Source organism: Ruditapes philippinarum, unplaced genomic scaffold, assembly GCF_026571515.1.
Source record: "Ruditapes philippinarum isolate M1 unplaced genomic scaffold, ASM2657151v2 ctg1736_1_1_1_1, whole genome shotgun sequence".
In the NCBI taxonomy this organism is placed as follows: Eukaryota; Metazoa; Mollusca; class Bivalvia; order Venerida; family Veneridae; genus Ruditapes; species Ruditapes philippinarum.
This window is the reverse complement of record NW_026862919.1, coordinates 1-72,089: the sequence shown is the minus strand read 5'-3', so window position 1 is coordinate 72,089 and position 72,089 is coordinate 1. Positions and strand designations below refer to the sequence as shown.

At 31.8% G+C, this 72,089-nt stretch overlaps 2 protein-coding genes across 2 annotated transcripts; both read left to right on the top strand.

The window, feature by feature from the left end:
- The first annotated feature begins 28,181 nt into the window (after positions 1-28,181).
- LOC132720618 (uncharacterized) lies at positions 28,182-49,832 on the top strand. The gene is made up of 9 exons (XM_060704777.1): positions 28,182-28,323; positions 29,965-30,300; positions 40,402-40,532; positions 41,008-41,236; positions 46,755-47,042; positions 47,568-47,870; positions 48,078-48,221; positions 48,693-48,726; positions 48,965-49,832. The coding sequence occupies exons 1-9, from the start codon at positions 28,263-28,265 to the stop codon at positions 49,116-49,118; spliced, it is 1,680 nt and encodes a 559-aa protein (XP_060560760.1). The 5' UTR covers positions 28,182-28,262; the 3' UTR covers positions 49,119-49,832.
- An 11,778-nt stretch (positions 49,833-61,610) lies between these two features.
- Positions 61,611-71,498, top strand: LOC132720619 (uncharacterized). The gene is made up of 10 exons (XM_060704779.1): positions 61,611-61,768; positions 62,963-63,292; positions 64,929-65,059; positions 65,716-65,944; positions 66,330-66,617; positions 67,298-67,585; positions 67,895-68,197; positions 68,403-68,546; positions 69,059-69,092; positions 69,410-71,498. The coding sequence occupies exons 2-10, from the start codon at positions 63,274-63,276 to the stop codon at positions 69,561-69,563; spliced, it is 1,590 nt and encodes a 529-aa protein (XP_060560762.1). The 5' UTR covers positions 61,611-61,768; positions 62,963-63,273; the 3' UTR covers positions 69,564-71,498.
- Positions 71,499-72,089: the final 591 nt, after the last annotated feature.

Genomic DNA, 72,089 nt, shown 5'->3' with positions numbered 1-72,089 from the left:
CACGTCCCTTAGCACCGGCTTAAACAGTATTCAACAGTTAACATGAACTGATAAAATTTGAAATTTTGAAACATCCGCAGATGTGTTCATATGGCAGTTATCATGGAGCCTTCAATGCAATACGTTAGCTATTCTAGGAAAAGTGACATATATGGTCCCCAAATAAAACAAAGGTGTGCCCTGAACGAGTAAACAATGAGCGGAACTAAATAAAATGGAATTTTGAAATGGGATCAGAGGTTATGAAACCTACATAACACAGATATGACGTCAAAAGACATATTTCGAAAACAGGCCACATATCCTGAGGGCGATTCAACAGTATTCAAGTGAGGAATACAGGGATAATATCCGAATAGAAAGAACTGAAATACCACAAGCACATCAACAATGTCATGCTGAACGATCTTTAAGGTCCTCCCCGCCTCTATTTAACCATATTAAAAATCTATTGTTTTGTTTTTTCAAAGACTACAGTACTAGTTCGTAAATCGTAATTTACTGTTGTAGATAGGCATGAAACCTTTTTTTTTAGATGCAAGTTATTATTATTAAAATCAGCTCTTAACGCTATGTATAGGGATCTGACGGGCACCATTAGGAGGTCACCTTCTCGTGATCTTTCATCGCCAAAGTTTCATAGTTTTGAAAGCGATGGTGTTTCATATTTGAACCTATCGAAAATTAATACTGAGAAGATTATTTTTATGATTTAGAGAAATAAGATGGCGTTGTCTATATAGCCGACGGGTAAACTGGCAAAACAATCTTGCCCATTAAAAATTGAGTCTTTTTTTCCAGTTAATTTGTTTCAAATTTATCAAACATTTTTCTGTCTAACAAAAGTCAACAATTTTACTTCCATGGGCAGCCATATTTTAATACTTCGTCGAATGCCTATCTGTATAGGACGGTGTGATTGCATGACTAAAATAGCTTTTCTAGGGAAATCTGAATCACAATGAAACAAAAACGGTGGCAATCAAATTTACATGCAGGAAATAACTTAATTAGATCTGAACTTTGTTAGAATGAAACACGTCGAGTTGTAAATATCTAGAAACTAGATGACATCTGAGAATCAGCCTTACGTTGTTTGGAAAGAAAGTTAAAGCAAACAAACAATTACATTATACGTATATCTGGTTTAAGACATCAATATGATGAATCTTTTACTCTGAATTAGTTTGAACAATATAATAATTAAAGAAAGTAGGAATAGAGACAAGCATTATAACGAAAGACGACATGAATTTAGTGTACATCTTTGTTATTAATCTATCCGCATTTTTATCACTGAATTTATTAACATTGTTTTTGTTCCTAGAATAAGATATACAAGTATGTCGGTCCCTCAAAGCCAAACACAATTCAATATTTTCCTATTATTTAGTAATGGTCTTTAATAATGTTATGAGCACATAAATTTGAATCGAACAATGTCACAAACATACTTCAGTTAGAATAAATAATTTATATCATAGCAAAACAAAATCGCATGGCAGTCATCAGAACACATCATCTCTGTATAATTTTCTCATATCAGTAAAACAACAAGAAAAGCATTGATGCAAAGCATCAAAGGGCGTCCAAGCAAGAAATGCAGCAAGTGAAGATGAACTAGTACACATATGATGACAAGATATTCTTATAAACTACCAGAAATGTATACCACTTATGAATGAGCGGACGAAAGACATTGTTCATTATGAACTTTGATTGGCATGCTAGAGATTAGAATATTACTTGTTATTTCTTTATGATCGTGGTTATTAATAGCAACGGATATACATGTATGCAATCATTTATAATCCATATGTGTAACGCATGATCAACACGTACCACTCATTTGTCCCTTATTATGTACATGTTATCGCTATTAGCGAAGACCCCCTTAAGGTATCTGTTCACACTTTAAGTTAGTAAAAATATGACACTGGTTATATTACCATGTTGATCATGTTGAGCATAATTGTTTATTATACAATAATTGTAATATCTATTAATTTTAATTTAAAAAAAATACAAATTTTATGAATATTGTTTTCTTTTATTCTTTTTGTGTTTTATGTGCTATTTTAATACTGAGTTTTTACTACTCTTTTTTATTAAAATTGTAAAATAAATTTTAAGAATTCAATTGTCATATTGACCGACGATTATAAGTAAAAGCTTAACTGGAAAAAGTCAGTAAATTATGGTTTATCTTTCAATATATAATATTGTTTATTCTTAAACCATGTACATGTACATTGTATTTTTCTTTATCATTTTTTAAATTATCGATCAATTGAATAATTCATAAAATCTAATTTGTAACTTTGAATAATTCCTCGGCATCTTTACTAAACACGGATAACAAATTGAATAATTAAATAAAATGTTTCAAAGTTGATAATGTCATTTTAATACTATAAAAAATGTACCTTTTTCTCAATTATTGTACATATCACGGATTTATATTACATATAAATCCGTGTACATATTTATTGTTTTTATCTCATATAGATAAAATGAAACATGCTATTGTTGTTTTTTTCCAATTGTAACGATATCAAACATCTACTCCAAAATCGGGAGAGACCGGACAATAAACGTGTGGTACTATTCGCCGGTCACTAGTAAATCCTGGTCAAAATAGACCGGGAGAGACCGGCATTTACCGATAGGAGTGATAAAAAGATATATCTATAAATAGGTTTTTGGAATATTTAGGTCATCAACTGATCATTCTAGGATACATGTACAACAATAACATACCATGACATGATAACCGACTGTGTACTACAAAATGATAAATAAAAAACCCCGAAGAGCGCGATTTATTGACGGAAAAGGTTATTTCATTTGTAAATGTTTGCATTGCGAAAATTCATTGTAACATATCGCGACATTTCATTCTTATTTAATAATCAAGCACCCTCATACCGATCGGAATTTTCGGCTTTTATTATGACCGACTAAAAGGCTCGAGAAGTTGCTGTCGCCCTTTCACAAAATCTGATCTCATTCCATAAGAGCGCCGCGCTTCGGCGCGGACGCCAAAAACTTATAACATCATTTTGTCTTCTAATATAAGAGATGATAATGCCTAAAATATTAGCTTGCGACATTAATGTATATTACTCTGTGTAATATTCGTTATTGTTTCATTTAAAATCGGGATAAAGAGCTCAGTGTCAAATGAAATAAATAGGAGGAAATTGCTTACACAGTTTGATTGTGCCTGTTTAGTGGTTATAGTGAAACATCTCTTAAGCTCCTAGCCCAGGTTTAAGCCGTATTTAACCTGAAACACTAAAATGACATTTTCCCTTATTCTTCCGGTGATTTGTTCATATGTTAAAGAAATAAAGAAACATTGTTTTAAGATTAGAATCGTGCGTTTTTTTTTACTTTTTTCTTTTTGTCGTTTTACAAAAATCTCGTCATATCATCATGTGAAATAAACACATATAACAGGACTATTTGGAGTCTATAACAGTTCTAAGAACAATTTAAAATTCAAGTGTGGTAGAACCCAAAAATTCATAAAAAATAAACTAATGTATATTCTTTCTCAGATGCGGGTGGGTTCCTCCAGAGTCGCAAAAATGCACTACTTAAATTGATGAATAAACACATAATACATAATTACCGGGTATCTCGAAAACTAGCAATTTCTGATGTTCATTTGTCTCTTGATTTTATATAATTTCCCCTTCATCAAGATTCTGTCTGACACATTGCCCATCTTAAGAGGCAATAATGTCAATGATCCAATTACTGGTAATAAACCATGTTAGTGACCAGATATCTATATCAGGAAGAGACACCAGACAGTTCAAATTGGCCACGTGTTTCTCTAAAATTAATCTATACGTATTACAAAGTACTAAAATTAATGCTGATGACATCCATATTATGGCTTGGTTATCGTAAACTGCTTTAACTACGTCTAAGATACTTGGGAACAAGAAAATAGAAAATCATTTATCTTTTTATTTTCCTCATACATTCAGAATTAAATTCAGAAATCCTAAATAGAAGAGGTTTTCTAACTTATAATCAATTGTTAAACAATTTAATTCAGTATTACAAAATAAGATATTTCTGTTTAAAAGATCAGCAGACATATCAAATATTCCTCCCTTATATTTTTGATTACTGAGGTTTCATTAGAGAGCAATGCTACGTCTGGTATTCTCAACTATACGCTATAAGTGTGAAATGCTCAGTTATAATGTTTGGATTATCGCGTGTGTTTCAAAAAAGACAAAAGAATCTAATATACTTCAAAGTCATGGGGCATTGAACTGGCAACTTGAGTGTTATATAAATATAAGAATTCGCTTGAATATCAATAGTTTAAGACTGACACATCAAATATCAAATTACATAATTTATGAGATAATACCAAAATACAACAAGCGTTATGTTCTAGAATAAAGATGAGACATTTGGTTTTACTTCAGTGATTAATGGGCAATACGTCGTTTACAGAACTCCTATACATTAGACCTCATTCATTATGAAGCTGTTCATTCTATGTAAACGACGTTAGGTAAATTTTGCGAGATAAAATGAGTTCAAATTTTTTATATAAATGTCGGGCAATGCCCAAGTTTATTAAGAATAAAACTGCCTTCTTTATGTAAGATTCCCATTTGTGGATGTAAATCATCAATAGATACACATTAACACATTATTAAAACATCTAAGCCAAGTACAACTACATGCTTTTGAAAATGCATTTGGTTTTATAATTGATAATTGTCAGTAAAAAGTTCAAACCACTTGACACTGAGAATTGGAGGTAGATATTCAAGATTTATTATCTACTTCAGTAATATGAATTACAGCACAAGACTGGAACTGATTATAAAATCAGATTATGTCAGCAAAGATGTGTAAACGAGCACTAAAATCTGGACAAGGGGTTATCCATAGAAAGCAATGGTAACAACACTATATTAAAACTTCAGACTCAGTTTGATTGAGTCAGTTCATGTAATATAATATAATGTGTAACAACTCTCGTGCCGCTAGCACCGGCTTCTACACAAACTTGCTGGAATCAGTGTTTCGAATGACCAGAAATATAACAACATGTATGTCACCTTGTAAATAAAGTTTCTGTTCTGTTCAGTTGTTCTGTAAAAAATGCATTTATGCGGACTGGCTAAGGGGGTCATCAGAATGTCACAGCTGTCAAAACAACCAATTAAGGCAGATTACTGTTGGTGTGTCATGAACATAAGTAAGATAATCAATGCTTTATAAGTTGATAAGATCTATTCTTATTTTTGAACATTTCTTTTACTTACATAAAATTATGTTATTGAACTATATTAACAATAAATTGGGCTGATCCAAAGTTTCAAGTTATATTAAGAATAAATCAGATTGCATAAAAAAGAATTACCGAAATTTACCTTTTACACAATTAAATGATGTGAAATTTAATAAGATCTTAAAGATTATTGAAAAAAAGAAGAATTGAGTAAACAATAAAAAATATTTAACTGTTAAGTTCAAAATTTGTTGTCCTTTTAAATATCTATGTCTCTAAATATGTATGACACTTTAATGTTTAAAGCACTATTTGAAGGAATATTTAATTCAACATTATTTTGTTCATTAAATGTTTAAAACATGTTTAAAACAAGATGAATTATATTAATATAATTACTGTTATAGTTTTTAGCATTTGCCCGCATTAAATGTATAGAAATAGTGAACAGTATACTGTATAGTATAAGATATAAAATGTAGTATGCTGTAAGAGTGTATTGGTTTGTCAGTCATCAAGTATGATCTCATATGGAGTTAAGGGTAAAGACTACACAAACAATTGTAGGTTAGTAATTGTTCACGTATAGGGACTAATTATGAGATAATCTATAAATGATATGAATAGGTGCTTAGCTTAAATCACTTGTAATGGCAAAATTAAAAGGCTTTGCCATAGCATTATAATCTACTAACTTTATAAATATCTTGAACAATTTTCTGACGAGCCTAAAGTAACAATGGCTTTATATTACAAAGTTGATAGTAATCAGACAGATAATAGTCTATTATATATAAAATGTTATCAGACGATGTTCGAAACATCATCCAATGTGCATGTTTTTGTTTATAAAATAGCCGTACTTGCTTATTTTGATTACAACAGACTGCCTAAACATAAATTCAAAAACCCTCAGACAGACATTAACGGTTGTTTCAATGTTAATTTTTGCGTGTCAGTGTTTGCTTCATTTTCGAAGAATACACGTCTCACAATATTACAAAAATACTTTCCAGAAATGCTAGATTCTTCCGAAAAATCACAATGAATTGCGTCGTTAAGTTATAACATTCATGCGCAATGGTGAATGTAGACAATAGGATTGCCTTTCTACACTAATAATGCACCTTATAGCTTATTGTGCCGATGTAAAATCTCACTGCTGTTTTTCTAATATCATTTGTTGACAATTCTTTTATCATGTCACTACATTGAATTATGTCCGACAATAACTACAAAAATACAACATTGAGATGAATAAATGACAAAATAAAGGCTTCTTAATAAAACATAAAAACTAAAACAAAATAAGATTAAAAATATTAAGATTTTTTTTTCGATAATATTAGAAATTTACCGACTAAGGAATCTTTCTGGAAAAAAATGTGATCGTTTTTTTTTAAGAATATTCAAAGCACAAACTGAATTTGCCAAAGCCATGTAAAATACTTTAACCTATCTTACAGCTAATGTGAATTTAAATTTATCAAATTTTTATATTTGAATTTATCAAAGAAAGGGAAAGAAATAAGTAGTGTACAAAAACACGGATTCAGTTCCAATAAAATTGGATGAATTTAAGTAAAAAATGAAAGCAGCTGTACCAAAAACAATTGTAGATACTCGTATAATTGAAAAAATATAAAGATTAAATAATATAGTTTTTACTTAATAAGGACTGGTTTCCCTTGACAATTTTGATCCAGAGTCGCATAAATACACAGCTTACAATAACGAAAATACGGAACACATATCTCGGAACTGATATGAATCAGTTCAAATACTATTAGTATACAACATGAAAAAATAATAATGTAAGACATATCCGTTAATTAAGGCATTAACAGTGACATATCGAACATATAAATGTTTGAAAATTATCGCTATTTCACCATCTGACCGTCTGTTGGCAAGCAATACAACGCAATTTCCCTTTTTGTCTATTCTATTTAATTATTGCACAAATTATCTAACAGATATCTGTCCCAGCCAAAACATGGCCTAAATTGCAGCATTTTTCTAGAGAAAAAAGTAGTAAATTACGTAAAGTATGTATAAAGAAACGAGCAAATTGATATAACGAGATAATTAGATGATATTTTGTCTATACAAGGAAGTCCAGAGAAATATTTACCGACTGTTACGACAGCAGTGTTTTTTTTCTGTCTACATATTACATATTATCATATTTGGGAAAGAGATAAACAACAAACTAATATTCCATCCAGCACTCTTTTCTTATAGAAGCGTATGGATTCACAACTTCATTCATAATGGCAAAATGATGTCATCCTAAAAAAGCAATATATTCATAAACGGCGCACGGATATGACTACATTTAAAAGAGGAGACATGTCTTACACTTGGAGTGTATAGCATCTGTGTTAACGGTATATATAAAACTTAAGAATAAATTTTCTTTCACTTCATTTTTCATTTATTGATGAAGTTTATGTTCTACAATTGCAAAACGACGGTGTGAGCCTGTGTAAAAGCAGATAATCTGATCATTGATTTCGGGGTTTCCTTTAAGCTGAAATGTTCTTTTTCCTTCATTTGCTGTAAACTGCAATATGTGTTTAATAACCATAAAACATCTCTTTAAATTTGATACATATCGTGTATAACTGTTTTATTGTTACGAGCCAGGCGTAACGAGAAAGAAAAGCCAGCAACAAACTTGTAACAATAACAAATTTATTACAGAAAAATTATTAAAGAAAAATAAAATAACAAATTATGTTTACAAATACCTGAAGTCCAAATAAAAATGAAATCTTAAATGTCTAGTCTGATCCTGGAATGATCCTTTTTTGAATAGCACACTTAAATCCAAGTAAAATCCAAGAACACTTTAGAATAAATTCCCACAATAAAATCCACAAGAATAATTTATTTTAAAATCCAAGCTCCAAAAATTCACTTAATATCCAATTTGAATAATACTCCAAATATATTGATGACTTAAAAAGTAACTGATGACTTAAAACATCACTGATGACTTAAAAGGTAAAGGTAATGAAAAATGTCAATTTATATATATTAACTAAGAAAATTCCAGAAAGGTCTATTATGTTCTCAAGTAATCATAATCTAGCAACTTCAACAATAAAGAACATTCCAGAAGTTTCTATCTAAATATAATGCATGAGTTTTCTACAACAGTTAAGAAAGTTCTAGTACATACATGTAGTTAATGTTCTAAAAATAGAACAATGATAATATTGGAAATACCAACTGGTCATATATAAATTATATACATGTAATAAGTTGCATACATAACATTATATTAACATTTATCATTAAATCATTGTCGTAATATACAAGTAAAATAGTATCTAAATATAGATAATGAAAGTGCAAGTAAATAATGGTTTACATTAACTTTGTAAGTTGTTTGATAAATTACTAGCACAGAAAATTTATGTTTAATCTGCTCACATATTGCATGTTACTTCTTGCTGCAAATGTTAATAGTTTTATCTAAAACGGTAGCTGAAAGTTTTTTGTTGTTGTGTTTTTAACTTAAAAAAAAACAGAGCTGGTATGGAAAATAACGGATTTTATATTCTGTTGAACACATTGATTCGCTGTTCAACTCATTCAGTTTAGGTTTAAGTTTGTTAGTATGTAGATCTATTTACAAAATTAAATTGGTCTGGCGCTGCACAGCCGCGCGACCAATTTAATTTTGTAAATACGTACTAATATATTTTAACCAGCTTAGTGTATTAATTTTTTTTTTCATAAACAGTCAATTTACAAGACTGATTAACAATTTGTCGATTTACCATAGTAAATGTGTTATGATTTATTTAAAATGCTGCAATCCTATTGGAAAAAAAATTCAAACACTAAAATAAACTTAATATACATTTTAACGTAATGTTCCAACTGATATAAAAAAACAAAGAATCTATTGTTACATAATTTATTATTTACTTCGTGACTAAAATAGAAGATAACATGGAAAATAACATTTTCCTAATGAAATAATGAATGACAAGGCTAATCTTTGTACGTCATAGAGAGTATGCAATATCTTTGAGGACAATAAATAAGCTAACCGACTCTGCTTTATAAGAAGTCCTATGTTTCTTAATATGTCCAGTCATTCTTGAGACAATCAAAATGTTTTCAATTTGTGCATTACACTGACCTTTTTACACATCTGTGAAATTCATAATAATGCAATTGAATACTAATTATAATCACCTAAACTCATTAATAATTTATAATTCATTTTTGCCTGAGCTTTTTTTAAAATGAGCCTTACAAAAGGTAATAAAGATTTTGTTATAAATTTAATACTCATTTGATAAAACTCAGTCGCTAAACAAGATAACAATTTATCTTTAAACGATGTTGAAAGTTAACTGCCAGATGTAATTCACGAAAAATAAGACTCATATAATGATGTTTTTAAGTAAATGAATATAAATCGTTGTATAATTGCTACCTTAGAATTTCCCGTAAGGGTAAATATCTTAAAAAACTACTTGATATGATAATGGAATATGATTATTACAGGCATCACTGAACACTCGTATCAACTATTGTAAATTAGAAGTTATTAAATCATCGCAGTGAATAAATAGTGTAAATGAATGCAATATTATCTACAACACAGACATTTAGTCTTATTTCTCCTCGCTTTATCTTCACGATTAGAATTATTAACATTTACCTCTCATAGATATTTGTAAGATCTTTAAGCAGGATTAATATGTCTACAGAGAAGCTATGGAACCACATTAAAAATGATGTAAGATATGTTCTATTTTGTACGTAGATAGACCTATTTCATTGTTGCAAATGAAATACTAAATAACAAATGAAAATATAAACGGAGTTTTGCAAAGTATATTTTAAAATTCATTAATTTATGTATACGTTATATTTATATGCAAATACAATTAATATTCCTTGTTTTTAAGACTGTATTTAAATGTAGACTCCTTCTAAAGTTGATTTAAAACTACATGCCTCCAGATGACTTTATTAACCAAATTCAACAAAATGGAACGAAAAATTATTTTACCATGATTTGTAGCCTTTAGATTTAAATTGTATAACGATTTAAAGATACCCATCTTCATTACGATAAAGATGTTATATGTATTTAATAAAACGCCAGATTTCCTATTCATTTGTTGCCTATGCTGATGTCTATGGTCTGAAATTGTATGGGAAAATCGCATGTTTTCTGATCATTCAATGAAGGAACTACATCTGTATATTAATTTATTTTGGGAAAAAATACATATAACAAACTGATACATTCTTAAATAGTTATAGTCTCTTTTCTTATATATTACAGCTGATCTTTATGTAAATATGTTAAATATATTTCTTTTAGAAAACTAGGCACATATAATTGTTTTTTTGTGTGAGGCATTATATTTTTTTTTACTGTGAATTAAAAAAAACCCATAAGCTTTTCAAGTATAAGCATATTATATATTCAGTATAATAATGTGTAAAACCATTTATGTACTCCTCTTATATTGTAACCAAAATTCACTTTTTACCCAGAACCCAAGCTTATTAAATGTATTTGTGTAATACAAAGTGATATTGAATATATAAAACACACACGATAAACGAGAGACCTCCCTCTTTCGAATGTGTACGATAACTTACTTTATAGCAATTTCTGAACAATTTAATGTCGCTGAATTAATTTGTGTCAACTCAGGTAAAGTGTTTTCCTTTGATATATTTTTGTAAACTGTGCATCAGAAATCAAAAAATGCTTTTCAATGAAAATCTGATTAGATGAAATTACATGTATGTTTGAACTGTTGTTGTGGCCGCGTTTCCAAGTTAGCAAATTTAGCGTTGACATGAACTGTCTCATATCTTTATTTAATCGCCAATCCAGCATTATTAAACACAAGTAGATATTTTGTGAAGAATTTTAATCAAAACCAAAATAAGTTTTTAATGAAAAATATTTGATTTCTTCGAGACTACTCTGTCGGGAAGGAGGTATAAGCATTATACATTATAAATTAATTGACTGTAATGAACAAAGACATTTTAAATCACAGACTTTGTTATTTGTCCTAATTCTCAATGATATATTACAAAATGTTTATAACTGAGCCAATCAACATACGTAACTTAATCTTATCTAACATTTGATTGAATTATAGTTATGAAGCAGATGGCACATATTGGGTGACAGGTAATTTTAGAATAGTTTCAGGCAGGGCATGGATGTAGGCGGATAGATAGACAGGCAGATAGACAGGCAGGTAGGTATGTAAATTGGTAGCTCCTGTATCTTGACAAAACACATAATCTAGATTATATGTACGCCGACACTCAGGGCTGGGAATCAAAACTGCGTCGTATCCTACAAAATGTAAACAAACGCCGCCATCTTGGAAGGAAAAACGTATGTTTTTGTTTATAACTCTTTTTGTTGGAAATGACTGAAAACCAGATATAAGTATTAACACGCTACACTATTTTCCGCTTCGTTCGGTATATGTTGCTTGCACAACTATTTTGTAAAACAAAAGTTATAGCGAACTTGCAACTCGAAGCGGGGCAGAATTTTTATGAAAATGTGTGGATACGACGTAGTTCATATTGCTTTATCTATCGTTTTTTCCTTCTAATCAATTATATATTTGTTTCCGAGTTCACCATAAACTTTGAAATATAATTTTGGATCATTTACTAAACTTTCATTAAAAAGAGATGTTTATTTTCTAAGAAAATAATGATTTTTACGAAATGATACGACGCAGTTGAAAATGAAATTTGATACGACGCAGTTGTATTTTTGGCAGTCTTTTCAACAGGGATAATTTTGGCAATTTATTTCTATTTTATGGAATAATCACTTGCGCTAGATGAAAAAATCTAGATCATTTGCGGAGTATAGCAATGTTCTGTTGCTTTTGATTATTAAGAATACATTGTGTCATGTCCAATATAACATATAATTTGAAAGTTTACATTGCGGAAGCTTCTTTTCAGTTTAACATGAACATGTTACCTAACTAATCATAATATCTGAAATAACTTCTTATATTTTCCTGTATGTTCAATGTTATCCCTAATCTTTTTCGCAAAAAAATGTAGAAATCTATGAACTTGAATTCATTTTGGCTAGCTACGCTCTAAGTTAACTGTGGTTCTGCATGTTCTGGGTAATGACTGCTTTTTTGTGGTTTCTTTTCAAACTTTCACTCTACACATTAGCTTTACTAGGGGCGAGGACCTCGGGTGCGCCTTTGTGCATTATTTCAGGCAAAATGCTGCACCTGCAGAGAACCATCGACATTTTGAAACTAGCTTGATAGGTTTTCCGCATGAAAGAATAAAAAGTCCCTGGTGGTTTTCGAATTCATAGCAGTTCAGTTCAAGTGATTTGAATTCAGTAAACATAAACAGCTCGGCCTCGGTCGGACACACCTGTCTGATTTGTTTTTTTTTTCAACAAAATTTGTTAACGTCTGATAGCTGTACAAATAAGCAGCTTTTTTATTAACTTCTGGCGTGAAGTTTTAAGATTATAAATATTTGAATTAATTATAAAAAGAATAACATTTAAATTTCTTATTTCGGTATGACTAACAGAGAAATTTTCAATGTAAACAGGGGGTTATCCTCTGTAAAGTCATTTTCTGAAAACTTTTGTTTAAGTTTTCAGGCAATTCATTATCAAATAAAAATCACACTTTAGTATGAAGGTATGTTAAGATGTCATGTCTCTAGTCTGTTGAAAATTCGGTGCAATAATCTGTTTTCTGTTCAATATTGTGAAAACTTCTTCACTACTGTTGAAAGATCATGTCTGCCTATATCTGTGTGCACAGCGTAAAAATACCTTTGCAAAACGGACACCTTCTTAACAAAATAATTTGTAGTTGTATCATATGTTACTCGATTTTGAAAATTTAAAGTTTTTTGATGGAGAAGAATGATACTTAACTGCAAATATAAAAAATACATTCCGTAGACCTTTCCCAACGGCGATAAAGAAATGCAATACGACAAAATCAGCGGTAAAGTTCTCGGCGCTGAACATAAAATGACTAAACGGAACGCATAACCTACTTGCAAAAATATATTGTAGCTTAACCATTTATAAAATAATTTTAAAAATTCAATGTTCAGTTTCAAATAATAAATCTCATTTGTCCTCACCGATTATTAAGAAAATGAATACAATAAAATCGGCACGTAAAAGACATAAGTAATAACGGAATTGAGGGAAATTATTACTAATTACAAGTAACAAAGGTATGCATGCAATTTGCGCATAGCTCTCTCCCGATAGCGAGAGACCTTTTCAAAATTTGTAATTCTTTCTCTTTTTTTAAAAAAAAAAAAGTTCATTCCTGATTAATACAGGGTCCAGGAGAGGTTACACTGGAATATTGAATTTTGTATCAAAAATATTAATCACTCCCATTTCGAACTCATGGGAACAAGTTTATAAGCATGCTAAAGCAACACTAGAACACGTCGTCATATGGGTGTGCGATCACGTGTTTCAATGTATATTGCATTTGATACAGCTTTTCGGAATTTGTAGATGCTTATGACATGTATGATAAGTAATAAAATGCGACCGAAAAATGCAGCCTTAATAGAATTGAATTACATTTCCATTTTTATGAAACCAATGAGTGACCTCTGCTTTTGACTTAAGTCGTAAACAAGAAATGTTGTTGGACGTTATAAGCATACCTAGCACATAATTTAAATAGTTTAACCAATATGCAGCCTGCAATGAAAATACAACTGCGTCGTATCGTATTTTAATTTCAACTGCGTCGTATCATTTCGTAAAAATCATTATTTTCTTGAAAAATGAACATCTCTTCTTAATGAAAGTTTAGTAAATGATCCAAAATTATGTTTTGAAGTTTATGGTGAACTCTGAAAACGAGTATATAATTGATTTGAAGGAAAAAACAATAGATAAAGCAATATGAACTGCGTCGTATCCACACATTTTCATAAAAATTTTGCCCCGCTTCGAGTTGCAAGTTCGCTATAACTTTTGTTTTACAAAATAGTTGTGCAAGCAACATATACCGAACGAAGCGGAAAATAGTGTAGCGTGTTAATACTTATATCTGGTTTTCAGTCATTTCCAACAAAAAGAGTTATAAACAAAAACATACATATTTCGCTCCAAGATGGCGGCGTTTGTTTACATTTTGTAGGATACGACGCAGTTTTGATTCCCAGCCCTGACACTGTAAAGGTAATATGGCCACATTCCAACTTTACTAGTGGAAGGAGACGTCTAAGATGTCCTTTGTTCTTTACTTCAGGTACGATCGATTGTGCAATTGAGGGGATCCTACGATCCTCCGTATGAAAATAAGTAAATTTTAATTGTTTGAAAACACTCAAGTACAAAATCTGTATAATTTGTATGAATACTTTCCAATACAATTGTATTTTTATAGCTTTTGGAATGACAAGATTCAGTGAAAATAAAAGATGTGTGAAGTTGGCGGCCTAGCGGCCTGGCGGCCTGGCGGCGTGAAGTTGGCGGCCTGGCGGCCTAACGGCCTGGCGGCGTGAAGTTGGCGGCCTAGCGGCCTGGCGGCCTAGCGGCGTGAAGTTGGCGGCCCAGCGGCCTGGCGGCCTAGCGGCGTGAAGTTGGCGGCCTAGCGGCCTGGCGGCCAAAAATTTAAATGTTCTAGAAATGTTTTTTTAACAATAAAACGGCATTTAATGAAGATAATTATTGTTATTTAAACGATATATCTAAAGAAAAAATCACTTTCAGAGATTTTTTTAATTTTGTCATTTTTGTGAAGTTGGCGGCCCAGCGGCCTGGCGGCCTAGCAGCCAAAAATTTTAATGTTGTAAAAATGTTTTTTTAACAATAAAACGGCATTTAATGAAGTTTTAAAGATAATTATTGTTATTTAAACGATATATCTAAAAGAAAAATCACTTTCAGAGATTTTTTTAAGTTTGTCATTTTTGTGAAGTTGGCGGCCCAGCGGCCTGGCGGCCTAGCAGCCAAAAATTTTAATGTTGTAAAAATGTTTTTTTTTAACAATAAAACGGCATTTAATGAAGTTTTAAAGATAATTATTGTTATTTAAACGATATATCTAAAGAAAAAATCACTTTCAGAGATTTTTTTAAGTTTGTCATTTTTGTGAAGTTGGCGGCCCAGCGGCCTGGCGGCCTAGCAGCCAAAATTTTTAATGTTGTAAAAATTTTTTTAACAATAAAACTGCATTTAATGAAGTTTTAAAGATAATTATTGTTATTTAAACGATATATCTAAAGAAAAAATCACTTTCAGAGATTTTTTTAATTTTGTCATTTTTGTGAAGTTGGCGGCCCAGCGGCCTGGCGGCCTAGCAGCCAAAAATTTAATGTTGTAAAAATGTTTTTTTAACAATAAAACGGCATTTAATGAAGTTTTAAAGATAATTATTGTTATTTAAACGATATATCTAAAGAAAAAATCACTTTCAGAGATTTTTTTTAAGTTTGTCATTTTTGTGAAGTTGGCGGCCCAGCGGCCTGGCGGCCTAGCAGCCAAAAATTTTAATGTTGTAAAAATGTTTTTTTTTAACAATAAAACGGCATTTAATGAAGTTTAAAAGATAATTATTGTTATTTAAACGATATATCTAAAGAAAAAAATCACTTTCAGAGATTTTTTTAAGTTTGTCATTTTGTGAAGTTGGCGGCCCAGCGGCCTGGCGGCCTAGCAGCCAAAAATTTTAATGTTGTAAAAATGTTTTTTTTAACAATAAAACGGCATTTAATGAAGTTTTAAAGATAATTATTGTTATTTAACGATATATCTAAAGAAAAAATCACTTTCAGAGATTTTTTTATTTTGTCATTTTTGTGAAGTTGGCGGCCCAGCGGCCCTGGCGGCCTAGCAGCCAAAAATTTTTATGTTGTAAAAATGTTTTTTTAACAATAAAACGGCATTTAATGAAGTTTTAAAGATAATTATTGTTATTTAAACGATATATCTAAAGAAAAAATCACTTTCAGAGATTTTTTTAAGTTTGTCATTTTTGTGAAGTTGGCAGCCCAGCGGCCCAATTGGAGCCTCTGTAAAAAAGATTTCATTGTTATATAACAGACCTGTGCGCAAAAAAAATTCAACTGTTATATATCATTCGAGATTTTTTCCTATCTGAAGCAATGAAAAAATTGTACTGTTATATATCAATACAGTTTTCAAATGCTCATTGATAATGAGTAAGTAAGAACAAATGAAAAGTTCCAAACCATGCGATAACATCTTTAATGACCCAGTGACATCTGACCAATTTAAAAGCAGCCGATAAATATCATTTTATAGCAGATTTTATGGAACCCCCATGGCTGTCTGATATTGTTCTTTTTCAATTTATGTAACCATTTGGATAATATATGAGTTCACTTCGACTATATATGAATTGAAAACACCTTTCTATTTTAACCGGAATCCATTATATTAATCCACAGTAACAAATATATGAATCCATACTGTCAGTGTATGAACCGAGTTAGCAATATATTAAGTTTGTTTTCTCAATATATGATTCCAATTCTTCAATATATGTTACCAAAGTAGCCATGTATGGAACCAGATGTCCTGATATGAAACCGAATTATCAATATGTTAATTCATTTTTACAAAATAATGAACCATTTATTCAATGTAATGGAACCAAAAGTAGCAATTATATTTTGAGTTGTTATACAAATTATTCAATATATGGAACCAAAGTAACAATATATGGAACGAGGTGTCCTTATATGAAACCGAATTATCAATATATTAATTCATTTTTACAATATATGAAACCATTTTATCAATGTATGGAGCCAAAGTATCAATATATAAGTTAATTGTCACATTATATGATACCAGATATTCAATATGCCCTTATATGAAACCGAATTATCATTATATTAAGTCTTTTTTACAACATATGGAACCATTTTATTAATGTATCGAACCAAAGTAGCAGCTAGTATATAAGTTGATGTTACATTCTATGATAGCAATTGTCATTATATGGAACCAAAATAGCCTATTTTCAAGTCAACAAGTCAAAGACCCGAGGTCACTGGGTTACAATGCATAAACTTTTTCATGAAATCAATTATTATTTGACAAGTTATTTTTTAACTTTGTCAGTATATTAACCTTGATGTGTCCTTCTGGCACTGCCTATTTTTGATCAAAGGTAAAGGTCGAGATGAACTTATTTTTTAAACATGTTTTTGTTAATGGTCAGTACGACTCAATAGCTAAATATGACATATAACTCCTACATATTATAACGATAAGTTTTGCCTGCCCAGCCCATTTTAAGTGAATGTGACGTTAATTTCAAATATTTTTTCCTTATAGTTATGCAGTCAGTATGCAGTAAGTGAAGCAAGATGTTCTTTAAACAAGGACTGTAATACCGGTTGCAAGGATAGAATACAGCCTGTAAAAAAATCCCGTCAATATAATGACATTTTTGTTCAATATATTGCTACTTTGGTATCATATATTGAAGAACTGGTATCATATAATGTGAAAAATCAACTTTTATATTGCTACTTCGGTTACATATATTGATAAACTGGTTTCATATATTGTAAAAATTGATTAATATATTGATAATTCGGTTTTCATATAATAGCATCTGGTTCCATACATGACTTACTTGGATCATATATTGAAGATCTGGTATCATATAAAATTACTACTTAAATGGTAAACGATTTTTGTTGAAATATTCATAAAAGATGTACAGTATTTGTATGATACATGTATTACTAGTAATATCGACTTATAACAAATAAACCGGTTATATTATATGAAACTACCGAATTCCATCATCATTGATGCCTCAATGTTGTTGTTTTTTTTGGACACGGCTGATATGCACTTGTGTACAGTTAGACATCATCATAAAATGTAAAAATATAATGAAGTTAAGTATGTTATATATTGATCCATATATTCAAGATATAAATATTTCGTAATCGTAGTGCGTTTAAAATAGTTTGATTTTAAATTGCTAAATTTAATTAATTAATTAATCACTTGACATGTAGCAGTTTCCTTTAAAAACGAGGGGAACAAGAAACAAATAACAAAAAAAAAATAGAAAAAGAAATTGGGAAGAACAAAGTATTTTCAAACGATCATACAAAAACAGACAAAAGAAAAAGAAAAAAAAAATAAAACATCATCACTATGTCAATGAGCGTCGGTTTTCGAACCTGTGAGTGCATTTCATAAGAGGTTTACAGTGACCCTGATTTACCAATTTGACCACTACGATGGTACACATTTTTATTAGAAATTATACTATAATAGTCGTTGACACTTTCAATCTCCGATGATATGCAGAATTACCCTTTAATGGACTTTCCGAAGTACCGTTAGAACCAAATAATCATCTCGGGATAATAGGTAAAACAGCTTTTAAGAAGAAGAATATAATACAAGATAAGAAGTACCATTTAAAAACAACTTTATGGCAAAATTTTGGTAAAGTTGTTGGTATACGATACGACTAAAAATTTACCACGAGTTCGAGCCTAAGAAATTGTCTAACATTTTTTCTTTCCTTATTTATCAATTTTTATGATATATGCAAATGAATTGGGATATCAAGGTAGTTTTGTTACAATATCTAATAATTTTAATATACAGATTATAATATTTTTTTCTTGTATACATTGAAAAACAAAAGAAAAGTGAAATGAGAAGTAAATAAAAAAAAATAACACAACACAATAAAAATATTCTTCATACAGAAATAATTTTGCGAATCGAACATGCCTTGCATTGATATTCAAATAAAAATTTAACTGACAGTCTTACCTACTGCGTTAAGTTGACAGTTGGCAAATTAGTAGTTTTTTTTATTTACATAGTTGAAAGATGATAAATACAATATGATATCTGTTTGAACACCGTTATAGTAGACTTGACCATTATGTTACTAATTAATTATAATTAAAAAATGTTTTTTGAAAATTTTCGTAATATTTGCTGGAAATCACTGACCAGCGAATTGCGTAGCTCATCTACACAAACGTTATCACAGATAGATATCTGACTTTTATTAAATTTGCCATATTTTCAGAATATTTGTTGCCATAGCAACCAGAATTTTCAACATAGGAAGAAAAGAAAAAGACGTGCATAATCTCCATACTGCCATCTATCCATATATCAAGTTTCATAAAAATATTTTCAGTACTTTTTGCGTTATCGCGGGATCCAGTTTTGTGGACGGTACAACCGTTTTCAAACATATTAGAACAGAAAAGGCCCTATATCGGAAATGATATATGGGGTTTTATTTAAGAAATAAAAAAAATGGCCTTTCGGGGAAAATGCAAGCTTACGGACTGGTTGGTCTGGCCCGAAGCGCAGCTGAGGTCCATATATTTACCTTCCGAAGTCTGAACAACTAGTCCCTAAACTTGCATTTTCCACGAAAGGCCATGTTTTATTTGTTCTATTATACAGAATCTAAATCCTTTCATCCCCTTGTTTTGTGCTGTCATTTTTTACCATTATTTGCTTTCAAATAATAATTTTACTTGTTCAGTGTGTGAAATATCTCAAACCCTAAACGGATTTTGTGTATGCTCTTCTTTTATTATTCCGATTACCGATGATTTAGGAGTTGTGATTCCATTTTTTTTAATGAAATTTAATATTAATTTAATGTTACTAGGCAAAATAACCCGGACTTTAAGAATTTCAGAAACAGTATAAATAAAATTTTAACTAAATTAAAGAAAAATCATGACTTTTGATCAACATGTAGTACATTTATGTCTCAGATAAAGAGACAAATCGCCTATCCATTTGACAGTTATCGTCTGTTTGTGTCGTCGTGAAATTCGCACGTTTCGTGAAAGCTACGTTTAACCTGCGGTCTGGAGACCGCAGGGGTATTGGTACACGGTTTAACTTTTGAGGCATGGAGGAGCACGTGACCTGTTTTCGGTACATGGAGGAGCACGGGATATGTAAAACCTTATATGATTGGTTAATTGAACTTTCGAAAACCTGGCTAAATACCGTTTGCCGGTTCGTTACGGATTTACCTCTGGGGAATTAGGCAGAATTACATCTAATTAGAAACAAAATAACTGTGTTACGTGATATTTGTAATTTGTTTTAAATATTTTACCGTTTAAGGTTGAAAAACTTGAATAATGTGTTTGAAAATTATCAATGTTTCTTTAATATAAACAATTTATTGTCTGTAAAATTTGAGATACATACTAATTGAAATATTCGATCGTAGTGGCATATGCCATAATAAATAGAGATATTTTCTGCGTAAACTTGTGTGTTTTACTTATTTTTTGTTCGGAATTATTCATAAAATGGTAGGCCTATTGAATCATTTTCTTAAAAGAAATAATTGTTTTATGTTCGACCTTCTCCGGTCATCAACGGTCACCAGTTTCCAATGACCTTCTTCTATATTGATCGACTATATGTTTTCCCCCAAACAATGTTGAAAATAGTTAAATGAAATATCTTATATCATTTAAAATGTTCCCCGCAGGAAACCATTTTACTTGTAAGAATTATGGACCGCCCCCGGTCTGTATGCGGTTTTTGGACCGGATGACGTCATATTGAATATAGAAGACCGTATGCAAATGACGTATAATATAATTTATTATCTCTCAATAATAGACTCCAAAGAAAATGGAGACTGCAAGTGTCAACTATATATATTTGCTTTGGAATATTGCTCTTGAGGGATCTCCACGATGTCCCATTACAACCATCACGACACACATATAACGCAAAACAGCGTTAAAACGAATTTATGATGGTTAAAAGTCGAACAAATAAAGAAGAGAAAAAAGATAAAAAAAACAACAACAAAAACAAATGAAACCACGATGTTGAAAACTCTGCATAATATCGTATCATCGTCATCGTACTTTCGACCTCTCGCCATAGTAGTTCCGTTGTTTCGTGACCTGGTAGCCTTTGTTCATTTAGTGTTTAGTTTCTTGCTCAAGAAATAACGGCTTGCCCCTGTCTTGGTTTGTGCCCACACGGTGAGCGATACATAGTTGACTATTTCGACGCGCTAACCACTCGCCATAACAATACTTTATTTATTATATACATGCATAATTTAGTATTATAACATAATGATATGGTTATAAAGATATTTATTTCGTGTACAAGTTATGTTTTTATTTTTATTTTCAAAAGATTTTAAAGAATAATATGACCGTTATAAAATAAGATTATATTCCAAATATTGGCACCATTGTAACAAAATGTATTTTTTTACCATAATTTATGCGGTGTTGAGGTATAACAATTATGCGATGCAGATGGAAAATGGGAGCAAAACCTTACAAAGCAAAGGTACTGTACATTTATTCTGGGAATATCCATATATACAACACCATAAGAATGAAGTGTTAAAGTACAGCAATAACAAAACTTCATTAAATGCCGTTTTATTGTTAAAAAAACATTTTTACAACATTAAAATTTTTGGCTGCTAGGCCGCCAGGCCGCTGGGCCGCCAACTTCACAAAAATGACAAACTTAAAAAAATCTCTGAAAGTGATTTTTTCTTTAGATATATCGTTTAAATAACAATAATTATCTTTAAAACTTCATTAAATGCCGTTTTATTGTTAAAAAAACATTTTTACAACATTAAAATTTTTGGCTGCTGGAGGCCGCCAGGCCGCTGGGCCGCCAACTTCACAAAAAATGACAAACTTAAAAAAATCACTGAAAGTGATTTTTTCTTTAATATATCGTTTAAAATAACAATAATTATCTTTAAAACTTCATTTAAATGCCGTTTTATTGTTAAAAAAACATTTTTACAACATTTAAAATTTTTGGCTGCTAGGCCGCCAGGCCGCTGGGCCGCCAACTTCACAAAAATGACAAAATTAAAAAAAAATCTCTGAAAAGTGATTTTTTCTTTAGATATATCGTTTAAATAACAATAATTATCTTTTAAAACTTCATTAAATGCCGTTTTATTGTTAAAAAAAAAACAATTTTTACAACATTAAAATTTTTGGCTGCTAGGCCGCCAGGCCGCTGGGCCGCCAACTTCACAAAAATGACAAACTTAAAAAAATCTCTGAAAGTGATTTTTTCTTTAGATATATCGTTTTAAATAACAATAATTATCTTTAAAACTTCATTAAATGCCGTTTTATTGTTAAAAAAACATTTTTACAACATTAAAATTTTTGTCTGCTAGGCCGCCAGGCCGCTGGGCCGCCAACTTCACAAAAATGACAAAATTTAAAAAATCTCTGAAAGTGATTTTTTCTTTAGATATATCGTTTAAATAACAATAATTATCTTTAAAACTTCATTAAATGCCGTTTTATTGTTAAAAAAAAACATTTTTACAACATTAAAATTTTTGGCCGCCAGGCCGCAAGGCCGCTAGGCCGCTAGGCCGCCAACTTAACGCCGCTAGGCCGCCAGGCCGCTGGGCCGCCAACTTCACGCCGCCAGGCCGCCAACTTCACGCCGCCAGGCCGTTAGGCCGCCAGGCCGCCAACTTCACGCCGCCAGGCCGCCAGGCCGCCAACTTCACACATCTGAAAATAAAACGAATATGACAAATACATAACGTTTATCACATTACTATAGCCATAAACACATGCGTAATGAACATTAAAAAGACGACAATTAAATATTATTGAATTAAATTATTGCTTGTTGTACGGCACATGTTTAAAATTCATTGAATTGTATATTCAAAGTAAAATTCAATTGTGTTTGAATAATTAATTGAATATAATATTGCAGGGTACCAAAATAACATCAGTGATCTTAGCTTTTCAAATATATCGACTATATTTCAATGTTATCGCTCTATGGAAAGAAAGAGGATTTTCAATACTATGATGAAAATTGTGGCTTAATTTTTGTCATCTATTTAGTATTAGTGTGTGATAGTTTAAGCAAGCTATTACACTCCAGGTTCACATTGTGACTGTTCCAAAGCAAGATGCAATGCTATGAAATATAGACAACATTCATATATATGAATTTCTTAGTAGTTCTACTATAATATAATATGTGTAACGATTTTAAGGATGTTGGTAGCATTCATTCAAACAATCAAATTAATGACAAGGAGACAGCTTGCAGCATTCTTTAACCTTTAAATTCCTTATTATGTGTTGTAATAAACGTAACAAACAATTACAATATAGCTTCTATAATGGTTTGAAAATATCAGTGCCTAGAGAAATGAATTAAACAATTTTTTCGTTTTAAGATCTCACAAGTATCATCTCACTCTCATTACTGTAAACCCGTTAGATGTATTGTATAAATTACAAGATTAAAAAATATTTCGATTTCACGATAATTTGTTGCGTATGTTAATGGCCTTAAATCTAATCAGAAACCGTATGCCTCCGGATAATAGAACATAGAACATACGTCAATATATTTTTCCAAACTAGGAAAACTGAATTATCTTTAAGAAAAATTAATTTGATTGTTAAAAATATCTATAAAATGTAAATAACTTTTAATATCTTTTATTTAAAAGAAACATTACGCTAACGGATTTCACGTAACTCCGATGTGATTAAAAATCTCGACACACATTCGTTTGTATTGTTTGGTATTCGTCTAGAAACATTCGTTTAATATATCCTTAAAATTTGTAAATATTTACGATATCAATTAAATAATTTTTACATTTAATATCGACACACATTTTGTATTCATTTTACTCCCTTTCAGCCCCATAGAAATTCGTATTCCTGATAATTATTTTACACCTGGACAATCGAATGTATGCTAATTTAATCACCGTGACTTCAATATTGCCTGTAAAAACAAAAAGACAATTCCAATATTTCACATTAATATCTGATTTTAACTTGCATTAAGAAGGCATATGCATATAAATATTATACAGACATTCTAAAATATTGTTGTACCTTTTATAAGGAATCACCATCTTAATTATTGTTGATGTAAGCATTCACTTAAAGGTAGAATGATAACGAATAAGAAGATCTCAATTTTATCTTCACTTTTTGCCTTAGATGCACGCAGTCAAACTTTACAAGATACATTTTCATATGAATTTAACATAATCTTGTTACCCTGCTAGGCTTTCCTCTTTTGATTAAAATTGACGGGCCATGTTAGAGATTCCATGATGACCATTTCTTAAAACCCTTTAGGGACTTAATTGTCACAAACGTGTTAGTATGCCATTTTAGGTTATTGTCTTGCTGCTCTGCTTTCCTAATAAAATTTTATTATTTTTGTTATGGTCATTAGATTTGTTACTATTTACAAGAGTATTTCTGCGTTTTATTTATAACATCTTCTGAAACTATTGAACGCTACAAAATATCGCTCAGTGTCATTCTATTTCAGGATCACATTAAGGATAAGAGTAACATTTGGTGTACTTTTACCTCAGTAGTGATTGTCCTAAATTTATGCTTTGTTTTTATTACTTTTATTTAATATGATGTTATTTAGTCTTTATAGTTCTTTCTTATTGTCGTAAATAACAGGTATTAACCCCAAAAGCATTAAATTCAATTATCTTACTTTGTAATTATTCTTACGTTTCCCTGTTTTAAATTGTACCTTCAGCGTGATTGGTTATATTGAAGGGTTGGTCCTAATTCGAGTATAATCATCCTACTATTATCAGAATGATCTTTCTTTTCCGCCCGTTTATGCCCAGGTCATTTTCAGTGTCCAAGTTTAAGCTTTGATTAAGGGTAGTTTTAATGATTGACACTGTTTGGGCAGTATTCCATTAACATCTTTTTGTTGATCTCTCCCATCATAATGTATTTATGATAAAATTAATCAATTTAATGTTGTAATGTTTTGATTTATATGTTGTTGTGATTTACGTTTACATACATAGTCATAAAAAGTTTTGTTAATTTTCCCCCTACAATAACAAAAAATAAGTAACAATCGTAACGGGGAAAATCTCTACAAAGATTCATCCCCCCAAAACGATAATGATAGAAATACACGAACATGAAAAACACTGAAACTTGTTATATACTGTACTCCCTCTAGTTTCATCGTTTTCCATATCCAAGATATTCATATAAAATCCATATTGTAGTCGGAACAACTCTATGTGTCGTCACGAGTACGAGTTATCTCTCTTAACCTATGACTACATGAGCATATTGTGGAAAATGGCGGTTTTCATTGAAAAGCCCCCTGTTACAAGTTCAGATAGTTATAAGATGTCACGGGTCGTTTAATTTGTTATGTTAATTGTTCATTTTGCCATGCGCTGTTCGTCATTTAGTCGCGGGAAAAGTATATGGTCCGCGCATGCATCGTTTATCGTTTGTCTCCGTGTCTGCTATTGTATTGTATCGTATGGTTCCATAACATACGCTTTTTAGCGGAAATTCACGGAAACAGCCGAAACAATTTAACCAAGTCTGTATGTGAACTGTTTTTGTATGTCCAATCGTGTTGCACGTTGTATGAAAAAGTTTTGAGAGAAAGTTTTAGATTGGTTTTTGACATTTTCTTTCTTTCAAATTCCCGCGAACTTTCCTTCTCCGCTTCTCTTTGACTTTATTCTATTACGAGTTTAGATACATAGTTGTACTTGCATTGATTCTATAAGTTTATTTAATAGAGTTTTTGATATAATTAAGTTATTTACTTTTTGTTTTGAGACGCTGTGGTAAGATTATTTTCATTTTATTCATTTACTAGTACTTGAAATAATTCTTATTTGCATCGTTCAATTGTTGTATTGTTGTATATATGTATGTTTTAATTAACTTGTTATAATCATGTATTTATGTTTTTACGTTTTTTAATTCGTGTTATATTGAATTGACAAACCTACGCCAGGAGATTGTTATCATTAATTATACCTTGTGACACTTCAATATTCACAAAACTTGAAACAAATGTTGACTACACCATAGCCTTAGTAACGGCATTCTCAATTTTTAAATTGCATCTCAAAATTGCCAAAAATCACTTTTTTGCGTTGATTTTTTCAATCCAAACTGATTTCAAAGTGTTGCAAATTCTCAAATGATTGAGATAGAGTGAAAGGTTTTTCAGCGTTGGTTACACGTTTCCTTCTAATCGACCTGAGGCAAATGTTAGCCTCTCATGTAACCCCTAATGGATCTTTCTGATAGGTGGCGGCGCCGTAAAAAAGATTACTTTTTAAACATCATTTCACAAACGAAAACAAGTGCTTGGGACCTACTTTGGACATTTTAAAACTATTTGAGGCCTAAAAAAGGGAGGGGTGGGGGAGGTCGAAAGTGTGTTGTTTCGCGTATATATGAGATAAAGGGTAAATAAAAAATAGAAATAAATGTAATATAGATGACGCTTTTACCCCAAATTTCTTAATCCACAGTCATGCATTAGAATCAGTACTGTACACATCGAGGTATCACCTCTTTATTTCATATCACAGTTATATAAGTCTATAACTTATTCGGACTGATTCAATTTTCAAAGAATTAAAACGAATCTCATTCGTTATCAAATCTCATTAAACTTAAGATTTCAAAGTCAACAAATAAACCGTATCTCAGTTATCTTTTAAAGTCATTAAAACAGTTTAACGTACAGAAACTATACAAACATTTTATTTCCGTTTATGTTTGAAGAAGTTATAATCTGATACTATTATTAAAGGCACAATATACCTCAGAAATAAAAAAAAAAACATTCTGAAGAAAGGACATTAATTTCATAACCTTTAAATAATGGTTTAAGAGCATGGCGGATGCTTGTGACTCACGAAAAGTAGCGCTGAATGTGAAATGATTTGTCATATAAGTAAACAAAGTAGTGTTTTTGTTTTGTTTTCATCAATAAACCATAGCGCCTTCGCCATCTTACCAACACGTGTTCATCATTGTACCATCGCCTTCCGGGGTCATATGCATTTACATATACATGTACATATTTATCAGCATCAAAATATAGTAATAGCAGGTGAATTTCTTCAGGTGTTCCTTACAATCAAATAAAACCAACGCATAAGTAGAAAAAACGTACATATATGTATTGTTACTTGCATTTTACATAAAAATAAGCCACAGCAAATATTTTTTAACATTTTTACATTGCTGTGATTTGTCGGTGAAATGATTGAAAATGCACAAGGAGCTATTATTACAAGATCAAATGTTCAAAACATATTCTGTTTATAACAAATGATTATTTGTTGATAAATGATAACAATTTTCAATAAAAATAGGATTCATGGAATTAAACATTAAAGTTTTATAGCCCTGTCCTGATTACCATCACTTTGATAGACGGATTGTGAATAAGTCGATGCATGGGAATATGGATGGATGTGATAGGATAGATAAATAGTATAAAACATAGAGACGATAGAGAAAATGGAGACAAAACAGCTAGATGTAATGACTGTTCATATACATTTTGTCCGTGAAAGTGAAACTTGTCCGAAAACGAAGCATAAGTAATAATTTAAATTATTATAATAATAAAATCTTTACTCAGAGAAGGCGGTGTACTTAGGTTGCACAAAAGAACATGTACAATTTATTTGTCATATCATGTGTAGTTATATGATCAATGTAATTAATTGTAAAAGGTGACTAATAGGTCCATTTGGCCGGGTGCAAAACACTTTGTTAAATTGTATTGTATTGTATAAATGTTCATTGCATATGTTACTATAATAAACAATTATCTATTTATTTTCAGTATGATTTTTCTTTTTAAATTTAACAATAACAAAGAAAACGAATAACAATTATTAAAAAAGCAAACTACTTAAAATAATGGTATTGTTGTCCATAAAGTCAACAGCATAAACAAATTGTACAAACTAAAGTACTTTCTTAAGTTTTAGACTTCCTAGTGTACTTACGTTTTCAAACATCCTGATCTAAATGAGATATAATAATTTTGTTTAAGATAACGGATTCAGAGGTTAAATCTAAATTTTAGTTTTTACTATTTAAAATGGTTGGATTAAAAATTCTATATGTTTATATAACTGGATTTACAGTTTATTTACATGCTGGTGAGTAATATAAACTACTACACAGGTATACATTTATTTTTAATAATTAACATAACATAGACATAAATGAAAAAAATTATGAATAAACACAAATACGCAGAAATAAATGTGTAGCTTTTGTTTTATTTGAAAAGAAGACCCTTATTTAATATGATTATTTCTTAAAACTTTCTTTTCGTTTATTGAAAATAATTTATTCCGCATTCAATTGATACAAACTTTGAATTGCATTATTTTACGTTACGTTTTATTTAGGCAGTTAGATATATGTCTACACAAAATCGCTACATTTCAATTGCTACATTACTATTACGCTTTACATAATAAACTGAGGATCATATTCCAAGTACCCAAATACCTATGCCCTATCCCAAATCTAAATATATTAGTTTTTTGTCTTAACTAATTGTTCTTTATTTGAAATAACGCACTTTGTTTCGTTATCTGAGATATCGTATTGTGCGTTATTACCAACAAGCAATTATCATAATATTGCAAGCAATTGTTTGTTTGTTTCATTTTTTACGCCTTTTCCCAACAGTGTTTCAGTCATATGAGCGGGTAGTTTCCTAACCATCGTTTCTGGAGAGTTACACCTGTACTAGACTACCTTCCTCCGCGCTAAACTACCAAAGCATCTCCCGGGGATCGAACCCACGCCAGAGAGGTAACTGGATTAGAAGTCATCGACTCTAACCCCTCGACCACGGAGGCGGTTAAGCAATTCATAAGCCCCCCCCCCTCCTACCGGATAGAGCCCAAGCAATGGTCATGGCCATTCAATAAAGCCATTGTGGAACTTAAATCTTAGTTTGTCTATATAATAGAAATAAGTTACGTTTCCCTGCCTAGTTAATAACATATAATATAATAATCTGCAAGATTCAATTTTCTGATCATGAATATGTATAACTTATATTTCCACTTTTCTCTATTATTAGTTATTTTTTTGGAAAAGTTTCATGTTCTTTGGAAGTGATCTCAGGAAACAACTTTTAGGGATGGACAGAGACAGACAGACTGATAGACAGAGGGGAAATCTTTAAACATCCCTGGTTGTACCAGAACAAAACATTTTAAAGCAAAATTTATATACTAAAGATGAGATAATTCTTGAAATAAAGATGCTTGACTTACGAACATTGACATTCATGACATGGCTGAAAACAAAGAACAATTATCTAAAGTTTAAAATAGAAACCATTTGTAGTCACAAAGACGAGAAATGAAAAAGATATCAAATAGATATACCAATTATATTTACAGATTTACCAAGAAGAAAATTAAATAATTTTCAGATCAATTTCAAATTTAATATGAAAATAACCAAGGAGTTTGAGGTAAATCCTTTAAAAAAATGAAGAAGTTTGAGTAAAAAATATTATCAAAGAAGAAAATAAAAAGGCGTGCATACATTCCAAAATGCCATTTACTTATATTTGCGTTGTCTAGGGGACGGACAAATGGACGGCAAACCTGAAGTATCCGGTTAAACCGGTACAGCACTAATAAAGCACTAATAAAGCATGTTTCTGGCGTATAACAGGTGAAGAACTTCAAAGAAAAATCACCACATCATGCTATAATTAATATTATCATTGGTATACTTGAAATAATAGTAAATATTAACAACTGTTTTAGGCACTGTTGAGAGAATATATATACGTGAGAACAAACCAGCTCTGAAAGGTAGTAATATACAGCTCGTGTGTGAGATATCACAGTTTAGTAAGTCTGATACGTTATATGTCTACAAGAGCGACTCTCGTCTTCCTTCCTCATTTCCTGATATCCGGCCAATGACTATCTGTTTCTCCGAATCATTCTGTATGACAAACAGTATTGGCAGATACACATTCAGTGCTGACAAGATTAATGTCTACATCAACATAACCAGTGTAAACAGATCGGAGGATCAGAAATGGTGGACATGTTCTATTGAGAATCAGAGAAAGGATATGTTGGTTAATGTCATAAGTATGAAGTTTTACCCTAAATAATTCAAAATTATTCGTCTTATTATTATATTAGATATGAACGTATTGTGTTTGTTGCACAATTATTGAATTATTTAGTTTGTATTCTATGTGTAAAAAATTCCATAATACAAAGGTGAAAAAAATGAAGCTACAAACGATATTGTACAAAATTAATGCTATTGTAAAGAAATTTATATCCCTTACTTCAAATACATTTCGAGGTGTAAGCTTATGTGGAAAGTATATGATTATGTCTCCCAAAATTTTTGGGAGACATATTGTTTTTGCCTTCGACGTCTATCTGTCCGTCCGTCCGTCTGTCCGCATTCACAGGACAGTAATTATGAGGCTAGAGGGACAATAGGTCACTGTTCTTTTTCTTTGATGTCATTTATTCCGTAATGCTTTTATGCGGCTATTTTCTTTTGTGTGGCTAAAAAGAGCAATAAAGAGAAAAATAGAGTAGCCGCATTATTACTCTCCTGTTAGAACGTCCGTCCGTCCGCATTGAGCTTGTTCGTCCTTCACAGGTCAAAACTACTGGTGGGATTTCAACCAAACTTTACTGGAGTGTACTATCCCTAGTTGTACACATCACCGGCACGTTCCGCTTCGCTGCACAAAATGGCCGCCAGGGCTAAAAATAGAAAAATCTTGTCTGCCCTTCACAGGTCAAACTACTGGTGGGATTTCAACCAAACTTTACAGGAGTGATCAGTACCATCCCTTATTGTGAACATCACAGGCACGTTCCACTTCGCTACACAAAATGGCCGCCCAAGCTTAAAATAGAACAAGAATGTGTTTGTTAAACACAAATGCCCCAGGCTCAGATTCTTGACAGTAACAATATTTAAAAAAATGTGTACCCATCCACTCAGTTATGGACAGAAAAATTGCCAAAAAATTGGAAACACAAGTTATATTATATAGCTTGACAAAGTCATGGCATTTTGTAATTGTGAAAAATATAAGTTGCCAAGTCATTGCTCTGACTTGTGAAGTTGAAAAATATTCAACTGTAAGTTATCTTCCTACCAAATATGAAATACATCTGTCAATAAATAAAGGCTGTCTGGGCAAAAGTGTAAAAATCTATTTTGAGCACTGGTGACCTTGACCAAACTGACCCCTAACTCTATCCAAAGGAAGAATACCATGTAAGTTATCTTCCTACCAAATTTGAAATACATCTGTCAATAAATAAAAGCTGTATGGGCAAAAGTGTAAAAATCTATTTTTTAGCACAAGTGACCTTGACCCAACTGACCCCTTACTCCATCCAAAGGAAGAATACCATGCAAGTTATCTTCCAACCAAATATAAAATATATCTGTCACTTAATAAAGGCTGTATGAGCAAATGTGTAAAATTCTATTTTCAGCATTGGTGACCTTAACCCAACTGACCACTAACTCCATCAAATTTTATGTTTCTATCAATTATAAATAACATCTGTCTATAGAATAAGGTTAATACACCTGTAAAAATGTAAAAATTTATTTTTTACATTGGTGACCTTGAGATTGGTAACGTTGATCTTGACCCAAATGACCCCTTACTTCACCCAAAGAAGGAGGACCTCCCTTGGCATGTTTGTATTAAACTAAGACATCAACTAAAATAAAGGCTGTATGAGCAAAAATGTTTATATTTATTTTTTAAACCAGTGACATTGACCTTGACACTAGAGACCGCTTACTCCACAAAAAATTAGAGGACTATCAAAGGTATCCCCCTACTAAATATGAAAGATATCATTAAAGAAATTAAACAATTAGGAGAAATTTAAGATAAATCCAACTTGTCGAAATAAGTTAACCAGACAAGGCCCTATTTTCAAAGTGAAAAAAGGGAAATAACTGGGAAATATGGATGACACAGTTATATAACTTGGTAATTCATGTACTTTGTATTGATAAGTAAGTGTGGAAATTATAAAGCCATTAGTATAGATAGAACTTAAGATATTTCCAACTTGCCGTTTAAGGTTCACCATTTTTTATTTTCTAAGTGCTGAAAAGGGCAATAACTTGATAAATATGAAAGCCAGAGTTGTGTAACTTGCCCAGATCATGTACTTTGTATTGATTAGAAAGTGTGTAAACTAAGAAGCCATTGGTACAGGTAGAACTTAAGAAAAATCCAACTTGCCGTTCTAGGTTAACCTCGTACGGACAGACGGACGGACAGACGGACGGTTCAATAACTATATGCCCGTGGGCATAAAAATCTTTTTCGTCCTTCACAGGTCAAACTACCAGAGGGATTCATCCAAACTTTACTACAGGAGTTATCAGTACCATCCCTAGTTGTGCACATCACCAGTACGTTCCGCCTCACTGCACAAAATGGCCAAAAGAGCTAAAAATAGAAAAATCTTGTTCGCCCTTCACAGGTCAAACTACTGGTGGGATTTAAATCAAAATTTACAAGAGTGATCAGTACCATCCATAGTTGTGCACATTACCGGCACATTTCGCTTCGCTGCACAAACTGGCCACCAGAGCTAAATATAGAAAAATATGGTCCGCCCTTCACAAGTCAAACTACTGGTGTGATTTCAACCCAACTTTACAGTAGTGATCAGTACCATCCCTTATTTTGAGCATCACCGACAGGTTCCGCTTCGCTGCACAAATGGCCGCCTAAGTTAAAAATAGAAAAATCTTGTCCGCCCTTCATCGGTCAAACTACTAATGGGATTTCAACCAAACCTTACGGAAGTGATCAGTACCATTCCTTGTTGTGCACTTCACCGGTACGTTCCGCTTCGCTGCACAAAATGGCCGCCAGAGCTAAAATTAGAAAAAATCTTGTCCGCCCTTCACAGGTCAAACTACTTGTGGGATTTCAACCGAACTTTACAGGAGTGATCAGTACCATCCCTTATTGTGAATATCACAGGCACGTTCCGCTTCGCTACACAAAATGGCCGCCCAAGCTAAAAATAGAACAAGAATGTGTTTGTTAAACACAAATGCCCCAGGCTCAGATTCTTGACAGTAACAATATTTCAAAAAATGTGTTCCCATTCACTCAGTTATGGACAGAAAAATTGCCAAAAAATTGGAAACACATGTTATTTAGCTTGACAAAGTCATGGCATTTTGTAATTGTGAAAAATATAAGTTGCCAAGTCATTGCTCTGACTTGTGAAGTTGAAAAATATTCAACTTCATGTAAGTTATCTTCCTACCAAATATGAAATACATCTGTCAATAAATAAAGGCTGTCTGGGCAAAAGTGTAAAAATCTATTTTGAGCACTGGTGACCTTGACCAAACTGACCCCTAACTCTATCCAAAGGAAGAATACCATGTAAGTTATCTTCCTACCAAATTTGAAATACATCTGTCAATAAATAAAAGCTGTATGGGCAAAAGTGTAAAAATCTATTTTTAGCACAAGTGACCTTGACCCAACTGACCCCTTACTCCATCCAAAGGAAGAATACCATGCAAGTTATCTTCCAACCAAATATAAAATATATCTGTCACTTAATAAAGGCTGTATGAGCAAATGTGTAAAATTCTATTTTTAGCATTGGTGACCTTGACCCAACTGACCACTAACTCCATCAAATTTTATGTTTCTATCAATTATAAATAACATCTGTCTATAGAATAAGGTTAAAACACCTGTAAAAATGTAAAAATCTATTTTTTTACATTGGTGACCTTGAGATTAGTAATATTGATCTTGTCCCAAATGACCCCTTACTACACCCAAAGAAGGAGGACCTCCCTTGGCATGTTTGTATTAAACTAAGACATCAACTAAAATAAAGGCTGTATGAGCAAAAATGTTTATATTTATTTTTTAAACCAGTGACCTTGACACTAGAGACCGCTTACTCCACAAAAATTTAGAGGACTATCAAAGGTATCCCCCTACTAAATATGAAAGATATCATTAAAGAAATTAAGCAATTAGGTGAAATTTAAGATAAATCCAACTTACCGAAATAAGTTAACCAGACAAGGCCCTATTTTCAAAGTGAAAAAAGGGAAATAACTGGGAAATATGGATGACACAGTTATATAACTTGGTAATTCATGTACTTTGTATTGATAAGTAAGTGTGGAAATTATAAAGCCATTAGTATAGATAGAACTTAAGATATTTCCAACTTGCCGTTTAAGGTTAACCATTTTTTATTTTCTAAGTGCTGAAAAGGGCAATAACTTGATAAATATGAAAGCCAGAGTTGTGTAACTTGCCCAGATCATGTACTTTGTATTGATTAGAAAGTGTGTAAACTAAGAAGCCATTGGTACAGGTAGAACTTAAGAAAAATCCAACTTGCCGTTCTAGGTTAACCTCGTACGGACAGACGGACGGACAGACGGACGGTTCAATAACTATATGCCCGTGGGCATAAAAATCTTTTTCGTCCTTCACAGGTCAAACTACCAGAGGGATTCATCCAAACTTTACTACAGGAGTTATCAGTACCATCCCTAGTTGTGCACATCACCAGTACGTTCCGCCTCACTGCACAAAATGGCCAAAAGAGCTAAAAATAGAAAAATCTTGTTCGCCCTTCACAGGCAAACTACTGGTGGGATTTAAATCAAAATTTACAAGAGTGATCAGTACCATCCATAGTTGTGCACATAACCGGCACATTTTGCTTCGCTGCACAAACTGGCCACCAGAGCTAAATATAGAAAAATCTGGTTCGCCCTTCACAGGTCAAACTAATGGTGTGATTTCAACCCAACTTTACAGTAGTGATCAGTACCATCCCTTATTTTGAGCATCACCGACAGGTTCCGCTTCGCTGCACAAATGGCCGCCTAAGTTAAAAATAGAAAAATCTTGTCCGCCCTTCATCGGTCAAACTACTAATGGGATTTCAACCAAACCTTACGGAAGTGATCAGTACCATTCCTTGTTGTGCACTTCACCGGTACGTTCCGCTTCGCTGGCCAAAATGGCCGCCAGAGCTAAAATTAGAAAAAATCTTGTCCGCCCTTCACAGGTCAAACTACTTGTGGGATTTCAACCGAACTTTACAGGAGTGATCAGTACCATCCCTTATTGTGAACATCACAGGCACGTTCCGCTTCGCTACACAAAATGGCCGCCCAAGCTAAAAATAGAACAAGAATGTGTTTGTTAAACACAAATGCCCCAGGCTCAGATTCTTGACAGTAACAATATTTCAAAAAATGTGTACCCATTCACTCAGTTATGGACAGAAAAATTGCCAAAAAATTGGAAACACATGTTATTTAGCTTGACAAAGTCATGGCATTTTGTAATTGTGAAAAATATAAGTTGCCAAGTCATTGCTCTGACTTGTGAAGTTGAAAAATATTCAACTTCATGTAAGTTATCTTCCTACCAAATATGAAATACATCTGTCAATAAATAAAGGCTGTCTGGGCAAAAGTGTAAAAATCTATTTTGAGCACTGGTGACCTTGACCAAACTGACCCCTAACTCTATCCAAAGGAAGAATACCATGTAAGTTATCTTCCTACCAAATTTGAAATACATCTGTCAATAAATAAAAGCTGTATGGGCAAAAGTGTAAAAATCTATTTTTAGCACAAGTGACCTTGACCCAACTGACCCCTTACTCCATCCAAAGGAAGAATACCATGCAAGTTATCTTCCAACCAAATATAAAATATATCTGTCACTTAATAAAGGCTGTATGAGCAAATGTGTAAAATTCTATTTTTAGCATTGGTGACCTTGACTCAACTGACCACTAACTCCATCAAATTTTATGTTTCTATCAATTATAAATAACATCTGTCTATAGAATAAGGTTAAAACACCTGTAAAAATGTAAAAATCTATTTTTTTACATTGGTGACCTTGAGATTAGTAATATTGATCTTGTCCCAAATGACCCCTTACTACACCCATAGAAGGAGGACCTCCCTTGGCATGTTTGTATTAAACTAAGACATCAACTAAAATAAAGGCTGTATGAGCAAAAATGTTTATATTTATTTTTTAAACCAGTGACCTTGACACTAGAGACCGCTTACTCCACAAAAATTTAGAGGACTATCAAAGGTTTCCCCCTACTAAATATGAAAGATATCATTAAAGAAATTAAGCAATTAGGAGAAATTTAAGATAAATCCAACTTGCCGAAATAAGTTAACCAGACAAGGCCCTATTTTCAAAGTGAAAAAAGGGAAATAACTGGGAAATATGGATGACACAGTTATATAACTTTGTAATTCATGTACTTTGTATTGATAAGTAAGTGTGGAAATTATAAAGCCATTAGTATAGATAGAACTTAAGATATTTCCAACTTGCCGTTTAAGGTTAACCATTTTTTATTTTCTAAGTGCTGAAAAGGGCAATAACTTGATAAATATGAAAGCCAGAGTTGTGTAACTTGCCCAGATCATGTACTTTGTATTGATTAGAAAGTGTGTAAACTAAGAAGTCATTGGTACAGGTAGAACTTAAGAAAAATCCAACTTGCCGTTCTAGGTTAACCTCGTACGAACAGACGGACGGACAGACGGACGGTTCAATAACTATATGCCCGTGGGCATAAAAATCTTTTTCGTCCTTCACAGGTCAAACTACCAGAGGGATTCATCCAAACTTTAATACAGGAGTTATCAGTACCATCCCTAGTTGTGCACATCACCAGTACGTTCCGCCTCACTGCACAAAATGGCCAAAAGAGCTAAAAATAGAAAAATCTTGTTCGCCCTTCACAGGCAAACTACTGGTGGGATTTAAATCAAAATTTACAAGAGTGATCAGTACCATCCATAGTTGTGCACATTACCGGCACATTTTGCTTCGCTGCACAAACTGGCCACCAGAGCTAAATATAGAAAAATCTGGTTCGCCCTTCACAGGTCAAACTAATGGTGTGATTTCAACCCAACTTTACAGTAGTGATCAGTACCATCCATAATTTTGAGCATCACCGACAGGTTCCGCTTCGCTGCACAAATGGCCGCCTAAGTTAAATATAGAAAAATCTTGTCCGCCCTTCATTGGTCAAACTACTAATGGGATTTCAACCAAACCTTACGGAAGTGATCAGTACCATTCCTTGTTGTGCACTTCACCGGTACGTTCCGCTTCGCTGCACAAAATGGCCGCCAGAGCTAAAAATAGAAAAAAACTTGTCCGCCCTTCACAGGTCAAACTACTTGTGGGATTTCAACCGAACTTTACAGGAGTGATCAGTTACATCCCAAGTTGTGCACATCATCGGCACATTTTGCTTCGCTGCACAAAATGGCCACCAGAGCTAAAATAGAAAAATTTTGTCCGCCCTTCTCAGGTTAAACTACTGGTGGGATTTCAACCAAACTTTACAAGAGTGATCAGAACCATTCCTTGTTGTGCACCTCACCGTCACGTTCCACTTCGCTGCACAAAATCGCCGCCAGAGCTAAAAATATAAAAAATCTTGTCCGCCTTTCACATGTCAAACAACTGGTGGGATTTCAACCGAACTTGACGGTAGTGATCAGTACCATCCCTAGTTGTGCACATCACCGGAACGTTCCGCTTCGCTGCAGAAAATGGCCGCCAGAGGTAAAAATAGAAAAATCTTGTCCGCCCTTCACAGGTCAAACTACTAGTGGGATTTCAACCGAACTTTACAGGAGTGATCAGTTACATCCCAAGTTGTGCACATCATCGGCACATTTTGCTTCGCTGCACAAAATGGCCACCAGAGCTAAAAATAGAAAAATCTTGTCCGCCCTTCTCAGGTTAAACTACTGGTGGGATTTCAACCAAACTTTACAAGAGTGATCAGGACCATTCCTTGTTGTGCACCTCACCGGCACGTTCCGCTTCGCTGCACAAAATCGCCGCCAGAGCTAAAAATAGAAAAAATCTTGTCCGCCTTTCACATGTCAAACTACTGGTGGGATTTCAACCGAACATTACGGTACTGATCAGTACCATCCCTAGTTGTGCACATCACCGGAACGTTCCGCTTCGCTGCAGAAAATGGCCGCCAGAGGTAAAAATAGGAAAAATCTTGTCCGCCCTTCACAGGTCAAACTACTAGTGGGATTTCAACCGAACTTTACAGGAGTGATCAGTACCATCCTTAGTTGTGCACATCACCGGCACGTTCCGCTTCGCTGCACAAAATGGCCGCCAGAGATAAAAATAGAAAAATCTTGTCTGGTCTTCATAGGTCAAACTTCTAGTTGGATTTCAACCAAACTTTACAGGAGTGATCAGTTACATCCCAAGTTGTGCACATCATCGGCACATTTTGCTTCGCTGCACAAAATGGCCACCAGAGCTAAAAATAGAAAAATCTTGTCCGCCCTTCACAGGCTAAACTACTGGTGGGATTTCAACCAAACTTTACAAGAGTGATCAGAACCATTCCTTGTTGTGCACTTCACCGGCACGTTCCGCTTCGCTGCACAAAATCGCCGCCAGAGCTAAAAATAGAAAAAATCTTGTCCGCCTTTCACATGTCAAACTACTGTTGGGATTTCAACCAAACTTTACAAGAGTGATCAGAACCATTCCTTGTTGTGCACCTCACCGGCACGTTCCGCTTCGCTGCACAAAATGGCCGCCAGAGCTAAAAATAGAAAAAATCTTGTCCGCCTTTCATATGTCAAACTACTGGTGGGATTTCAACCGAACTTTACGGTAGTGATCAGTACCATCCTTAGTTGTGCATGTCACCGGAATGTTCTGCTTTGCTTCACAAAATGGCCGCCAGAGCTATAAATAGAAAAATTTTGTCTGGCTTTTACAGGTCAAACTACTGGTGTGATTTCAATGGAACTTCACATTCAAGAGTGACCATACCTAGTTTTGGAGCATATCTTTTCGTGACAAAAACCCTTCTAGTTTTTCAATTAAATTACTATAATAGATATATCCCTCTGTTTTCCTTTGAATGTTTCACATGTATGGAATGTTATATATTTGAATGTCTACACGTTTTGTGATTTCTTTTCTTGTTAAATTGTCTTAACTGTAAGTATTTTCTTTCCATTTCCCTTCTTATCCCATATTGTGCCCTGCCCTTTTCCCCATCTCCCTATCTGTTCCTTAACCTATTGTCCCTATTATTCCCGTATTGGCCCATTCAGTTCTTATCATTTCATATACAACATGTCCCTCGCCCTTGTGTACTCTCCCAGGTTTGGTTTGATCCCCTCTCGGTGCATACATACAGACATACATTTAACAAGCAGCATTCCAACAATGAATTCCGTATATGATAAATTAACATACAAAACAGAACGGATCAAACATTTTACTTGACAAAAACATATATACATGTTCATCGCCAATACGTTGGGACAATGTATAGCGGTAAAAAGTAACATAATCGTCAGAAAAGTATGTCATAATTTATCACATCAACATATTTACAAGACATTTCCTAAATATCACAAGTCCTTTCTATGTATGTCAGACATCCGAAATACGCGAAAATAAAGAACACCCAAGTGCATTAATATATAGACATTTACAAAGAAACGAATGTGATACTACCATCGAAAATTCATCATATACAGACAACACAAAAGTGTATCTTCCTAAATATATCACAAAGAAAAATGAAAAACGTTTGTGTATACAAATAGCATAGAGAAAAACAGAATCACTCAAGGAAGCCCAACAAGGCAAAATTGTAAAATGTTGCAGGCTCGGTTTGATTGAGCCTGTTCATGGACGGTACTGGAAATGCAAGCTACCGTCCACATCCCACAGCACCGGTTTAAGCAGAATTCAAAATTTAAACACGAAAAAAGTAAAATTTTGAATTCAGAAACACCCGCAGATATGTTTTTACGGCGGTTTTTATGGAACCTTCAATGTGACACAGTATTGTCATTCCATGAAAAACGGTGTATGGTCCCCAAGTAAAAAATGCGTGTGCCTTAAACGAAAATTCAATGAGCGGAACTTATTATTGAACAAATAAAGAAAATAAGAATCCCCAAAGAAAGCACAACACGACAAAATTGAAAAAGTTAAAGATACAGAAACTACACTTAAACACTCGTGTTTAAAACAGACGTTTTTTAAACCAACAAAGTTTACAATAAAAGAAAAAAAATGTTCATATTCTGATATAGCTGTCATTTTTTGGATGTTACAGCTGTACCAGTATCACTCCAGTATGAAAACCCTCCGAGCCAGGTTCAAGATTTAGCACAGAATGCTGTTCAACTTAAATGTAGTACCGGGTGTTCCTATCCGCAACCATCATTAACTTGGTATTATTCTGAGGTATGATTTGCTTAAATTTTCATTCAGGATGGGAGGTTAGGAATTTGAAAAGTACCTGTGAGAAGTCTCCGTCTTACTATATATCTGCCCCTAAAACAAATAAAAGTGAGTTTTTCTTCTTTCAAAGGCTAGTTTCGTTAAACAATTACAGGTCATATCAATGTCTTACTATGGCTACATGCTGTTGTAATTAGAGGGCGATCGATAATACTAAACTAAATCACGAAGATCTCAAATTAATAAAAAATGTCTTCGTTTCATGCTCTCTAGGAAAGAAAACAAGTGAAAACCATTTTCTCTGGTCACAAGAAATAAGAGCAAGAAAGGAGCAAATAAGGAATGGAATATTTCAGACAATGTTAGCACCAATTTTAAAACAGGTTATTTTGTCATAATTCTTTAAAGTCACTACCGATGTAACTATTGTTTTCAATGTGCTGGATAGTGTAATCTTCAAAATTAATCAACATTTCAGTCAGGAAGTGATTCCCTTCAAGTCTGGTCAACACCAGGATCTGCGTCTGATACAACAACAGGATGTTCTGACTCTGAGAGAAAATATTCTTCAATTTTATCTCTTCCAAGATATACAACATTCCCTGGTAACGTAAAGAAAACTGTCCAGTTAAAATGCAGCATTTTATCATTTACTGGAATGTCTGAACAACTACACACAGATTTCACAACTGAAATTCAATGTGCCGGTGAGTTCAAAATTATTTAAATGCTTATCGACATACATTGCATTAAAAGTCTCGTACTTTATTACTATTATTCTGTCACTTTACTTTCGGTTGTCATAGGACATTAAATTCTGCTTTAATTTTTCGACCTCTTTCACTATTGTCTCTCTATTTTTTTTAAGAAAAGATTTGTTCTTTGTATTAAGGCGAACTCGCATTTTTATACTCCTACCACAGATTTGTATGTGGTGGTGGATCTCTTTGTCCCTTCCCGTCCCATCGCAGAAACCGATAGAGACAACAATTTCAAAATTAACATGTCAAAGCAATATTTTAATGCAACTGTCTTTATCAAGATTCATAACTCTGGTTTAATTAAGAAAATATACCAAAAATGTTCCAAAGTGGCTATTGCTTTAGTTTTTATCCTTTGATTGTTCCTCCAAGACGACTTGAATGATCTTGAGTCATAAAAATGATTTACCTTCAGTTTTAAATTATTGAAATTTGCTACTTTTCGCTGCTGCCGGCTAGGAACCGGTTAATAAACTTGAACTTGAAATCTTGATATAATATGATTATCCACTGTGTGTTTAAAATAGAGAGAAATAAGAATCTCTAAAGAAAGCCCAACACGGAAAAATTGAAAATGTTGCAGGCTCGGTTTAATTGAGTCTGTTCATAAGACTGTTTTAAGTTTGATAGGTTGTTTGACATAATTCACTTAAATTGGCTTTAGAAGACCAATTGTTCTACTTGTTTTACTTAGTCATCTCCTTTTTTCTTTTTTGTACCAAAATGATGGTTAGCAGGTGATTAGACTCTATAGCAAGGTAATTTATTGTTATTATTATTGTTATAAAGATGAAACACATGAATATATAGGTCCAATTTAAATTTGGCTTCAGATAACTTGATTTTTTAATAGTACAGATAGCTGATGGGAGTATGAATTAACTTCAATGACATTTCAAGTTCTAAGTAATAAGCAAAATCTTTCAAAAAATGTAAGGAATGAATACATTTTTATAGGCATGTAAATAAACTTTCGGTATAACCTGGTTTCTTTTGAAATTAATTCAGTTTCCTTCTTTTATTTTAAGAATAATTAATGACAATAATTTTGTTTTATTGTTATGTAGTGGTTAAGGTAGTGAGTGTCAAAGCACTTGCCCTTAACCGCTATGGGTTCATATCCCGCAAGGTAATTCACTTATGTGAGGACATTATCCAGACAGCTAGCCAAACATTGGTAGTTCTACTCGGTAGTAATATATTAGTAATACAAATTATAAAAACATGTTTGAATATGATAATATAATTTTCATAAGTTTATTGGTTAATACGTACAGTAGCTCTCTAGAACATTGCTCTGAAATGTATTTGCCTCCCTGTTTATCTATGGCTTATTAAAACTGATAAATTACTCCATCCTGCATATGTCATAATATCTGTCAATATCATTCCTTTTTCGAAATGCACAGGAAGACGAAGCAGCTCTAGAACTATGAGGTTTAAATTTATTTCGAATGCCTGCTCTAAGCATTGTCAGTTTTATCCACAGTGACAGAGTTTGTTTAGAAACCGATTTAAAAGGTGGAATCGTAGATATCAATAATCTCTCACTATTTCTCAACGTTTTTTGTACGTTTTATGTATTGTTTAATTATCTTTTGTAATATTTTCCACAGTGAGCTGAAAGGAGCAAAAATATAAAATTGATGATCACATCATTTAAATGAAAAGCATATGTAGCCCAAGCATCAGGGTCAGGATATGTAGAAACGTACATTTTAATTTTTGCGTTTTAGTTTAAAAGCGAATAGATCTTTACTCATATTCGGAAAATATTTAAGTAATTCATTAAAAATATTTTGAATTTTTGATCTATGGACCACTCTGTGTCATCATTGCCCGGTCTACTCGGTTTATCAGCATGTACATTTGAAACTCCTGGGATATGACAGGCAGAGATATGTATTTTTCTACGAATGCACCAAAACTACAGATGTCTAGCTATGCTATCTAAGGTGTCAATTCCCCCCATAATTATTAATATACGCGCAGCTTGTAGTATTGTCAGATGTACGTTGGTTAAATGTTTACAAAACGTGTATATACCGATTTCGCATGATCTTGTTGTTATAAAACGATTTAAGGTGAGTCGTAGATGATACGTTTTTGTACTTTAAATGTTTAGAAACACATTAATTTTGCGTTTTAGTTTAAAAGCAATAATATTTACTCAGATGTCATTGAAACTCCTGGATTGACAGCAGAGATAATTATCTAAGGTGTAATCTAATTAATTCATTGTCAGATTCGTGTTAAATGTTTAAATTTAATTCAAGAATAATAATATGCGATTTTTGTTCATCAATTGACCAATATCCTTTAGTTTTAGATTGTTCGGTTTTGTTATAGATGTCGTACATTGTTTTCGAAGAATCGGTATAGATTATAACATCGGGTTCTTTAATAACAATTGGCTTGTAGCTGTCCCTTAAATTAATTTATTATCCCCCATTCTAATAATGGTTTAACTGTATGTGGAACTGTCATAAATCTGTCAAAGTTCCCCCTATGACGTTTCAGGTAATGGTCTTTCACTTTTTCGAGCGGTTTTATGTGAATTATTGCATATTGTACCCCGAGTTCCGCGGCATTCAATTTTCCAATGAGTTTTGCAAATTTGCGTATTGTCGTACGTTTAGTGTGTAATTTTGAGTTATAGTCTCTTCTTTATTTGTCGTTAATCAGACCGTCATTGAAGGGCTACACAATATAAACCATAAGAGAACTATTCTATTGCATGGTCCGAGTACAGATTTTGAAAGACTTACTGTTAAACCTAATTTTTCGAATAATTGTACAGTATCTCGGACATTTTCTAAACACGAATGATACGTATCTGCATGTAGCCAAGTGTCCTCAGATAAGAGAAAACCAGTTTCATTAATTTTCTCTATATTCTAGGAGAGCATGAATAACCAATAAACAATGCAAAGAATTGGTATTTTACGTCATTATATTAAAACCGGAAATATTTGCGATTAGTTTCCTTGATTTTTATAGAGTACTAAGCATCTTCAATGTCACTTGAAACCATAAACCTATTTTTCCTAACGATTGTCAATGCCAATTTGAGGGATTCCATTTTAAAATGACTGTTTTCTATGAAATGCTTTCTTAGGACGTGTAAAACTATTTGATATAAATTCATCAGGTTCGGAAAAATGTACTTTCTCAATGATACCATTTTCTAAGAATTTATTTCTTTCCGTTTGTATTTTCGCATTTTCGTCTGCTGTAAAAGAAAACGGAGTAGGAATATGCTGTTGCCTAGGTATCCGTGACACTTCAATTGTACAGCCTCTTACTGTGTTTAGAACCCATTCGTCTGGCGTTATAGTTTCCCACATTGATATCTTATCCGCTTTCCCGTTTCCCGATTTTCAAAATATTTTTTCATACGGTTGATTTTCCCTCTTACATTTTTAATGCGATTTTTCTCGTCAGCTTCTTTTCATTAATGCGTTTGGTTTTCAGAATTATTGTTTACTCCCTGTTGCTCTTTCGTTGCTGATGACTGGTTTGTGTGCACAGTAGTCGATATGATAACAGTAAGTCCAGCTTTATTCTCTCTTTTCGTGCGTCATTTGAACTAACTACTGGTTGAGCTAGAATCTTGTATGCATTACCAGTCAACTCCTTGAACTCTCGTAAAGCAGTTTGTTTCTTCAAAACTTCCATCAATTTGAGAACAGGAACTATAGCTTGGCAAAGCAATAATTGCGACCGCTGCATAGCGGTCAAACGATTTCGTATCGCGCTTGAGTTGCCATCACAATTGCTCGTTAACTTTCGGTATCTGGAGGTTTTCTTCATTTTTCGGTCTTTTGTGTTTTGTTGTTATCGCCGTTCCTGGACGGCGATATATACAATTGACAAGATTTAAACAGTTTTACCTGTACACCGCCAGCCTTTAGCCAATCAAAGCAAATAATTCAGTATCACATGATAACAAAATGGACGTCAAAAACTTCAATGAGTGATGCTTAAATGGCCTCGCCCAACCGCCATGTTTTGTTGGGTTACTTATGAGTACAACTGAAAAATACCATTATCAATGTACGAACTTGGTACCAGTCCTTAATCTCTTGCAAGATGAACACAGCAAATTGAAATACTTTTTGTTACATGTCATTTCTGATTAGAGAATGTAGTCTAAAAAGTGTATATATTGTTTTCTTTCCAAAACTTACAGGAAAAACTTTATAAATGCTTTCTTCCGGACGAGTTTACTATGAGTGTTGTTATTGCATCATTGTCGCATATAGCAGGTCAGTTAAAGTCCGTTTCAAAGAGAAACGTCGCAAAGCACTCGACGGAGCTTATAACGTAAATTCCATTTATAGCATGTTCACAGACATCAGTTTTAATGTGTAGCAAGTAACTGTTGTTAATTACGCCGCAATTTCTTTGCCGATTGATGCACGTACTTTAGGTAGCGCATGTAGTCTTATTATTGTACTACGAGTCAAGTTATTGTGATATTTTTCTCATGGCAATACTGAGTATCTCCTACAGAATCTAACTGAGTGCGTCGAAATATTTTGACAATCTGAACGGAATGGTAGAGTAAATCTCGAATAATTTTGTTGGCTTTATGTGTTGACCACATACAATAAAGTATTAGGCAAGAAAGGAAATATTATTTCTATATTCATGGATGAACGGGGATTCCGAGCATTTTTGGAAATGCTAATGCTTGTTAAACTTTTAGATATATTCTCTTTTGGCCGTCACCGTTGCACTTTGGATGCCAGCTGGGCAAGTTCCGTTGAAATTTCATCACCTGTTTCCTCGCTGTCAAGGTAGTTAGTTCTATATGTAGATCTTTTTGCATTGGAAATTCTTCATATTTTACGGATGAACAAATAATTTTTTTTCGCATTCCTAAAATAAAAAAAAATATATTTTTGAATTCATAGTTAATCAGTTACAATGAATGATGCCGTAGACAAATAAAAGTGAAATGTAGGAAGAACTTTCAAATATTTTTTGTTTTGTTACATCATGATTATTCATGGTCCATATTACTAATAAGTCGTACAAATACTTCCATCATAGAATAAATTATTCATGATAAACATTTTATATAATTTGTGAATATTCAGCTTATATCTTATGATTTAAAATCCATTTTCTGCAAAACTTACTTGTTGGGTGAATAATGAATAATTGTAGAAATATATCATTTATCTTTATAATGTTTACATCATTTTGATATTGAACCTATAAACAAAGTTTTTTCCTTAAAGTATTGAAGGATAATCAAATAGTAATAGAAAAAGTGTAAATAAAAGTAAAACAATTCATTGATATGCTAAAATCTTTATTTCGATTTATATATATTTAAATTGTTAAAATGTTAATATTTATTTGTATGATGATGTGTACTTGTGCATGTCAAAACCAAACGATATGCTACGTTCAGTACTATTTTTCATACTTGCTAAAATATTATTTATTTTAGAACGGACAAACGTAAAATCGTTTTATATTGGACAGAATGAAAGTCAAACGGTGGCGACATTAGAGGAACATGATGTGAACATTCCGCTTACTTGCATTGTAACTGGAATATCTGCCAAAGAACTTTATATCATATTTAACGGGGACATTATTGCAAGACAGTCTAACACAAATAAATTAGAATACAATGTTCAAGACGTAACTTGTACTAAAGGCGGCATTTATATCTGCAAAGCAGTTGATAATTTCGGTGCCTCAACAAACAAAACTGCTACGCTATTTGTAGAATGTAAGTTTATCTTAAAATGCTAGTGAGTATTCTAGGTTAGTGTTTTAGTATAATACAAACTCAGTAATTAATAAATTAATGTATATAAATCGGTATAATGTTTAATTAAAATGAAATTGAAACTATTAGAGTAAGAGTACATGAACATATTGTAACATTTATATTTTCTATTTGGATGGCTTACTAGCATACAAACTAAACAAGACCCGAAGGATGGTTTATATATTTTATTATATGTATTTTATTATATGTGTTGCATCCAAGTATACACTCATAAACTCCCAAACATCAAGTAAACATACACACAGTAACAATAACGATATTTGATATTAAAGGCGTGGCTTATTATATCTTGTAGACTTGCTTACTACACATATAACTGTTTAAGATTTATCATCTGAATGATATGACATTAATGATTGAATAATTTATAAAGTAGTTTAATCATTTTATTTCACTACTATATATTTTATGCTTAGAATAATAATTTTGTCGGACATGGGATTTTTATTTATATTTTGATAGGTTCTCCACGGCCAGTTCGACAAGTTCTTCACAATATAACGAGTCAGGTCGGTGAATCCGTAACACTTTCATTCATGGTTATAGCTTATCCTAAACCTGGACCTAAAGGATTTTCATGGTCCATGGAAGATCGACTTAATTGGGTTTCTTTACTGAGTAACGAAGATCTTCAAATTTCATCATCTGATTTGGAGACAAATCTAACAATCTCAAATGTATCTCGTGAACAGTTTGGAAAATATCGTGTAACTACTATTAACAGAATCGGTTCATACGACCAGATATTGTTCCTCTCAGAGAAAGGTATTGTTAGTTATTATTCTTTTGAAATGGACAATTTCTGGACCTAATAACACATCGTCTTGACAAAAGAAAATATTACAAGTATTGAATTTTATGGATATTTTAATTGTCATTTTTATACATGTTATTTTTAAACATGAATCAGTTCCAACATCAGTTTTTGTAAGCTTTTTAATTGCCTATTCATATTATTATCTGCTTACTTAGATTTCAGACCTGACACATGCAATAAGTACAATGAAGAGAAATGCTCCTTTACAACTACAATAGTTCTCGGAATAGTATGTGTTGTTCTGGTTGGCTATGGTACTGGTGTATCCATATTGTACAAAAGAAATACCAATAAGAAAGGTAAAAAGTTGCCTACAGTTTCTTTAAGTAAGACCTTGTAATTGACTGTTATAGATTACTTTGTTCATTTCATGAATTTGTCGAATTCCTTTGCTCGTTTCACGAGAGTCAATTGGTCTACAACCATAAACCACGAAAGCTTTATACATGGAAGTTATTGGCAAGTATAGGATACATGATCCGATATTAAATATATTTATGTAGCAGAACATTAAATGTTATTGAACAAACAATTATTACACATCATATAATTGTTCATTCTAAACTATTTAGAAGTCTATCAAAATTTTATTCAAGCAACATGTTATAAAGAAGTATATCTCAATAACACTATTCTATTGTTTTTATCAATATTTGAAATATTTATGGAAAATGGGCCCATTGCACACCTAACTAATTTAAACCTTTGTATTAAAATACCAAAACCAAAACAATTTTATAACTAAATACGAGTTAAATTTTCTATATCAGGTACAACAACAAATGCAAGATATGGATTCAGAACGTGAGTTTTTGCATTTTTTTTTGTAATAATAATTTCATCTATTTGACAGTAGTCTTTTCCATCATTTATACTATTTCTAATTATTCTTATGCTAGTCTTGAGTATATATAACAAAAATATAATTCCTATACAAACGCGCTGTAGCGAAAAGTTTATAAAACGAAATTTAGAAACGAACCTTTGTTCACAATAAACTAATAAATATTGTTTGGCATATACATTTTTGTGCTTGTTTCAGTGGAAATGACAATATAGGAAATACTACAAATGTAACAGAGGAACAAGATTATGAAAATAATGTTGCAGAAGCTGACGAGGACACTTCTAAACAATATACTGAGCTGACACATTATTCAAACGATGCCGCCACATATGAACCGTTACGTGTTTAGATAAGATGTTTGTAACTTATTTTAATCTCTGTGTTAAAATGTATGTACGAAAGTGACGTAAACTGTTCACATAAAGTAAATAATTTCTAATGCAAACTGAAATATTTGATACATCCAACATCGCAATGGTTTGAATATATAATGAAGAATAAGTTCTGATGTATACTTCTCTGTATTGTCAAAGACTTGATAAGTCACCTTACCTTTCAGAAGAAAGAGTACGAATTCAGTATATGAATACACAAATGATATATACTTGTAACTGTACGCGCACGAGAGACCGATTGGTACAATTCAACTTCATAAATACCCGATTAATTTTCGTAATTTCATAATTTTAACTTCGTTAATTCCCGTTTCAACATACGGAATACACGAATTCTCCATTTCAGCTTCATGAATTCACGAAGTTGAATCCGTGATGTTGAAATCGTGAATTCATGATGTTGAAATACGGAATTCATTAAGTTGAAATCGTGGATTCTTGAACATGAAAATGTGAATTTACAAAGATGAAGTCTGGAATTCATGAAATTGAAATGTCCTCACCGGTCTTTCGTATCATTCTCCCGAGTTCATCTGTTTTCCACTGAGTTTTGTTTTACGTTCATGCTATTTAATTGATTATCTTTGAAATATGCTCTCCTTGTTTAGCAAATATATGTATCATATCAATTAATAATATATGTATTTCATAAAATATTTATGCATGTACACATTGTTTTTCTTATTCGACCTTCATATCATTTTTATCGTTTCTACAATTGTCAATAGGATAATTTTATGCAACATTATATTAGACGATGTTCCCCGACATTGTCATGTATGTTTTGAATACTGTTAATATATGTCTTTTTTATCACAAATACCCATTGAAAAAAATGTTGTTTTTCTGAGTAATATAGACACTTGTGAAAAGCATAAAAAATAGTCAGTATGTGTTCAAATGGCTGTAATACAGTCATATCACCGCTTTGTAGGACTATCAATCCTTTGATTCCATTTAATTTTAGATAAATGCCGTGAAACAAATTGAAATTTTCCTTTCAACAGACATATATTCGTAAATAAATGAAACCTTATAATAGTGGTCATTAAGTAATTGATTGTAAAGGCAATATAACTTTGTTCTTGGGTGACACATTAAATCCGATCATTTAAACTTACTTCTGACAATGTGAGTAGACCATTTGCCTTTTCAAAAATTCTTGTATAGTGTTATTAATACTTTCAATTTGCAGTAATCGATCTAATCAACATCTTGTTATAACTGTTAAAAATATGAACCGCGTCATGACAAAACCAACGTAATGCGTTTGCGACCAGCATGGATCCAGACCAGCCTGCGCATCTGCGCAGTCTGATCAGGATCCATGCTGTTCGCTATCAGTTTCTCTACATGTAATAGGGTTGGTAAGCGTACATAATGAATCTTGATCAGACTGCGCGTATGCGCAGGCTGGTCTGGATCCATGCTGGTCGCAATCCCATTATGTTGGTTTTGTCATGACGCGGCTCAATTATTGTATTATATAGCTAGCTTAAGGTCTTCAACGGATCCGTCTTTTATACCGTGGCAGGACGGGTACGCTGAAACAACGTCGTAGGGTAAGTCTAACAATCATCGTGCCAGGTATCTGACACATCCGTATGCATTTATGTAGCATTTAATAGAGTAAAGTGAAACATATCCTGATAAGATAATATATAATCTATTAATCAGCCAAATATCAACATATATATTAACTAATTTCGGACATAACTGTCTCTATTCATTTCTTGTAGGTACAATACCTTAGTATATTAAGCCAAAACTTGCTTTCTTTATGTACGAGGAATATCTGGAGAAATTTGGGGCCATATAAGACGTTAAGCCGACGAAAGCTAAACATGTCAAGAACATAAAGAATAATTGATTACTGAATCATAAATTCTGGTATTCATTTTTGTCCTCAATTTAATTAGTTTTATGTTTAGTATTATCCTTTATGCATAAACACATTACATATATTGGATCCTTAATAATCCAACAACATTAAATCTCCCAGCAGACACTCATACTTTCAACTAAAACAATAAACATTTGCACACAAGAGGAAATAAAACCGGATACAAATAATTAACAATTTTGTTGCAAACATATTTATATCGGGATTGTTTTTTTGTTTGTTTTTGATTCACTTCAGTTCCTCTGGAGTTAAAATAACGTGTGAATTTAAATAATGTTACGCGTAAAAAGGTTGCAAGCTTGTAAAAGAAAAATTAATTTTGTATTCATATCGTTATTACAGTAAATTTGTTTTAATGTTTCTTAGGTTAACTGTCGTCAAACACCTCCATTCGATATATCTTACACAGAATACCTGTAGCAGATGTTTTCATACACTAACAACAATTGGAATGAAAAATCTAACAATTTATTGAACTAAACATACTTTTTTTAAATAGTTAACCCTTACTCCACAGATACTAGATTTTAACTCTCAAAGATTCCTATTTTACCTCACTTTAGTGTGGATGCAAATCATCAATAACGGCACATTAACTCATTATAAAGATATCTTAGTCAAGAATACATACTTGCTTTTAAAATATATAATAACTTATAGGTATAATTCTCAGTCAAAAGTTTCAACGCACTTGACACCGAGAAAAAGGGAGAGAATAATTTTCAGCACCAGACTGGAATTAATTATAAATTCTGATTATGTAATCAAAGATGTGTAAACTGACTACTATAAAATCTGGTAAAAGTAATCTGGTAATCCATCGAAAGCAGTTCAAACAAAATAGAGAAAATAAGAATCCCCAGAACATTTCACATGAACTGGTACAAACATCCGCAGATGTGATCAGTTTGATTGAGTCCGTTCAGGAGATATAATGTAATGTGAAGCATCTCTTGTGCCGCTAGCACCGGCTTCAACACAAACTTGCTGAAATCAATGATTCATTGGACAGAACAAATATAACAATATGTAAGTCACACTGTAAGTAAACTAAGGGGGTCAACAGTATGTCACAGCTGTCAAAACAAACAATTAAGGCAGATCAATGTTGCTTTTTCATGAACATAGTTAAGATAATCAGTGCTTTATAAGTTGTTAAGATCTATTCTTATTTTTTTAAATTGTAGAAAATAAGAACCCCTAAAGAAAGCCCAACACGGCAAAATTGAAAATGTTTCAGACTCGGTTTGATTGAGCCTGTTCATGGACGGTACTGTCAAGTACAAACTACCGTCTACGTCCCCTAGCACCTGCTTTAGCAGAATTCAACATTAAACATGAACTGGTACAATTTTGAATTTTGAAACATCCGCAGATGTGTTCATACGGCGGTTATCATTTCTTTTGATTACCGACACAAAGTTGTGTTATTGAACTACAGTAACAGAGAATTGAGCTGATCCAAAGTTTCCAGTTATATAAAGAATTAATCGGACAGTACGAGTATAAATAGAACTACCCAAAATAACATTTTTACACATTTTTAATGATGAGGAATTTAATAAGATCTTTAAGATCATTTGAAAAAGGAATTTAGTAAACAAAAATTAGTAAACTGTTCAGTTCAAATTTTGTTATCTTTTTGAATATTTATGTGACACTTCAATGTTTAAAGCACTATTTGAAGAAAAATTTTATTCAAGATTATTTTGTTCATTAAGAGTATAAAACAAGAAAAATTATATTAGAATTAATATTACTGGTCTAGATTTTATGCATTTGCTCCGTATTAAGTGTAAAGAAATAGTGTACAATATACTGATCAGACAGTAATCAAGTATGATCTCATATGAGACAGCACAAACAATTATAGGTTAGTAATTGTTCACGTATAGGCACTTATTATGAGATTAATATAAATGATATGAAAAATGTGCTTAGCTTAAAACACTTGTAATGGCTATGCCATAGCATTATAATCTACTAATTTTACAAATATCTTGAACAATTTTCTGACGAGCCCAAAGTAAAAATGGATTATATTACAAAGTTGATAGTAATCAGACAAATGATAGTCTGTAATATATTAAAATAATGTTATCAGACGATGTACGAAACATCATCCGATGTAAATGTCTTTTTGTACCCCACCTTTTCGAAGAAAAAAGGGGGATATAGAAATAGGCTCCGTCCGTTTATCCGGGCGATCATCGGCTTCATTCCGTCCATAATTTTAGAAACAAAAAGAAGGAAATCCCATAAACCGACTGGTTTATGTGGTAATTTTACTGGTTTATGGGGAAAAAAGCACATAAACCCAAAATGTTGGCAAGTCCGTCCGTCCATTACATTTTCGTGTCCGGTCCATAACTATGTCATTTATCAAAGGAACTTGAAATAACTTGGCACAAATGTTTGTTATAATGAGGCAATGTATCATGCGCATCAACTAGACCCCTGTCTTCAGGGTCAAGGTCACACTTGCTCATTCAAGGTCAATATTGTCTATTTGACGGTATATGTCGTGTCCGGTCCATTACTTTCTTATCTTTGAAGGGATTTTGAAAATAGTTTCCACACTTGTGCACAATAATGAGACGATGTATCATACGCAACAACAGGTCATCTACCTCCAAGGTCAAGGTCACATTTAGATGTCAAAGTTTATCATAGTCTCTTATAGGGTATATTTGTGTACGGTCCATAACTTTTTCATAGATCAAAGGATTTTGAAAATACTTGGCACAAATAGTCACTATAATTAGTCGATGTGTCATGCACAATACCTGCATCCCTACCTCCAAGGTCAAGGTCACACTTAGAGGTAAAAAAATAAGATAGTCTGGTATATTGTGTGTCCGATCTAGATCTTCTTCATAGTTCAAGGGATTTTAAAATATTTTGGCACCAATAGACAAAATAATAAGACAGTATGTCAAGTTCAACACCTGTAATCCTACCTGCAAAGTCAAGGTCAAAATTAGAGGTCAAAGATTAACAGAGTCTGTTATATGGTATATTTTGTGTCCCGTATAGATTAAGGGATTTTGAAAATACTTGGCACAAACAGTTACAAGAATCAGATGATATGTCATGCGTAACACTTAGAGATCAAAGATTTACATAGTCTGTTATAAGGCATATTTTTTATCTAGTCCATAACTTCTTCATAAATTGAGGGATTTTAAAAATACTTTGCACAAATAATCACAAGAATAAGACAATATGTCATGCACAAAAGCATGGGTACCTACCTTCAAGGGCACAACTAGAGGTTAAAGACTAACAAAGTGTGTTATAGGTTATATTTTGTGTCCGATGTATAACTTCTTCATAGTTCAAGGGATATTAAAAATACTTGGCACAAATAGTTACAACAATACGACGGTATGTCACGCACAACACCTGCATCCCAAGGTCAAGGTCACACTTAGAGGTCAAAGCTTAACATGATAGATTATTTTTCTGTATTTCATTTTATTTCTTTAATAACTTTATTGTTGCATTTACAGATAAAGCATTGATCAGAATTTTGGACTGAAAGTCCTGAGATCCATACCTCAATCTTTTGAAATAGCACTATTTTGCTTCATATAAAACTGACCTGAGGAGGCTCTGTTACAAAAGTTTTGTTTGTTTTATAAAATAGCCGTACTTGTTTATTTTGATTACAACAGACTGCATAAACATAAATTCAAAAATCCCCAGACAGACATTAAGGGTTGTTTCAATGTGTATTTTTGTGTTTCAGTATTTGGTTCATTTTCGAAGTATACACGTTTCACAATATTACCAAAATACTTTCCCGAAATAGTAGACGCTTCCGGAAAACCACAACGAATTGCGTCGTCAAGTTATAACATTCATGCCCAATGTTGAATGTAGACAATAGGATTGCCATTCTTTATACAGCCTCTGTCTTTCTACGCTAATAAAGCACCTTAAAGCTTATTGTGCCGATGAAAAATCTCACTGCTGTTTTTCTAATATCATTTGTTGACATTTCTTTTATGATGTCATTACATTGATTCATGTCCGACATTTGCAACAAAAAATACAACATTGAGATGAATAAAGACAAAATAAAGGGCTTCTTAATGATACATAAAACTAAAACAAAATAAAGTATTAAGAATATTGAGATTTTTTCGATAATATTAGAAATTAACTGACAAAAGAATCTTTCTTAAAAAAAGGGGATCGTTTTAAAGGAATAACCAAAGCACAAACTGAATAGACAAAGGCATGTTAAATACATTAATCTATCTTACAGCTAATGTGATTCCAAATTAAAAGAAAGGAAAGAAATTACTAGTAGTAGTGTACAAAGAACGCGAATTCAGTTCCAATAATTGGATGAATTTAAGTCAAAAATGAAAGCAGCTGTACCAAAAACAAATGTAGATATGAGTGCAAGAAAAATATAAAGATTAAATAATATATTTTTACCTAATAACGACTGGTTTTCCTTGACAATGTTGATACAGAGTCGCATAAATACACAGCTTACAATAAAGAAAATACGGAACACATATCTCGGAATTTCTGATATTCATTTGTCTGTTGACTTTCTATAATATATGTTTATTATGTTTCTCTGTCACATACATTGCCCATTTTAAGAGACAATTATGTCAATGATCTAATTACTGGTAATAAACCAGGTTAGTGACCAGATATCTATATCAGGAAGAGACACCAGACAGTTCAAATTGACATCGTGTCTCTTTTGAAACAATTTATAGGTATCAAAGAGCATTTCATACAATTGAATTATTTTTATTCTGATGATCTATCGTAATCTAAAACCGCTTTCATTGTATATTTCATAACGCCTGGAATACATGCGAACAAGGATATATCATTTATCTGTTTATTTGTCAAACAAACATATTTGAGAACTATATAAGAAATCCGTAATATATGGAGGTTCACTGATAATTAATCAATCGTAAAACATGAATATTACAAAACATAAATGTCAGCAGCAGTCCCATAGATTCTTTGCTTCTGTTTTCGAAATTAAATTGTGATCGTATGTCTTAAATCAATTCAAATACTATTAGAATACAACATGAACAAATGATTGTGTAAGACATATCCGTTAACTAAAGCATTAACAGTGACATATCGAACATATAATTTCCATATTTCACCCTTATTGTCTATTCCATTAAATCTATTGCACAAATTATCTAACATGGAGAATATACCAGATATCTGTCCCAGACAAAACATGGCCAAAATTGCAGCATTTTTCTAGAGAATAAAGAAGTAGGTATAGGCAACGAGCAAATTGATATAACGAGAAAATTAGACGATATTTTGTCTATACAAGGTTGTCCACAGAAATTCTCCCTTTATATTGACCAAGAAAATGTTCTGAAATTTAAACATGAAACTAGAACAGATTGCATTATTTAAATGAATCCTATGATACTATGTCCGAAGCTATGAAGACATATCTGTTAATTAAGGCATTAACAGTGACAGATCAAACATATAAATGTAGCTTGTTTAAAAAATATCGCTATTTCATCATCTCATCATCTGACGTCTGTGAACAAGGAATATAACGCAATTTTCCCTTTTTGTCTATTCCATTAAATCTATTGCGCAAATTATTTAAAATGAAGAATATACCAGATATCTGTCCCAGCCAAAAATGGCCAAAAATGCAGCATTTTTCCAGAAAATAAAGAAGTAAAATACGTAGAGTATGTATAAAGCAACGAGCAATTTGATATAACGAGATAATTAGACGATATTTTGTCTATACAAGGTAGTCAACAGAATTTTTTCTATATTGTTACGACAGTCTGTGTTTGATTTTTTCTACATATTACATATCATCATATTTGGGAAAGAGATAACAAGAAACTAATATTCCATCCAGCACTCTTTTCTTATAGAAGCGTATGGATTCATAACTTCATTCATAATGGCAAAATGACATCATCCTAAGAAAGCAATGCATTCATAAACTGCGCACAGATATGACTCCATTTATAAGATGAGACATGTCTTACACGTGGAGTGTATAGCACCTGTATAAACGGTAGATATCAAACTTAAGAATAAATTTTCTTTTACTTCATTTTTCATTTATTGATGAAGCTTATGTTCTACAATCGCAAAACAATGGTGAGAGTCTGTATAAATCAGATAATCTGATCATTGATTTCGGGGTTTCCTTTAAGCTGAAATGTTCTTTTTCCTTCAATTGCTGTAAACTGCAAGATGTGTTTAATAACCATAAAACATCTCTTTAAATTTGATACATATCGTGTATAACTGTTTTATATTAACTTTTATAATTAAATTAATGTCTTAATATACAAGTAAAATAATATCTAAATATAGATAATGAAAGTGCAAGTAAATAATAGTTAACCATAATTTTGTAAGTTGTTAAATAAATTACTAGCATAGAAATTTTATGCTTAATCTGCTCAAATATTGCATGTTACTTCTTACTGCAAAAGCTAATAGTTTTATCTAAAACGGTAGTTAATAGGTTTTTGTTGTTGTTGTTGTTGCTGTTGTGGTTCAAACTAAAAAAAAAACAGAAGTGGTATAGAAAATAACGGATTTTATATTCTGTTAAACACATTAGTTTGCAGTTCGACTCATTAAGTATAAGTTAAAGTTTATTAGTACATATATCTATTTACCAATTTAATTTTGTAAGTACGTAATAATAAATTTTAACCAGCTAGGTGTTTTTAATTATTTTTATAAACAGTCGATTTACAAGACTGATCATCAGTTTGCCGATTTACCAAAGTGAATGTGTTATGATTCATTTAAAATAATGCAATACTATTGGACAGAAATAAATTCAAACACTAAAATAACCGTTATATACATTTTAACTGATATAAAAATAATAAAGAATCTATTGTTACATTATTCATTATTTACTTCGTAACTAAAATAGGAGAAAGAATGAAACTTTTTCCTAATGAATTAATAATTGACAAGGGTAATCAAAGATGCCGTAGTATACAGTATTGTGCATTTTTATTTTTTGAGGACAATACATTAGGTAACCGACTCTGCTTTATCAGAAGTCCTATGTTTCTTAAAATTTTCAGTCATTCTTGAGACATTCAAAATGTTTTCAATTTGTGCATTACACTGACCTTTTTACTCATCTGTGAAATTCATAATAATACAGTTGAATACTAATCCAAATCACCTAAACTCATTAACAATCTATAATATATTTTTGACGGAGCTATTTTAAGACTGAGCCTTACAAAAGTTAATTAAGATTTAGTTATAAAATTAATACTCATTTGATAAAACTCAGTGCTGAGCAAGATAAGAATATATCTATAAAAATGTTGAAAGTAAATGGCCAGATGTAATTCACGAAAGATAAGACTCATATAATGAAGTTTTTAAATAAATGAAATATCATTGTATAACTGCTACCTAAGAGTTTCCCAGTAAGGTAAATATCTTAAACAACTACAGGATATGATAACGGAACAATTTATTATGTTTATTACTGGCATCACGGAACACTCGTATCAACTTCTGAAAATTAGAAGTTAGTAAATCATCGCAGTGAATATATTGTGTAAATAAATGCAATATTATCTACAACACAGAAATTCCATCTTTTTTCTCCTCGCTATATCTTCACGATGAGAATTATAAACAGACTTTACATCTCATAGATATTTGTAAGATCTTTAAGCAGGATTAATATGTCTACAGAGAAAACTATGGAACCACATAAAAAAAGATGTAAAATATGTTCTAATTTGTCCGTAGATAGACATATTTCACTGTTGCAAATTAAATGCTAAAAAATAAATGAAATTTTAAATATAAACGGAGTTTTGCAAAGACCATGTTAAAATTCATTAAATTATGTATTGACGTTATATTTATATCAGCATAATTATTATGGAGATTCCATGATGATCATTTCTTAAAACATTTGGTCGGCCAAAGTTTTAGTCGGCCCCTGTAGGTTATTTATTGTCTTGCTGCTCTGCTATCCTAATAAAATTTAAGTACTCTTTTATGCTCATGATCATTAAATTTCTTTCTATTTATATGAGTATTTTTGCGTTTTATTTATGATACCTTCTTAAACCATTGAATGTTTGCTAAGGATAATTTTATTTATACCGCCTTACAGGAACATATTAAGGCTAAGAGTGACATTTGGTGTACTTTTACCTCAGTAGTGATGCATTTGACCGTTCCAAGGCCGTGTCCCTCAGTCGCCCTCAATATATGTTTTGTTGTTATTCATTTTATTTAATGTGATTGTGTTTCGTCTGTTAAAAAACGGGAATAAAGATTAACAAGGCAAAGACAAAGTTCACAGGACGCAACCCCCTCAGCCTTATAGCGGGAATGAATGAAAAGATTCAGTGAACTGTACTTGATCTTGTTCATTCTTATTGTCGCAAATAACAGGTAATTACGCCTAAAGTATTAAATTCAATTCAAGTTTTAATTATTCTTTCGTCTCCCTGTTTCAAATTGCACCTCAGCGTTATTGGTTATCGTAAACAGTTTGTCCTAATTCGAATATAATTATCATACTATTTACCAGAATGATGTCTCTTTCCCGCCCTTATGTCCTTCCATGTTTATGCCTTAGTCCTGTTCAATGTCCAATTTGAAGCCTTAACGGTGATTGTGTGGCTTAGCATTGTTATGGGCAGCAATTTGTTAACGTCTTTTTTGTTGATATTTCCCTTCATAATTTGATTATAATTAAATTTATCCATTTAATGTTGTGATATATATGTTTACATACAAAGTCATATAATATTTATTTTTTATTTTTTGCCTGCTATAACTCTGCTATACAAAAATGCAACAAGGAAAATCTCTGTGATTCTTGTAATATACTGTACTCCCTATAGTCTCAGCGTTTTCCTTTTTACTGTATCCAAGAAATTCATATATAGTATCAAATCCATATTGAACTCGGAGCAACTTTGTGTGTGGTCATTAATAATATTTGTACAAGTTATCTCTCTTAAATAAAAATGAATAAAATATAGATGACGACATTTTCCCCAAAAATTCTTTATTTTCAGCAAATTATCACTGTTACGAATAAGCTGTCAATGAAAATCAGTACTTTACACATTATTGCATCACGACTTCCTTTTTCATATCATGGTTCAACTATAAGTACCATAGATGGGGTGATTTAATTTTTCAAAAATTAAAAGCAATCCCATTTATCATCAACTTTCAATGAGGTTAAGATTGCAAAGTCAACACGTTAACAGTTAACGTTTCTATTTTAATCGAAAAAAGTATTTGAATTCCATTTCTGATGAAAAGAATCGTATCCTTCAACTATTATCAACTTTTTATGAATCTTTAAATTTTGTTATTATGCAACCAATACTAGTCAAGATCTTGGCATTCTATCAAGCTTTTAATGAGCAAAGACGCAAATGACGTTTAACGTGTATCAAGACTCTGAAAACAAAACAAAATGGCAAACAAACAGCCAGGAGCATTCCGCGCATTGCTTATTCGGGAATACAGTGTTCTCTTTTGACGATAGTGACATTTTATAATTTGCACGATTGTACGTTGGTAATAAAGTAATGGTACGTTGAAATATCGCATTTTCTTTACCATACCATCAAGCTTTTACAATCGAGTCATCTTCCAATTTTAACAGTGCCATCGTTACATCACGCTTTCATTATCCTGGCATAGTGATCGTGCCATAAACCATCGCGCTTACACCATCGTACAAACGTGTTTTTATCAACGGTTCTCGTGACTTCGACATCATACCAACGCGTGTCCATCATTGTATCACCGCCTTCCGTGGTCATGCGCAGTTATACATACTAATCAACAGCAAAACTGAAAATTTAGTATTAGCATATAAAAACGTTCATATTATAACTGACATGTTTTGCTCAAAAAGAAGCCACAGAAAGTGATAAAACAGTTTTGCTTTGCTCGTAATTAAAGGGCACAAGAAGCTATTTTTGTTATATCACATGGTTAAACGTTCAAAACATATTCTTTTTATGACAAATATTTATTTGTTAATCAATAATGAAAGTGTGATTCGTAGAATTAAAGGTTCTATTTATATAGCTCTGTCAAGAATACCACCACTCCAATAGATGGATGGTGGATAAATCGATGCATGGGGAAATGGATGGATGGATGAGATAGGATAGATAAATAGAGAAACAATAAAGAAAATGGAGACAAAGCAATTGGATGTAATGTTCACATTCATTTTGTCCGTGAAATTGAAACTAATCCGAATTAATAATAATAATAATAATAATAGTATAAATGATAATAATAATACAATCTTAAATCAGAGAAGGTGACATACATAGTTTTCACAAGAAAACACGTATACTTATTTTCAGTACGATTTTTTGAATTTAACAAAAACAAAGAAAACGAATAATAATTATTAAAAAAGAATAAAAAACTACTTAAAATAACGGTATTGTTGTCCATGAACACATTTTACAAATAAAATTACGTACTTATTGTTTAAACTTCCTCGTGTACATACGTTCTCAAACTTCCTGGTCTAAAATAAATAATATAATTGTGTAAGATGACGGACTCAGAGGTGAAATCTAAATATCAGTTTACCTATTTAAAAAATTGTTGGATTAAAATTTGTATACATTTATATAACTGTGTGTATAGCTTATGTACATACTGGTGAGTAATAACTATTACACATATATACATTATAATATTCATTATTAACATTACATAGATATAATGCTGGTGAGTAATCTAAACTATTACACAGGTATACATATAATATTCCTTATTAAAATGTGAAAGTGCATTACTTGTTTTATCTAAAATGACGACATTCCTAATTTCAGCAATTCTATCAACGTTCTTTCGTTTTGCTTCTTTAAGCTTTCCATTTTTGTAACATCTTAATATTCTTTTAACGTTTATCCAATGTTATGGCCCTATCCATTGTGCATATATAGAAGCGGCCACTTGAATAATTGATTAAACGATATCTGACTACTGTACAAATAAATAAATGTTAAATTAGGGTCAATAAATACTGAAAAAAATGCGTAGATAAAATGCTTTTGAAAATTAAATGATTCTATAATCAAGTTGAACAGTCAACTAATGCAAACTCCTAATCATAGTATTTTACGGCGTTTATGACTGATCAATACGAAACATAAATATACTGATGGTAATATTTAACAAATAGGGAAAATAAGTCGATTTTAGTTTATATGCATGTTCATATCAGTCAAAAACAACGACAATACATTTATAATTATGGGTCATGAAATATTTAGAATATAACTGCTGGATTCCCTTGAATGCACCTTACTTTATTTCGGTGGTTGTTATGTTATAAATATTGAATTCAAATATGTTTAATTGACGGCATATTTGAAAAATAAAAATATTCTGATTGTCACCATCTAATTTATAAAAGAAGTAGATCGATTTCTGGATCCATTAATTGATATTTTTTACATAGTCCGCTACAACTGTATTTATTTTATAACTAAATACAGTCAATAAAACTTATTAACCCTGTTTTTGGCAAATTCTGATCACATTTTTAGAATAAGTTCTTTTATAAACCCTTTTTTATGAAATATTGATTGGAAACTTTTAAACAGTCTTTCCTCAGATAAAACGAACAATTTCTATTTTAAATTTGAACATACTTGTTGCATTCTTAGTGCGCAGGAAAGATTTTGGTATATTACATTTTTATGCGGAATATCTTTATTATATACTTATGTGAGTCGGACTATAATTGTCTGATATAATCACATATTATAATTAATTATTAATTATCATTAATGTTATGATAATAATTATATCTATTATCATTTCTCTATGTCATTGTTTGTGTTTTAGGAACTGTTGATAGAATATACATACTTGACAATAAGGCAGCATTAAAAGGGAGTAATATACGACTTGTTTGTGGAATATCAGAGTTTACTTCTGGCCAGCTAGAAATCTACTGGAGTGAAACTCGTCTTCCGACATCACTCACTGATATCCAGTCCAAAGTTCAGTGTTTCCAGTCAGCGTGTCTGACAATATCTGTTGGTAGATATACATTTCGTGCTGACAACAGTAATGTCTACATCAACATTACCAGTGTAAACAGATCAGAGGATCAGAAATGGTGGACATGTGCCATAGGAAATCAAAGGAAAGACATGCTGCTAAATGTCATAAGTATGTATAATTTGAATAATATTAATTCTTCAGCTATTGAAACAAAAAAGATTAATGATTTTTGTAATAAAAGGATAAACAATTTCATGTATTTTACAAAAACTTTCGTAAATGTTAATGCTGTGATAGTGTTTATCTGATATTAATATACATGTTCATTACTACGAATGTAGCATTAAATAGTACAACTTCTTTATTATATACTTATAAATGAAATATTGAGAAATATTGATAGAATAAAATGCGTATTTTAATTTTCCGTATTTTCACTGTAAAAATTTATTTTTCACTGCAGTGAAACATATTTTCCATATTTTCACTGGTGTCTTGCCGGACTACTTTCTTTTAAACCTGCCAGTACACAAAATTTAAGGGAAAGTCTTTCAAATTTTAATGTCAAAAAAGAGAAAAATGTATATAATAAACAGAAAATTCAAGTTTTTTCTATAAATACATGATTTATTTTCATCATGTGGCATGAAAATTACCATATTTCACTCGTGGCTACTGCCACTCATGAAATATTTATTTCCATACCACATGAAAAAACATGAATATCCTCTATATATTTCATGAGATATTTAAAATCTTCATTTATGTGTTATAATACATGTGAACAACATAATAACAAAGGTCTTAATCATCTAATTCATGATTGAACTATTAATCCATTTTCTCTCATTTCAACTTTGAAAAATAATAATCACATGTCAGTTTGCAGTTGTTACTCATAAAACCTTAATTCTATTATGACCTATTAAAGTCTACTATGATCCTATATTTTACGTGCTGTTTGATAATGTATGTAAATCAGAAGTAGTTTGTTCATTTATCGTAATATGATTTCGTGTTAAATATCTCAAATTCAGAGGTTTTTCATATTTTCTTTTAATTAAACATACGCTTTAACCTAACACCATGCAAGCTATATAAACATTTCTTATTACTGTTTCTTATGTTTCTACATTTCCCTTTTTTCAAAAAAATATTTATTGATATCAGGCCTTGTTCACGTGCATTGTTTACTTCCAGGCTTAACAAATAATCTCACAATTTATTCAAAAGATATATGTAAAACATGCAGATATCGACAATATAATCCAATTTATGATAAAAAAATTACTTCAGTATCCAGAGGTAAAGTACCATTAGCTAATGCATCGTACTTTACACTGGTAAACATAACAATTTCTTGTACATATTATATACATGTATATGTCAAACATGTAAATAACATATATTAAAAGCTAATAATCAAGACACACTATTAATTTTGCATTATTACATATGCATCAAGAAAGAGCTCAAGACAAAGCAACGAATGAGATATTCAATTCCACAGATCACAAAAAAATCAAATTAAAAAGGCAACGCAAAAGAATATATTCCCCAATATAGCAAAAAGTGCAAAAAAAAAAGAAAATGCATAAATAACTATATTATTAAATGGACACGAAAGACCACACTAAAACTCAGAAACGGATCTGAGTGAAATACAGTTTTCAACCAATCTGAACGAATCTGAGTAAAAGCTTTGCCCTCGAAAGACTAATTAAAACAACTTGTAATTCATGTTAGAAAGAACTGGTCACATATAGTTGCTTGAATAATTAATTTTTAATTATTTGTATTACAGCTGTACCATTATCACTCCAATATGAAAATACTGTAACCCAAAATCAAGATTTAGCAAAGAATGCAGTACAGTTAAAATGTAGTACAGGGTGTTCCTATCCTGAGCCAACATTTACTTGGTTTTACTCTGAGGTATGATTTTGCTTTCATTTTACTTAGGTCGGAGTTTAGAAAAATTTAAAGCATTTAAAATAGCCAAATAATTCGGGTTCAATAACAACTGACTGGATATTTTTCAACCTTTATTTCGAAAACAAAACCGTCGTATTTTAGTACATGGATAAAGGTATTACGGTCAATACATTCACATTCCATTTATTCCTTAATAAACAATTAAAAAGTGTAAGCATTCATTAACGTTCCGTTATTGACAAAATATAGTCATACAAATAGGGTTTTGTAAATTTCTCTCAAAACTTGCCTCGGACCTAGTCACATACCTACAGATACAACAACAAGTGTTTGTTCATAAATTTACTTGCATTCCGCACGAATGTCTTATAATAATGGCTACATGCTGTCGTAATGAGAGATTAATAATACTGAACAAAATTTAGAAAGAATTCCAAATGTTAAAAAACTTCTACCTTGTGTCCTGTTAAACAAATTAGAGAAGAATTTCCTTCGGCGACAAGAAATACGAATTTGAAATTAACCATGCAAAGCAATTATTAATATCAAGCATGGGACTATTATCATACATTTTTAAAGACGCTAGCTATACAACTATTTTACATTCAATGTTCTGAACAATGTAATCTTGAAAAGAATTCTAATTATACTTTCAGCCAGGAAAAGATACCTTTCTAGTCTGGCCATCATCGGGGTCTGCTTCTGATACAGTAGCAGGATGTTCTGACTCTGAGAGAAAATATTCTTCAACTTTATCTCTTTCACGATATACAACATTTCCTGGTAACATACAAAAAACTGTTCAGTTTAAATGCAGTATAGAATCATTAACTGGAATGTCTGAACAACTATACACATCTTTCTCTACTGATATTCAGTTTGCTGGTGAGTTCATTATAATAATGATGTCTGTGGAGATAAAATAGAAAATCTTTTGCCGAAATATTATCATTTTGTCACTCACCATAGGAAATAAAATTCATCGATCACAGTTTTTACTTTAATTCTTCATCTTCTATCACTAGTGTCACATGGTTAGGTAATGATTCATTCTTTGAAGTAATTGTTGCAATTTCAGAATCCTTTAGAATTTACTTTTATATCTTAACTTATAAAATCAATATTAACAGACAGCCAAAATGACGATAAATTAAATTCTTAATTCCATCGGGACGGTTTAACGATTGTTTTTTTTATTGACAAAATTTTATTGAGGACTTAAAAATTTATCAATCTGTAAAGTAATGATAAATGTTTCTGTCCACATCAGTTAGGGTTTCAAATGCTACACTCAAAGATGGAACTAGTACAGTTACTGAACAACTACAAGTAATAAGTGGTTTAAGTAAAACATTGACATGTGACACAAGCGTGAGTAGACCCGCAGCTACGATAGTGTGGTATATTGGAACACAAGAGAAACACAGGTCTACATTTTCTACTTTTTCATTCAATCCACAGACCACCGATCACAACAAAACAGTCTACTGTAAAGCCTTTAACATACAACCAGAGAATCAAGCTGTCATTTCATACAAATCAGTACTTTTTGTTCAAGGTAGTTTGATATATAGAAGGTTTTTGAAGATGAAATTCTTCTTTTTGTCGGATGAACAAATCAAGTTACTAATTCCTAAAATAAAAATTATATTTTTTCCTATTCATAGTTAATCAGTTACAAAGAAGGATTTCGTAGACAAATAAGAGTGAAATTTAGGAAGAACGTTTTGATCTATTTCAAATTATAAGGTTTTTGTTACATCATGATTTTTCATGGTCCATCTTACTAATAAGTAACTTCGATCATGGAATTCATGTTAAACATTATATATCATTTGTGAATATTCAGCATCTTTCTAAAGTATTATATCTTGTGATTTAAAATGCAGTTTTCTCCAAAACTTACTTATTTGGTGAATAATGAATAATTGTAGAATTAGATCTATATCATATAACTTTATAATATTTACATCATTTTGATATTAAACAGGTAACCGGAGCTTTTCCTATAGTATTTAAGGAAAGTCATAGAAAAGTGTAAATAAAAGTAAAAGGTTTCATTAATATGCTAACATCCTTATTTCAGTTTATATATATTTAAATTGTTAAAATGTTAATATTTATTTGTTTGATGATGTGTACTTGTGCATGTCAAAACCAAACTATCTGCTACCTTAAGTACTATTTTTCATTATTTTGACATTTTCTAAGATGATATGTAAAATGTATTTATTTTAGAACGGACAAACGTAAAATCGTTTTATATTGGACAGAATGAAAGTCAAACGGTGGCGACATTAGAGGAACATGATGTGAACATTCCGCTTACTTGCATTGTAACTGGAACATCTGCCAAAGAACTTTATATCATATTTAACGGGGACATTATTGCAAGACAGTCTAACACAAATAAATTAGAATACAATGTTCAAGACATTACTTGTTCTACAGGCGGCATTTATATTTGCAGTGCAGTTGATAATTTCGGTGCCTCAACAAACAAAACTGTTACGTTATTTGTAGATTGTAAGTTTATCATAAGAAACTAGTGAGTATTTTAATTAGTTTAATAAAAACTAAGTCCTCAACTTTATCAAAATTTAAACCGGTATACTGTTTAATTAAAAATGTTAAATGTTTGAAATTAAATCTAGAGAAACTGATATCAAGGTAACCTTATATGAACACACATCAGTTAAATATTTAGAAGTATCCATCTTATTTGTAACGGCGTTAATTGATAAAATGATTTTAAAAGTAATTTTAATCATTTTAGTCTTCTGCTTTACATTAATGCTTGGAAGTTTGTTTCAAATGGGATTTTAATTTTGGTAGGTTCTCCACGACCAGTTCGACAAGTTCTTCACAATATAACGAGTCAGGTCGGTAAATCCGTAACACTTTCCTTCATGGTAATAGCTTATCCTACACCTGGACCTAAGGGATTTTCATGGTTCATGGAAGACCGACTTAACTGGATTTCTTTACTGAGTAACGAAGATCTTAAAATTTCATCATCTGATTTTGAGACAAATTTAACAATCTCAAATGTATCTCTTGAACATTACGGAAAATATCGTGTAACTACTGTTAACAGAATCGGTTCATACGACCAGATATTGTTCCTCTCAGAGAAAGGTATTGTTAGTTGTTTTTCTTTTTGAAATGGACAATTTCTCGAACTAATAACACATCGTCTTGGCTAAAGAAAATATTATCATTTGCACTGTATTTTACGGACATTTTAACTTTTATACATTTTATTCCTGAACACGAATCAGTTCCAACATAAGTGTTTGTAAGCTTTATAATTGCCTATTTATATTCTTATCTGCTTACTTAGATTTCAGACCTGACACGTGCAATACGTGCAATAAAAAGAAATGCTCCTTTACAACTACAATAGTTCTCGGAATAGTATGTGTCGTTCTGGTTGGCTATGGTACTGGTGTATCCATATTGTACAAAAGAAATACCATTAAGAAAGGTAAATATTTTTTCTAAGGTTTCCCACAGCTTCTTTAAGTAAGACCTTGTAATTTTCTCTCATAGATTACTTTGTTCATTTCATGAATTTGTCGACTTCCTTTGCTCGTGTCATGACTGTGAAAAAATCCTGAAAGTGAATTGGTCTATAATGTATAGACATAACCATAAACCACGAAAGCTTTATACATGAAAGTTATTGGAAAGTATCGGATACATGATCCGATATTAAATATATTTATGTAGCAGAACATTAAATGTTATAGAACAAAAAATTATTACTCATCATATAATTGTTAATTCTAAACTATTTAGAAGTCTATTAACATTTTATTCAAGCAACATGTTATATAGAAGTATATCTCAATAACACTATCCTATTGTTTTCATCAATATTTGAAATATATATGGAAAATGCGCCCATTGCACACCTTTCTAATTTAAACAGTTGTACTAAAATACTAAAACCCAAACAATTTTATAATTAAATACAAGTTGAATGTCTTATATCAGGTAAAACAACACATTCAAGATATGGATCCAGAACGTAAGTTTTGCATATTTTTTGTAATAATAAATTCATCCATTTGACAGTAGTCTTTTCCATCATTTATACTTTTTCTGGTTCTTCTTATACTAGCCTTGAGTATATAAACAAATATATAATTCCTTTACAAACGCACTGTAGCGAAGAGTAAAAAAACGAAGTTTAGGAAGAAACCTTTGTGTACAATAAACAAATAAATCTTATTAATCATATACATGTATTTTAAAAGATTTGATTAATATTGTTTGGCATCAAAGTACAGACTGTTTAGAGCTATTATGTTTCTTTATGTATAATATATTTTGTGCTTGTTTCAGTAGGAATGACAATATAGGAAATACTATTGATGTAACAGAGGAACAAGATTACGAAAATAATGTTACAGAAGCTGACGAGGACACTTCGAAACAATATACTGAGCTGACACATTACTCTAACGATACTGCACCATATGAACCGTTACGTGTTTAGATAAGATGGTTGTAACTTGCTTAAAACTCTTGGTGAAAATGTTTGTATAAAAGTGAAGTGAAATATTCACATTGAGTGGTTTATTTCATATACACGTACAACGTAAAATATTTGATACACCCACCATCGCCATGGTTTGAATATATTTTGATATATAAAGAAGTTACAAGTTAAATGTTGATGCTGCACATCAAAGACGCCGCCAAAAGATTTGAACAGTCAATCAGCATTGACAATCGTTCTCTACTACAGTTGAATATCCGAAGTACAAATCAGTTTTTTTCTCCATGTTCTTGGTATGTGCTCGTTGTTTAATAATTAAGTTGCATATTTTTTTGTGAAAAAGTAGAGCCTAATGCATAAATTCACAAAGTAATGACATGTCTGAAATTCTTAAATGTTTGTCTGTTGCGACAAAGATTGAGACGTCTGGTCAAAGCAAAATAAATTGGATAACAAATAAAAATTGAAATGATTGGTATACTTAAAATAAATTCAAGACAATATGTGCCGAAAATATGTCCATTTAAATATTGGTACGAATTGCATAATGTTCGAGCGATTTTGAGGACGAACTGTTCTGCAGTGATCTTCCCTTACTGACCGTAGCGTAACTGGTGTACTTCCTTAACGGTTGAGGCAGAACCGCCTCTCTGATATTGGTCGTGGTTAAGGCTTTGTAACTTGTAATTTAATGATTCGACAAGTGATATTGATCAAAGTTGTCCTGGTCCCCTTCCGCCCCGTCAATGAAGACTAAATGCAAGCATATTTACGAAGCATCATATTAAATTTGGCGACAATAAAAGGCGTAGCCGAACTTCAACAGAGGCGGAGCAAATGAAATAAGTGACACTGCCTAAGTCGTTACCTCTCTCAACGGTTAAGTTTTAGAACGATCGACTATAGACTGGCTCATTGGCACATTGGCTCATTTATTATGTAATAGATAAAATTAGATAATGATAAAAAGAATATGATTTTCATGATGGCGCTGTCACTTCAGTTAAACGTTGGATCTAATCCCTTACAGCTCTGTGACATGTTGTACATCAGAAAAACTATTTTTATTAGAAAATTTGAAAACAGTTTGATTTTGTTAAAACAAAAAAAAAACAACACAAAATCAAGTCTAAAATTTTCCCCATTGCTGTATGGACAAATGCATATATACTAGACGCCGTCTAAGTTATGAGGTATACTACTGTGATTTGTTTAAGACTTGAATTGGGGTCATCTACCTTTCAGAAACTTAAGAGTGCGAATGCACAAATGAAATATATTTGTTTCTCTTTGAAAGACCGGTTGGGACAATTCAACTTCATGAGTTCCCGATTCGTCTTCGTGATTTCACAATTTTTTACTTTGTTAATTCACGTAATCAGCATACGGGATTCACGAATTCTGGATTTTAGCTTCATGAATTGACGAAGTTGAATTCGTAAAGTTGAAATCGTGAATTCGTGATGTTAAAGTCGTGAACTTATTAAGTTTGAAATCGTGAATTCACAAAGATGCACAAAGATGAAGTCGGGAATTCATGAAGTTCAAATGTCCTCACCGGTTTTTCGTATCATTGTTTCGAGTTCAATTGTTTCCACTGAGTTTTGTTTTTACTTTCATGATATTTAATTGATTATATCTAAAATATTATCTCCTTGCTTTAAAAATATATGCATCGTATAAATTAATAATATATGTATTTAATGAAATATTTGTGAATATTCACACTGTTTTTTTCTTCTTATTCTACCTAAATATCATTTTATCGTTTTTGCAAATGTTAATAACATTATTTTATGCAACGTTGTATTAGACGTTGCCCGACATTGTCATGTATATTTGGAATACTGTGGCTATATGTTTCATCCAATATACCTAAAGAAAAATAAAACTGTTATTTATCTGAGTAATATATAATAAAATGCAGGCACTTGTGACAGAAATTTTGTAACAGTTGATAAGTTTGTGTACAAATGACCGAAATACAGTCATCTTACACCTTGGTAGGATTATCAATCTTTTGACTTAATATATTATTAGATGTGACTATAAATTTATGCCGTCATATAAAATGAAATTAGCCTTTCAAAAGACTTATATTCGTAACTAAAATAAACTTTAATTTACGAATATAAGTTGTTTAGAAGGTTTGATGGTGTATTTGATACTTTAAATTTTTGCAGTTAATCTTCAAACATCTTGTTTTAAATTAATCATATATAACTTATATTGTATTATATAGCTAGCTTAAGTCCTTCAGCGGATTCGTTTTTTTATACCGTGGCAGAGACGGGCTACACTGAAAAAACGTCGTAGGGTTAAGTTCCAACAATAATCAATAAAAATCGTGCCAGGGATTCTGACACAACCCATTTTCATTTATGTAGCCATTCCGCATGAAACATATCCCTGAAAAAATAATATTATAATCTAATAATAAGCCAAATATAAACAATATAAAAATCTAATTTCCCGGACAAAAACGTCTAGTAATTTTGATGCTAAATCACTTGGGCAACCCCA

Coding starts and splice junctions, on each gene's coding strand:
- LOC132720618 (XM_060704777.1), top strand. CDS start 28,263: ATGGTTGGATTAAAAATTCTATATGTTTATATAACTGGATTTACAGTT. Junction 30,301..40,401: donor TATGTTGGTTAATGTCATAA/GTATGAAGTTTT, acceptor TGGATGTTACAG/CTGTACCAGTATCACTCCAG. Junction 41,237..46,754: donor AACTGAAATTCAATGTGCCG/GTGAGTTCAAAA, acceptor TATTTATTTTAG/AACGGACAAACGTAAAATCG.
- LOC132720619 (XM_060704779.1), top strand. Junction 67,586..67,894: donor TGTTACGTTATTTGTAGATT/GTAAGTTTATCA, acceptor TAATTTTGGTAG/GTTCTCCACGACCAGTTCGA. Junction 68,198..68,402: donor ATTGTTCCTCTCAGAGAAAG/GTATTGTTAGTT, acceptor CTGCTTACTTAG/ATTTCAGACCTGACACGTGC.